Below are 69,121 nucleotides of genomic sequence, written 5' to 3' on the forward strand. Positions count from 1 at the left end.
CTGCAATCCAGCGGACCACTCTGGCGTAAACTTATCAGCATAACCATCGAGGACATCACGGTCCTCTAGGGCGGCGCGTCGTCGCCACAAAAAAAGAATCCTCGCTCACTATAAAGTTGACGGCCCTCTGGACAGTAAAAACGAACTCGAAAAAACTAAAAACGAGCAAGCTTGTGTGACGTAATACTAAAAACCCCACCCACCGACTTGGAGAAGCGCGCTGCGGCCGTGGCGATGAAGTAAGTCCCCATCTTTAACGGCGCTGATGCCCTCTGGTGCCACCGGGGCAGCGGTTGAGATCACCACCGCCGGGCGATGAAACTCACGCCCGCCTCTCCGAAATCCGAAAACACTGTCAAGCGGCTTGTTACCGCCACGCCGCAAACCGTCGTACAGTACGGTACAGCAAAGCGCGCGTCCCCGCGACCTCGGCCACCTTCCGGACGGACAGCGCCGCACCGCGCACCGCACAGTGGGCCAGAAGACCGGTGGAGGCGGTCCAAACTCTAGACGCGTTTTGAGCTCCGGAGTCGCTAAACAGGCCTCGAACTGAACGTGTGACCCCACCAATGGATTCCTCGTTCGGAGAGCAATCCATTGGAGGCGGGTAACACGTTCGCTTCGAGTCCCATTTAGTGACTCTGGAGCTCAAAACGCGTCTAGAGTTCTGGCCGCCTCCGCCGGTCTTCTGGCCCACTGTGCGCCGCACGCACGCCGAGATAGGCATCGCGTTGGAGTGGCCGCCACACTGCGAATTGGTGTGAGGCTGTCAGCCGGGCGTCAGCGGACTGATTCCGAGAGTCGTTTTCGTCGCTGTCTCTCTCGCACTCATGGGGCGTCCCGTGTGGATGCGAGTGAGACAGAGCGACGAAAACGACTCTCGGAGTCCGTCTGCAGCAGGGCGTGAGCAGTGACGGCCGCGTCAGGACAAGACGCGCGTCGCCACCCACCACTCCACACATGGAGCATCTCCGCGAGGTCCCGGCGCAGGTCAAGGAGGCCATTAGCGTGGACATCAGCGCGGATTTGGTTTTTATGGCGGTGGGCGGGGAGAGCGTCCGGCCGGCCTGCCGGGAGCCGCGAGGAGCAACAATCAGGCCAAAATAAACATAATTAATGCGCTAAAAGCATGCTAGAAGTACACGCTGTGCGTCTGTCTGTCTGTCAGTGTGGCAGGAGTTGACAGCTGCTGTGTAAAACTTAAGTATGGTGTACCACAAGGCAGTTTTCTTGGTCCCCTGCTGTACTTGATTTATATAAACGATCTAAAAAGGTGTTTTAAAAAATGTAAATATTTTGTGTATGCAGATGATACTGTGATAATTTCTGTACACAAAAACTTAGATATAGCTGAGGCAAGACTGCAGGAGGAGTTTACTGAGTACCAAAAATGGTGTCATGATAAGAATCTCATAATGAATGGAACAAAGACTAAAGTCATGCATATATCCACTCCTTATATTGCAAGAAGAGATCTTAACCTAAGATTACATTCTATTGAGTGTATACACAGTAATATTGCAAATTGCACCTGCAAAATGAATATTGAAATGGTGGAGTCAGTGAAGTATTTAGGGTTGATAGTTGATAAACACCTAAACTGGAAAAGCCATGTTAAAATGCTAAGAGGGAAGTTGAGGTGTTGCCTGTATAAATTATCACAATTAAGTAACTGCTCCCCACATAACATAGTAAACATGGCTTATACAGCCCTCTTTGAATCAGTCATGAGTGTGGGGATCTGCCTCGGATACAAACTTGCTCCCCATTAAATCATTACAGCAGAGAGCTGTAAAGATTGTGAAGAAAAAGCAAAGAGTTCCATTACCAAATACTATTTTAACATTAGAGAATTTGTACAAATTAAAAGTTTTAAAAAGAAATTATTTTAAGAAAGAGTTTAGAAATATAGTACAACATAGATACTTAACAAGAAATGAGAGTTTCCAATATAAGATAGGTATGAATAAGTATGGTGATAGACTGACAGAGGTGGTCGTGCCAAAAATACTAAATAAGATGCCAATAGATTTAAGGAATATAAATAGTCAAAGTGCCATGAAAACAAAATTAAAACAATATTTTTTAAGTACAAACAATTGAAAAATCTAAATAACAAAAAGAAAGGTGGAGTTTAAATTGTAAAAGATTTTTTTGTTTGTAAAAGATTTTTGTTTGTTTGTTTTTATTGTTTGTTATGACAGAAAGACAGTAAATCCACCCCTGACAAGCAGTCATGCTTAGGGGTTGTCTTTTTCTATTTTTAGGCAGTTTATTACTATGTTAATGTTTCTATCTGTAAGTGCCTTGTTTAAGTTTTTCTTAATAAATACGAATTGAATTGAATTGAATTGTCTGTCTGTCTGTCTGTCTGTCTGTCTGTCTGTCTGTCTGTCTGTCTGTCTGTCTGTCAGTCTATCTGTCTGTCTGTGTGTCTCCCTGTCAGTCAGTGCGGGCGGTGCGGGCCCCAGCATGCTCGTCCTTCCGAGGTCAAGAGCTCGCGCCGCGCGGCGCTGCGTTTATTGTGTCTGTGTGGAAAGCCCCTCGTCGGCGACGTCGTCGGTGATGTCACACTCGCCGCGGCGTTCGCGCGCCAAGTCCGCGGTCCGATCGTTCCACCGCCGCCGCGGCAGCAGGCCGACGCCGAGGGTCGTCGCTCTGTCTCTCTCGCACTCATGGGGCGTCCCGTTTGGGTGCGAGAGAGACAGAGCGACGAATAGGAGTCAGCCTGCTGCAGCGGCGGCGACCCATGCCGTCCACATGTGTGCAAGTTGGCGGCGGTAGCGCGGTGGCGAGGCGAGGGGGGGGGGGAGAAATAAGAAATTTGGGTCTTGGCAGCCGCAGAAAGAGAACGCCACTTTACATGCAGCGCGGCGGGAAGGGAGGCGAAGGAGAGAGAGAGAGAGAGAGAGAGAGAGAGAGAGAGAGAGAGAGAGAGAGAGAGAGAGAGAGAGAGAGAGAGAGAGAGAGGCAGGGATCGCTTCGCCTCGGCACGTCTTCAACTTGGCATGGGGTCGCGGTTACTGTCACACCACTGGCAGAGTCAGCTGGCAGGGCGCGAACCTGCCACCGCCGCCTGGACTTCGGGCCATGCTCGTCAACGCGGCGACCGACCGCAGATTACAAGAACACTACAAAGCGGAACAATTTCTACATCGTGACGAAAATGATTGCGTAAAAGGTCCAGTCGCTGCAAAATTTTATCTGGATGTCGCTGGCCACTTTGACCGGTACGGCACGCAGAGATTGTCGTTCCGCACGTTTCGCTCGGTTCCCAGCTGTCCTGCTGGTGGGGAAGGGGGAGGGAGAGAGGGAGGGGGAGGGGAGGGGAGGGGGGGAGGGAGGGGAGGGGCACGGGGGGAGAATCGGGCCGGCGTCGCGGCGTGTGCAAAAAAGCCACTTCCTCTATAGCGGCGGTGGCTCGCGGGGCGCCGGGCGTGGCGATGCGTGGCGACGCCGTGACGTCACCCCGCGTCCAGCGAGCACTTCAGTTAGTGCCCAGGACAGTGTGGTGGCGGCCGAAGGGCGCGGCCTGCCCCGCCTCCATCCGCACGCGCTCTTGTGTGTTTACTTGCGTATGCAGACGATGTCGTCGCACTCTGTCTCTTTCACGACCGAGGCTCGTGGGTGCGAGAGAGACAGCGCGACGCGGACGCCGTTCGGAACCGAGCTGCAGGCCATCGGCCACTCCCACAGCACGATCCGCGGCCACGCGGCGCCACGCGGAGCCCCGCGTCCGCGAGGTGATGTCATCGTGGCGGTAATGAATGAAGCGCCAGGCTCGGCCGGCAGGCCGCTGCCGCCCCGATACATCCTTTTCCTTTCCCGCGCGGCGCGGCTCGCCACGGCCAGACCACGGCCAGGCCACGGCCCGGTGCAAGGAAAGGAGGGAGGCTCCCCGCCGAGATGCCGGGCCGATAAGGGAATTCAAACATTCCATATTCCACTGGCTGGACCGGGACGCGGCCGCCTCAGCCTCAGCCCGCCTCGGAATGTCCAGTGTGGGCGGCGCGTCTCGCCGCGTCTCTCGCCGGGCAGGTGGAAGCCGCGTCTGTCTCTCTCGCACCCATACGGGACTATACGGGACGCCCCGCGAGTGCGAGAGAGACAGAGCGCGGCTCGGACGCAGCCTGCTGCCTACGGCCCCGGGAGCCGGGAGGAAACGGTCACAACGGGGCAATATAGGCCCCGCGCGCACACACACACACACACGCACGCTCGGAGGCTATTTGTTTTTGGTGTCGCCCGCCGCAGCTTGATGTATTTTAATTTTCCGCCTTCGCCTTTTCCTTCGCTTTTTATTTAGCCCGGGTGTGAAGCACGGCCTCGCCAAGTCACACAAATCGTTTGGCCGCCTTTCCACCAGCAGGGCCTCGTCGTTTTCGTCGCTCCGTCTCTCTCGCACTCGTGGGGCGTCGCGCGTGTGTGCGAGAGAGACAGAGCGACGAAAACGACTCTCGGAATCAGTCTACTGGGGGCCCCAGGCTGGATTCCCGGCGAGTTTTTCAACACATATAGGCCCCGCCGGTTTGACATTCCGATCGGACAATGGGCGCAGCAGAGCAACACCAACATGTGCGACACGCGCGTGTTGGTTTGTTTGTGTGTGTGAGTGTGTCTGTGGGAGTGTTTGTGTGTCTGTGTGTGAGAGAGAGAGAGAGAGTGTGTGCGCGCACGAGTGCCACCGGTCACAGCAACACGTGTAAATGGGTGCCTACACCATACGACACTACACTACTACAACACACTCTCCGCCCACTGCGGTGCGGGGCCTGGCCGGCCAGCGACGACGACGTCCTTGCCTTCCTGGGACCTTTATCACGACTTGCGCGAGCTTGGAGTGCGCTGTGTATTTCCCCTTTACACACACACTCATGCGTACACGGCCTCCAGCGTGGCGGGGCGTGGCGGGGCGGGGCGGGGCGTGGCGTGGCGGGGCGTGGCGTGGCGTGGCGGGGCGTGGCGGGGCGTGGCGTGGCGGGGCGTGGCGGGGCGGGGCGTGGCGGGGCGTGGCGGGGCGGGGCGTGGGCGTGCGGCGTGGATAATGGTGCACGCAGCGCACCCACCTGACCAAGGCCAAGGACGCTTTCGGAGAGGCGCGCGCGCTGCGCTCTCGGGTAAAAGTGAAATAAAGGATTAAATAAATGAAATAAAGGAAAACCACACTGCAAAAAAGAGAGACTATACGTGAAGCAAAAAGATGAAGAAATGCAGCGACGACTGCTCGGCATTCCGAACTGTCGGAATAAGTCATCCGTGGCGTCCGGCGGGTGAAGAGCAGTCTGGGGCAAGTCTGGAGTAATCCTCCTCGGCGACCTCCTCGTCGGAAGGCTGTCACGCTGTCGCGCTGCCCGCCGCCATGCATGCCATCTCCGCCGAAGTCCTTTCGTCGCCCCGTCTCTCTCGCACCCCTGAGGGACGCCCCGCGGGTGCGAGAGAGACGGAGCGACCGTTTGATTGACGCGCTGCTCGGAGATAAGCCGCGAAACCGACAAGACTGGCGGCAGGGCTGTGGCGGCGGCCATCTCGCACTGATCCTCCACCACTTTCCATCAACGGTAGCGATAAGCGCGCCGGGCACTAGCGTTACACTGCCAGGCGCTGCGGCCGCCACGGCCCGCAAGGAATTCACGGGGATTAGATGACACGCGATGGCGAAGAGAGAGAGAGAGAGAGAGAGAGAGAGAGAGAGAGAGAGAGAGAGAGAGAGAGGGAGGGAGAGAGAGAGAGAGAGAGAGAGACAGAGAGAGAGAGAGAGAGAGAGAGAGAGAGAGAGCGACAGGCCGATCGTGGTGCGGGAGTGAGAGGCAGAGTGAGCAGAGTGCGGCGAGCCTCCTCTTATCAACGCGCGACTCCACTGCCGGGAAGTCTACTTCGGGCGACGCTTCGGCCGTTCCTTCATTTCGATTTGCTGCACCCACACGCCCGCCCCGCCCCGCCCCGCCCCGCCGCGCCCCGCGACGACGCGGTGCTAATTGGCCCGTCGCTTCCCGACACACTGTGACCCACTGTCGTCGCGGGGGAACAGAAATTAAAACACACAAGTGGGTCAGCCTGTGTCCCAGCAGGCGGCGGTGGCGGCGCGGGGAAAAAGTCAACCGCGGGGGCCGGGACTCGAACCCGCGACCCCGGCGTCGTCCGCTAGCCTTGGCACGCAGATGAGGACGTCGCGGCCGCCGCGGCACATCACATGGCGCGGCTCACAACGGAATGCAGTGTGGCTGCATAGGCTGCACGCATCGCGGGGCGCAAACCCAACCCATTTTCTTTTTCGTTTTGGCCGCCGTCTCCCTCGCGCGCTCGCTCGCTCGCGCTGCGGCGACGACACTGTCAAAAGTGAAGCCAACGGGTTTTCCTCATTTCCAAGCGTCGGCTGCGACCGGCTGGCTGCTTTGCCTACCCCGTATGTGAGCCCTGCGTATTTGTGTTTACCCTTCCAGCGGCTTTCAAACAAGGAGGCCCCACTGCAAGTCAGCCCGCCTGCACCACATTCTTCAACCTCGTGTGCCGCCCTGCTGCCACGCTGCGGACTCATTCCGAGAGTCGTTTTCGTCGCTCTGGCTCTCTCGCACTCACGAGGAAGACAGAGCGACGAAAGCGACTCTCGGAATCAGTCTGCTGCCAGGGCGCGACGTGCTTCTTCCAGGCCAAACGGGGTAAAATAGGAGCCGCAACATAAAACAAGGCGGTGGTGGCGCAATCAGTGACATGTGTTAACACGCGGAGGGCCCGCCTCGCCGCGCCTCGCCGCGCCCCGCCCTGTGCTCAAAGGCCCGAAAGGCCCACGGGGTGGAGGGCCCAGGCCCAGGGCCCCGGAAAGGCCAACGCCCTCAGCCCCACGGCCAGCCAGGGGGGCCCCAGAGCCCCACGCCCTTTCAATCGCCTCTATGCCCGCGCAGGTGTTTGGATTGTTTTGACTTCCCCTTTCCCCCTTCTCTTCCTCGCTGACCCCTCCGCGTCGTCCACAGAGGAGACGCGGCCGGGCTGCCCGACCCGTGCGCCTTGCCCGCGCCTTGCCCTGGCGCCGACTTCCGTCCGTACAGCACCGCGACGAGCATGGCCACGACCACGCCGCCGGACCCGGGTCTCCATAAACAAGTCGGTATTGCTGTACGGGGTTACGCCCCGCCCCCGCCCCGCCCCGCCCCGCCCCGCCCCGCCCCGCCCCGCCCCGCCGCGCCACGCCCCACCACGCACTTCCCTGCCCTACCCCGCCGCCGCCTTGGTCCAGAGCCCCGCGTGGGGTCGGTAGCGGCGTGGCGGCTCCACTTCCCCGCACCAACAACAAAAACAAAAACAATAAAAAATGAGGTAAATGAAAGCAAGGCGCGGTGCTCGATGTGGGCCCGTAACGTTTCCAATGCACTCACTCCGACTCGACTCCGACTTCATGGTGGAGAGGGGCGAGGGGGGGGGGCACCCCTCCACCTTTCTCTCTCTGTGTGAGTGTGTCTGTGTACGCAGCAAACGAACGGCCCAGCAGCCCAGTTCATACTTCTTGCCGGCGCGTTGTTTTCGTTTTTCGAATTCGTCCGGCTTGAGCTTTACCGGTGCTTTATCAGTGTGCTAAACCCACTGTGCAGCGCGGCAATGCGCAGAGTCGGCACCAGCAGGCAGGCAGAGAGCCTCGCGAGGGAAGTCTGCTTCATCATCCAGCCAATCAGGAAGGCGCTTTTTGTTGCTAACGGGTTCAAGGCCGAGTGCGGGGACACCAAAAAAGAAGGGGGGGGGGGAGGGACACCAGCGGCCTGCAGTCTTGAGGCACCAAGCAGTTTTTCAAGAAGCAACGAGCTGGAACTAGTTCCAAGGACCCAAATGGCGCGAGGCTGGCACACACACAGAGACAGACAGACAGACAGACAGACAGACACACACACACACACACACACACACACACACACGCACACACACACACGCACACACACACAACACTCGAGCATAATCGAAATTGTAGTGTAGACGTCACCGGGAAAAACGGTAGCGCCATTTCAGAATCATCGGGTTACAGTGACGCTAGTGACGCAAGTCTCCCACGACCTCCCCTCGCGTCGTCTGCTGTGGCAAAGTGCCGCTGCCACGCACACACACGCAGTGCGCACACAGACACACTCGAACACGAAACATTACGTGCAAGCGTGCGTGGCACTGCGTGGCACTGCAGTGGCGCGGTGGCGATTCAATTTTAGACCCTTCCCCTTTACGCATCGGGAGGGGCCTAAAGCACTCAGTGAGTGAGTCGCGCAGCCGGGCGGCCCAGCCTGCCCGCGGTGGCAGTGCAGCGGACGGCACTGCCAGACCGTCGCGGGGGCCGCGCCAGCCACGCTGCACCCTGGAGCTCAAAACGCGTCTAGAATTTTGGCCGCCTGCACCGGTCTTCTGGCCCACTTTGGACAGTTCCCACTTTCAGATGTCCTTTATCTTCACAACGGCAGGTTGCAGATGAAGACACTATGGGTGCGTGGGATGACAAATTTCGGGAATCAAACTTTGAATGTGTGTCACGTCACCTTGCATGGGGATCGTAATGTTTACAGTTTCGGAGATATTGACGCATGAAATGACGTTGGAATTATTCTTTTTGAGTCGGCGCTTTGCAGTGTAGGCGCAGCGCGCACTTGCCGCGCGCGGCCCAGGAGGCGCGTTCGCACCAGGGGCCAAAGGCTATGAACGCCGGGCGTGGTGTTTTGTTGGCGTTCTGCGTGGCCGACCACGCCGGCAGAGGCGTGGCGGGGCGGGGCGGGCGGGGTGGGGCGGGGCGGGGCGGGGCGGGGCGGGGCGGGGCGGGGCGGGGCGGGGCGCCGGGTCGGAACGGGGCCAGTAGGAGCAGCAGCAGAGGTGCGCGCAGCCCCGCGACCGCGGCGAGGCCCGGCGAGGCCCGCACCGCCCGAACGTGAACCTTATTGGATCGCTGCCTGCCTGCCTCCGTTTCCGGCTTGCCAGCTGCACACTGATTCGGAGAGTCGTTCTCGCCGCTGTCTCTCTCGCACTCGTGGGGCGCGCTGTACAGGTGAGAGAGAGAGCGACGATAACGACTCTAGGAATCAGTCTGCTGGCCGCACTGCCGCCGCTCGGCATAGCTGCGAAGCACAGTGGGCCAGACTTGGGCCAGAGGACCAGCGGCCGGCGGCCAAAATTCTATAGACGCGTTTTGAGCTCCTGAGTCACTGAACAGGACTCGGACCGAGCGTGTGACCCTACCGACGGATTCTTCGTTCGGAGAGCAATCCATTGGTAGGGTGACACGCTTGGTTCGAGTCACATTTAGCGACTCCGGAGCTACGCGTCCGGGATTTTGACCGCCTCCACCGGTCTTCTGGCCCACTGCTGTCACTTCCTTGCCTCGACACAGCACGGCGGGAAGCTTTCCGGAAACAATGCAACGTGAGAAGGCGGCGCACGGCGGCGCGGTGCGAGGCGCGGTGGACCGTGAGGGAGAAATTAATAGTTTTCCATACCAGTCCGTCATCCAGCATGCAGTCCCGTCTGGTTCCGCCCCCCAGCAATCCCGGCATAGCTACCGTTCATAAAGCAGCCACGCTCCACTAAAGGTAATTACAAAATAACACATAAATTACACAAAAGAAAACGAGCGCAAGACGAACGAGCCGAACGGGTCTGTACTGTACGCACTCCTCCCCCTCCCCCTAATGTTTCTTACCTCCTCCCACAACGCCTAGATTGCCCCCTCCCATCGTCTCTCTCTTCTCTCTCTCTCTCTCTCTGTCTCTCTCTGTCTCTCTGTCTCTCTCTCTCTCTGTCTCTCTCTCTCTCTCTCTCTCTCTCTCTCTCTCTCTCTCTCTCTCTCTCTCTCTCTCTCTCTCTCTCTCTCTCTCTCTCTCTCTCTCCCCTTCTTCTTCTTCTCAGGTGCATGCATGACTAGGCATAACGCGCATGACATGCGATATCGGCGCATTGTCCGTCCGTAACGCGCTGTAACGACTTAACGAGGTGAGTAACGATCGGCACCCACTTGGTTACCCGGCACGCGCCCCGCTCGCCCTCCGCCCCGCCCACTCACACCTCGCCCCGCCTCGCCCCGCCTCGCCCCGCCTCGCCCCGCCTCGCCCCGCCTCGCCCCGCCTCGCCCCGCCTCGCCCCGCCTCGCCACGCCTCGCCCGCAGCAGTGCCCCGCGATTTGCACGCGCAAAATGAACCATTTCTGAGGGAAACGTCGCTTGGATGGAAATTTGAAAAGAAATAGGAAGCATGCTTTACATGCTGCAGTTTGTCTAAAGAGTGACTGTCTCCTGCGTGTCTGCCTGAAGCACGCCGACGACGGACACCCGTGCAACTCATTCATCCTCGTGGGGCTGGAGCATGGCGATAGCATCGGATCCATAGAGAGACAATAATTGGCCTCTTTGACCTCGAGACGTCCCCTGAAAGGTATAGGTAGGTCAAAAGCAACACGTTCTCGCTGTAAACGGGGAAAGAGTACTGTTTCCACCATCACCACCCCTCAGACCTCCTCAGGTTTCGCCCCAAAGGGCGAGGGCGCGTTCGCCAAGGCGTTCGCGGCGGCGGTGCGTCCGCGGGGCCGGGCCGGGTGCTCTACTCGTCGCGGTCCTCCGCCCATCGCCGCTCGTTAGCGGAGAACGCCCCGCCCCGCCCCGCCCCGCCCCGCCCCGCCCCGCCGCGCCTCGAGGACGCCCGTAAAACCATCACACAGGCCGAGGAGCGCCAGGGCGTGCATACGGCCCTACGCCCCGCGAGCAATGAGCGAGGCGCTGTCACGTGTGGCCGATGGCGGCCCGCTTATGGCAGAGGAGCGCGGCTCATCTTTCCGTCTCCCTCGCACCCTAATGGCGAGCCCCACGAGTGCGACGGAGACAGAGCGACGAAACGGCTCCTCTGAATCGCACGGTAGGCCGAGATGACACGACGCCCCTTGTCTTGTGTTTTCGCTGCCGGTGGGGTTGCGGTGGCACAGCAAGCCCCTCTCCACCCCGCGGGCCGAGGCAGGCGCCCAGGCCGAGCACAGTGGGCCAGAAGACCGGCGCCGGCGGCCAAAACTCCAGACGCGGTTTGAGCTCCAAAGTCGCTGAACAGGACTCGAACCGGACGTGTGACCCCACCAATGGATTCCTCGTTCGAAGAGCAATCCATTGGTGGGGTCACAAGTTCGGTTCGAGTCCCATTTAGCGACTCTGGAGCTCAAAACGCGTCCGGGATTTTGACCGCCTCCACCGGTCTTCTGGCCCACTGTGACGAGGCGTCCCCGCAGCGCCCCTGTCACGCGAGGATGAGCTATAGCCCTGCCCTGGGCCGCCACGGCCGCCCCATGGCTGCCCACGGCCCCGTATCAAGAGCTGATACGCCCCTCAGGGCCTAAGTGAGTGACAATTAATTAAGCACCCCGCGGCAACAACAACAGCATCACCGCCAACAACAACAACAACAACAACGGCAGGGGACGCCCACGCATGCAAAGCGAGGTCGTCAACGCCGTCAAGGGCCTGCCCTGCTCGCCCTGCACGGCCCTGCTGGTCCCGGCTGGCCGGCCATGGCAATGGGTCCCGCCCGCCGCTGTCGTGATTTCATTATTATTCGTAAATCAAAAGGGGGAACGAGGCAACAGGGACGGGGCAAAAATGACCAGAATGACCCGGGAATGCTAATGGCCCAATGGCAATCGTAAAAGAGGGGCGTATAAGTGGAAGCCCCTCGAAATAATATGACAAATGTATCGGGCGGATGCGGCGCCGCGGCTCGGCGCAAGACGCGGCAAGACGCGCCGCTCGGCCGGGCATTATTCATGTACACGCGTCTCCCTCTCCCTGCCGTGTGTCGATCTAAAATGGGGCAATAATTCATTCCTATCGCCTCCCCCTCCCCCTTTTCCCCCGCGAGAAAACACCGCGCCATGTTTCGCCGCGGCCGCGCACTCGATTCATCTTCCTATCGCTTCTCCGCCTCGGACCGCGGTGCCGCGGTCGCGGACTTGACGGCCGTGACGGGCGACAACGCGTTGCAGCAGCGCGTCCGGATGCATCACGCAGATTGCTCCGCAGCAGACCAGCGAGGCGTTCCGTCGCTCTGTCTCTCTCGCACTCAAGGGGCTCTGCGTGAGAGTGCGAGAGAGAGAGAGAGAGAGAGAGAGAGAGAGAGAGAGAGAGAGAGAGAGCGACAGAAAGTTCCTCTGACTCGCTCGGCCGTTCGCACCCCGCCCGCACCGCGCCCAGCCGACCACCCTCATGGGAAGCAGTGGGAGCCAGGACGGCGGCGGCATCCCCGCGCCGAGCGCCGTCCGTGTGCGATGGCGCGGAACAGCCGCCAGCATCCGTGCTCGCCAAAAGGTCGCGGGTTCAACTCCCCGCGCGGGTAAACTAATTTTCCGTCCGGGCAGCGCAGCGCGCGCGCATCCCTGCGCTGCGCCGCTCGGCCACAATTTGTTCTTTGTAGTCTCCAAGAAGAGCAGCGCGGCGTCCTGCTGCAGGCTGGCTCGCGCTGTCTCTCTCGCACTCCAGCGGCGTGCCGGCAGGGTTGGAGAGAGACGGCGCGACGAGAGCACTTTGTTCGGAGTCAAACTGCTGCACCGCAGCGCGGCCAGCGCGGACGGGCCGTGAGGGACGCGTCCGGGGCGAGGACGCCGACGACGGCGAGGACGTGGATCCGGGGGGCGGGCGGGCACGCGGACGAGCAAGACCAGCACGCCGCGGACGCCACCCCGTCGAAGACGTCCAAGTCGGAGCAGCACGACGAGTGATTGCGCCGCCGATAACCTACCCCCTCCCATCGCCTCCCACTTCATCCCGAGCTGTCCGAGCCGCGGACTGATTCCGAGAGTCGTTTTCGTCGCTCTGTCTCTCTCGCACCTATACGGGACGCCCCAGGAGTGCGAGAGAGACAGAGCGACGAAGTCGACTCCCGGAACCAGTCTGCTGGACCAGAGCCCTGTTCCATTCCGGCTCAACAGCGAGACAAACACAGCGAGGAGAGGAGTGCCAACCGCCACCAGTGCCAGCAGTGAGACGCCATCGGTGTCACGTTGGTGTCACTCTGTCCGGCGGCGCCCTGCCTCGTCACCCAGTGATTCATTAATCCAGCCTATCCAGCCGCCACCGGCAGAGAGGCGGGGGTGGGGCCCTGGCGGGGCCGCCAACCCCCGACCCGCCCCCGCCGCCCCCTCCGCCCCGACGCGGCGCCCTTCACCCCCGCCCCCCGCCCTTCCCAGACGCCCCGTCCCGGCCGTCCCGGCGCCACGCATCGAGGCGCGCATCCGCAGACCCGGCTTCGCTGCTTCGCCCTGGCTGCCCTTGGCTCGCCTTGGCTTGAGCCTTGGCTCGCCAACAACACGTCCGCACTGTGGGCACACACTGCAGGCGCGGCGCCGCGCGGTGAGGCAGGCTGGCGCCCCCGCCGCCAAACTAGAGTAGTAGTGTACCAGCAGCCGTGTCTTCATTGAGCCGTCCTGCGCCTTGCTCTTGTTCGGCGGGCAGGGCGCCGCGCGCCGACGAATCGGGGTCACGGCCCGCCCCGCTGCGCCACGACATGGCCCGCGTAGCGTAGCGTAGCGCCGGCACAAAAAACGCCATGTGTGTCTGTTGGGCCGCGCGATACGCAAAGACAACAACACGGCGACCTAGGCGAGACCGCCAGACTGCCAGACCCGAGACCTCCCCGTCGAACTTCCCCCACGTCCGCCGCGCGGCCCGCTTTACCCTCATCCTCATCCAGACCGACAATGCCGATTATCACAACAAGAACCTCTCGCGCGCGCTCTCACACCACGCTCACGGCCTCACGGCTCACGCACGACAATGAATACAAAACCGCCAATGAGGCAGATTCAGCAGCCGAGGTGCGAATGTCCCCCTCCCCCCGGAATGATAAACAATAGAGAGCAGCGCTGCTGCCTCGCAGGTATGCGCGTGCACCTGGGCAAAAGAGAGAGACAGGGGGGGGGGGGGGGTGCATGGGGGCGCCTGCCAGTCGACCCCTCCTCCAAGTCCTTTGTCGCCTTCGTCTCCTCGGTCGTTGGGCAGTGGCGTAGCTGTGCGTGGCTCCGCGCGCGGGGCGCTGTCATCCCGGTACCGCGCTACGCCCCTGCCTGGAAAAGGGTTTCGAACTACCGCCTGCTACAAAACGTCACATCACCGTTCCGGGTAAATTTATTTACGCTCGTCGTTTTTCTACGACACCTTCCTCGAGGTCCTCCGGGTCCTCCGGGAGGACGACGTGACAGGCGGCGGCCATTATTGGCCCCGGAGTCCAGAACTTGGGAGGGGGGAGGGGGGGGGGGTGCTCCTTGACTCGGCGGTGTCTCCATGGAGCGCACCTTGAAATCGGCCTTTTCCAAGGAGAGTCCTTTTCAATGAACTTGCTGCCCTCACCTGCGCGAGCTGATTCGGACCAGGGTTGCCGTCGCGCTCGCACTCATGGGGCGCCCCGTCAGGGTGCGAGAGCGACAGGCAGCGATGAGGCCCTGCAGGGCGTGCTCGCGGACCGCGCGGCCGCCTGCTGCATTTCACACTGTAAGCGGTCCTGTGGTCCTGTTGATTAGGCCCCACCCCGCACGGTGCAGCCTCCCTGCCGCCTCAGCGCCAACAAAAGGACGAGCAGGGACGCCAGGTAAACACTGTCCCGGGCAAGCAAAGCGGCAAACGGCCTCTGGCCCACCGTGTTCCGAGAAGCTTACTAACGCATACCTCTGCGCGTCCGTACGTCCGACGACTGTCTGAGTGTCCGTCCGTCCACGCGTCCCTGTAGACCATAGAGGCCATGGAGGGAGGCCAGCAGGGCCAGGGCGAGCTAGAGTCCCAGGACTCTAGTGATGAGCCAGTAGGACGATTCCGAGCACTGCTTTTGTGGCCCAGGCACCCTTACGGCAAGCCCCATGAGTGCGAGAGAGACAGAGCGAATAGAGCAAGTGCTCATAATCAGCCTGCAGACAGACGGGTGGTGTACCCGGAACTGGGTGCAGCAGGGAATGCAGGGGCTATGGTGGCGCGGGCGGAGCGGACACCCGACGCCACGCGCCGCTGCAAGTGCTGAAAACGACTGCTGATCGCGCGGTAACGCGAGGCGGGGCCCCAGAGGCGGGGCGCAGGGCAGCCAGGCCGTCGTCTAGGCCAAATGCTGAATGCCTGGAAGGCTCCGAGAAACGGACTCGCTGACGCCTGGCGAGCGCTGAGGCCGGCAGGCTGACTCCGAACGGCGCGGTGTCTCTCTCGCACTCATGGGGCGTACCGCAGGGGTGCGACAGAGACAGAGCGACGGACCACACTGCTCGGAACCACTCTGCGGGCTGACGCCGCCACTGCCGTTGCATGCAGACACTAATGCGTGCCCCACCTGCCCCGCCGACGGCCGCGCCGCACGGTCCTGCCAGCCCGTCCGTCCCGCCAGTGTCTGCCAGCCCCGCCTGTCCGGACAGCCCGGCCAGCGATCCAATCACCTCCTGCCAAAGCAGCCAAAGCAGCCAAAGCACCTGACCTGACGGGCACGGCCGAGTTTCTCCGGAACAACAATTTGCTCCCCGACGAGAACAAGAAGGGTTACCGCGGTTACGGACGTGTCCGGCCGGCCGGCAGCCGACTCCAGCGGTGTGTAAACTGGCGGGGGAACGCAACGCACACTAACGCACACCAGGACGGCGGCGTTGCGCGGGTTGCGGGCCACCCTCCAAGGGCGTACCCGTATCGGGTTGCAGATTCCGTGCGACCGGGACGCCGCGTCGCCGGCCACCCTCCGGCCAGCAGGCCGATTCCGAGAGTCGTCCCGTCTCTCTCGCACTCATGGAGAGTCCCTACGCGTGCAAGGGAGACAGAGCGACGAAAACGACTCTCGGAATCGGTCGGCAGACTTCCAGGGCGGGAAAACTGTTCCAGTGGGAAGAGCGGCGCGGTGTTCTGTAACCCTTTGCCGCCAACACTCCAAGTACTGCGTCTGTCTTCACGCATCAATCTTGCCGCCCCGCCCCGCCCCGCCAGCCTACGACGTTATGCGTCTGGCACTTGAGCATTTGTGACGGGGAAACGCCATGGCGGCAACCTTTTTTCTTCCCGCCCAGCCCGTTTGACGCCGGCCCTCACAGACTGACAGGGGCGTAGCTGCTAGGGAGAGGTCATGGCCCCCCAGAGGAGCCCCTCGCCCTCCCCCGCGCGGAGCTACGCCACCGACTCACTCGTCCTGGAACTCTGTTGACGGCGAGGCCGCGGCGTTGGTACAGTTGGTGGGTACGTCTGTGTACTCACTCATGCCCCGGCTGTACGTGCGTGCCGCCGCCCCTCCCCGCCCCCTCCTCCGTGCCTTTGACGTGGACTCACCTGCAGCGCGGCGGCGGAGGCAGAGGCAGGCATCCCGGTCCGGCCGGGCCTTACTCCGTGCCTCCGTGCCTCCATCGCTGGCCGCCCGACCGCGCCCAGTCGATTCGGTTCATTCGAGGCGGTAAAGACCGTCCGAACACGACGCGGTCCCTTAGAGCGTGCTTACAGTGGCGAGACGCGGTGCGAACGCGAAACCCGCGCGAGGGGGACGCGACGGGCACACTGGCGGCGGCCGCTCTCCGCGATAGTGGAAGTCCTTGGAGCCGAAATGGAGGAAGGTCAAGGCCCGGGGCCGGCGTGCCGGCAGTGCCGGGTACCTGCAGACTGATTCCGAGAGTCGTTATCGTCGCGCTGTCTCTCTGGCACTCATGGGGCGTCCCGTGCAGGTGCGATAGGGACAGAGCGACGAAACCGACTCTCGGAATCAGTCTGCTGTAGTACCGGGTACCTGGCTCGAGCGGCCGCGCCGGTACCGGCCTGACGCACTGCCAACGCCGCGGCGTGAATGAGCGGCACGCCACTCACGGCAGCCAACCGCGTCGCGACGTCTTCGTCGCTCTGTCTCTCTCACGCCCATACGGCACGCCGCACGAGTGCGAGAGAGACAGAACAACGAAGACGACTCTGCCGCTGTCATTCCCCGGGCGACACTCACCAGTTGTTCTCGACGCCGTGGTTGGGGTTGAGGCTCTGGTGCTGCGCGACGGAGTATCCAAAGTACGCGCCCTTGTTGCCCGTCTTGATGATGGGCAGCCGCGTCTCCAGGTTGAAGCCCCCGCAGCCGTGCAGCAGCAGCACGCAGCACGCCAGCGCCGCGGCGCACCGGCGGGCACTCCACATTCTCGGGCCGGCTTCTCACACCACTGTAGAACGCCGCCGAGACTCACTGCACACTGCTGGCGCACTGCACTCGCACTAGACACGACACTGCAGACAGCGTGTCACACAGTGTCACGGTGTCACACCACTCCGGCCAGTCGGCACATCCTGGGTAATCCTCTCGCGACGCTCGGCACGGGTACAGGCCCGCGGGGCTCGGCGCAGACGGCGCGGACGGCGCACAGCGACAACCTTGCCCGGGCACGGTCGGGGCTCGACTGACTGACTATACTATACACTCCACTCACTCACTCCTCGCTGCGGCGCGCCGGCTCCGCGGGACGGGGTGAGGGGGAGGGGGAGGCGGAGGGGGAGCCCCCCGACCGGACCGTCCGGCACCGATCTGACTTCGAAACTGAAACCGACACCGCATTGACACTATCGGCCGGTGCCGGTTCTAGGAACGCACTTTGAATCGGACTACCGTTGGCCTCATAAACCTGTTTGCTACAATGAGCCAGAGCCACCGTCCTGGGAGAGAGACGCGCCCCTGTCTCATGAGCAGGCATGCTCTACTGACCTCTGTCCAGAGTTCACGCCTTTGCGTGGGAGGCATTCAAAGTGGGTTCTAGTTTTCATTTTCTTGAGCGTGTATAATTTATCTTTTATTTCCTCGGGGGAATCAGAAGAAACGACATGATACCTCGATCCGTCTATAACGTTTAACGTAATACACCGGACAAGATATTTAAATCTTGCCGAATCTTGCTTTAGATTAACGTTGGCACCACCATAAATGTTTTAAGGCCAAAAGAAGAAAAAAATTGGTTGGTTGGAAAATGAAAAAAAAAAAAAACCGCGATGAAGTCACCTGAGCTTGATTCTTACTCGCCTTCTTCCTGCCGTCAGTCCAAAATATTTGTTCTTCGATTTCTGCCTAGTTGTCCTAGTTGTACCTAACCGAAGAAAAACAGAACCAGGTAAAATTTAAAAACTCGCGCCATTCTTCGTTCTGAGGCAACCACGAAACTGCCAACCCACCGCCGAAAAAAGATGATGTCTTCCAAACAGTTGTAAATTGAAAAATAGGAATTGTCATCGTTTTATGAACAAACTGTCAGCGTACTTATGTATTTTTCATGTGATATTTTTCAATGATTCGCCCAATTTAGAAGATTTAGTGAATTTCCAGAGGTTGGTAAGAGTCACCGCCCTGCACACTGTTTGCGTAACGTTCTGGCCTTCCGCGTGCGGCTGCGGCCTTAGAACGTGTACAGGGACCTTTTTTGGTTCCCTTAATTGTTTATTATTTTGTAAGGATAATAGTATCTTGTCAAAATGGCGAAGTTTGACCTGACTTTTAAGCTCGGACAGTACTTGGATCGACATTTGGTCTTTCCTCTGTTGGAGTTCCTTTCTGCTAAGCAGGTAAGTTTCTCGCCGGATGCCTTAGTAATTGATACAAATTCTCGGTATTTGGTGCCTTGGTCACTTTATGTGTCTGTAAATAGTCGTGACTATAGGTATAAACCATAATTGGTTCACTGTCTTCCATTTGCGCATGGTTTACATTCATTGTTTGTGCGTTTATTCATTCTCTTAACCTCACTTTTCGAGGTTATGACCATCTGCCATACGTTGGTAAAGCCAATTCTTAACATCCCAGTTGCCTTAAAAAAACCAATTCCGAAGTAAATTTTTCTATGATTTTGCCCCTTTCAGTTTGACATGGTATAATTGGTTAGATGATTAAGGACCGTTGTGTAATGATACTAATATAAGTGTTGCAAAGTTTGTTTGTCAGATTGTGTCATCATCGTAATTACTGTTCCAGATCTACAATGAAAATGAACTCCTCCAAGCTAAGCTGGACATCCTTAGCAAAACCAACATGATTGATTACGCTATTGATATTAGGAAACAGCTTATGCCTGGTGAAGAAGACCCTGATGTAAGTCTCATATTTGAAAATGTGGTCAACTTCCGATGTGTTACTTGTTACGTGTAATTGTTTCCTATTTCAAAACTTAACATTATATTCCTTTTTTCAGGATTTGAAAAACAGAAGAGCGCAGGTTGTTAACCAGCTTCAGGAACTTTCAAAAGAAGTGTCACTCATTGTATCTTTGATGAATGATGAGAAAATCATGAAAAAAATTGAAACCATGCGGGATTCAAAGGCTCTGCTTACTTTCTTGCATGATGAGTATGACGTAAGTTTGCAGTGTGATTTTGTTTCAAATTCTTTTCACTCTCAGATATATGTATATGTGATACATGTTTAATAATATATTTTGTATCATTGCAGTTTAATATTGAGATGATGGAGAGTATGTACAATTTAGCAAAGTACCGGTATGAGTGTGGCAACTATTCAAATGCTACGGGCTTTTTGTACTTTTATATTAACGTTATGCCCTCAAATGACAAAGTGAGTTCATCAAAGCTTTTTTCTCTGAAAAGTGGCTCTGTTTTTATTTTATATTGCTATTGTGACTCTGCAACTAGCTTAGTCCTCTTATCAAATTTTGATGCTATTTTTTCGTGCTTGTCCTTGCAGAACTACCTGAATGTATTGTGGGGAAAGCTGGCTTCTGAAATTCTTGTTCAAAATTGGGATGCTGCTCTGGATGACCTGAACAAACTCAGAGAATTCATTGACACAAATCAGTTCCCTTCATCATTACATGTGCTACAACAGCGAACATGGCTGATTCACTGGTCTTTGTTTGTGTTCTTCAATCATGCTAAGGGGCGGGACCTCATCATTGAGATGTTCCTGTACAGGCCACAGTAAGTCTCCTCGAATTCCCAGAATTATATTAAATTAAATGTGGTCAATTTATAGTTATCTTATAAACCAAAATCTCTTTGCAGCTACCTCAACGCTATCCAGACCATGTGCCCACACATTCTGAGATACTTGGCTACAGCTGTGATCATCAACCGCACACGCCGCACTGCGCTGAAGGACCTCGTGAAAGTTATTCAACAAGTATGTTGTGGGCTTTAGCATTCTTTTCATAGTTTTGTGCTCAATGTCAATTTGCTAATCACTTGCGTCTCCCTTCAACTCTAGGAATCTTACACATACAGAGACCCAATCACAGAGTTCATTGAGCATTTGTATGTCAACTTTGATTTTGATGGAGCTCGGCAGAAACTTCATGAGTGCCAGACAGTCCTGTTCAACGACTTCTTCTTGATTGCTTGCCTTGACGAGTTCGTGGAGAATGCCAGGTTAATGATCTTTGAAACTTTCTGCCGCATTCACCAATGCATCAGTATTGGGTAAGTTATTTATTGAAGATATTTTTTCTCTTGATTCTAGTCTGTTTAATAATATAGCTTTTTCTTACTAATAATTTCTTTCTGTTTCAGAATGCTTGCTGAGAAGCTGAACATGACTCCTGAAGAGGCAGAATGCTGGATTGTCCATTTGATCCGAAATGCCCGTCTTGACGCAAAGATTGATTCCAAATTAGGACATGTTGTGATGGGTACCCAGCCTGTTTCCCCCTACCAACAGTTGGTGGAGAAAATTGATTCACTTTCAGTTAGATCAGAGGCCCTTCAAAGCTTGATTGAAAGGAAACTCAAAGCAAGAGCTCAGGATGTTGGTGGCATTCAGTGGTGAAACTCATTTCCTCAAATGTAAGAAAAATACTGTTCCATGGAGCTTACTCATTTTTTGACTATGTCATCCAGACTTTCCACAAATGACAATCTTGCTTTAAAAATATCGTTAAATGTATTTTTTTAAAATTTTGGTTACAAAACTAATTTTGATTTCCGTTCTCACAGGTTTTGTTTTGTATATCCTGTCTGACCAAACTTCATGTCTACAAAATTCGGTCTTCATTCCTGTTAAACACATGCAAACTTCATGAACTCTGTTGAATATCACTCATTGTAGTATACAAAACTCGGTATTACTGTTAACAACCCAACTGATTACATTGTGTAAGAGAAGTTTTATTATTAAAATAATTGGATTATTGCCTGGTAAAATTACTTTATTTTTAAAAACATTTCCACTCACTTATATTTGATTTTCCAATTATAAAGATGTTCTCTGAGAAATTTGTAGCTTTCACAGTATTGTCCTGAAACAAGATGAAGGGTCTTCTCTTGGATCCATTAGAGGAATTTTCCTGGTCGAATCACCTCAAAACATTTAGATGAAAACTTTCTGAGCTTTATTCGGTTCGCCACCAATCTTGAATGCCTATAGCGCCTGTAACTAGGCCACCCACCCACCGTGCACCTCTGTAGCATGCGAGATAAGTTGCCTACTCTCTCGGCGCTACTCAACAGGTAGCAAGTAACTGAAGGGAACCTCAGGATCACAGACAGGATGGCTGTCAGGGTAAAGACGTCGGTCGGAATTAATTGAACATCATTGTATTGAATTTCCGGGGTTGCCTTTCTTATGGCTACTTTTTCCCTCTTCCCTGTTGTTGCATAGCGCCGGGAAGGTAGACCATCCCTTTGGCACGTCATGGGATTTAACAGCGTTTGAGAGGAAAATGAGGAAAATGTTTTCATGTTTGAGAGTCTAATCCAGTTCTCTTGTCAGGGCAGCCCCTGCCTATGCACTCTGAGCCTCCTTGCCATCTAAGAGTGTCTCGTTGGGACGTAAAGTGAAACTTCTCCCATCGGGAGTTTTGGGCCAAAAATTTGCAGTGACCCAAATTGGAGTCACATACACAAAAATAAGCTTAGTTAATTTATTGTTTTACGGTTTATTTACAATATTTGTGAACACAGTCCATTTTTGACACAGTTGGTACGATACAAAGACATCATTGCACTAGTTTGGGTGATCTGTTTTGAAACTAGTTCACCACCAACACACTCATAGCATACACCCAATGGGGAATATCTATAAGGAAAAAATGAGAATATGTGGCGTACCAAGGTGACCAGGTCTTTGTACAGTAAATTTGCTCTGAAATAAAATTCCACTTCTTCGAGTACACTACAAACAACTAACACACGTTATTTGCCAGGAGGCAGATACTTTAACAATAACTAATATCACTTTTATATCATGTTGTTTCATTAACACATGCATGTAGCACGTAGACAATGCAAAAACTATTTTGGCAACTGAAACCAGACATTGCGCCACTTGAGAGAGTAAAAAAGTAAACAAATCACGTTTGTTAAATAAATGTATCGGAGGTCTCATTCAAATGGTACACCTTATCGAAACCCAGAAGAACATAGAGCCTACAAAACAAAATGATTCCCACATTATTCCAGGGGGTATTTCTTAATCTTTTTTTTACCAAAGGCAAGTTTTTTTTCTTTCCTTTTTCAGGAATACAATACAGTCTATCCGGTAATCACAATCATCTGAAATATGGTACAGTCTTCTGACACAGATGAAAATCTTTGCAGGACATATACATGAGGGGAATGCGTAACTAACTGAAACAAATAGCACCCTCAAAAGTTTGAACTTTCCTACAGGCTTTGGAAAGATCTGCATGCTGTTTTTGTTTGCTTTTCTTTAAAGACTAATGATTTGAAAGCCGTCAACTATCTAGCTCATTGCGTAGATCACAGCGCGGGACTGATTGTAATAATTTCACATTAAAAAGAAAGTTTCAATCCGGACGCCATGTAAGAGGAATGCACGGTTTTGACATGACACCACCCCCGGTCTGAACCAATCCTGTGGCAAAGAGCCCGTGTTTGGTATTTCCTCTTTGCAATCCCAATCAGATTCTCTGGCGCAGAAGTGGTTCGAACCGCGAAGTGCTTCCTTGGCCCGAGGCCTAGTGCTCCTTCTTGGTCTTCTGCCCCTTGAGGAGGACCTTCTTGAGCTGCTGCTTGCCACGCGCCACGTCCCTCGCTCTTCTCCTCAGGGTCGACGGCTGGCTCCTCTGGTCCTCCCTTCAAAGTAGAAACATCCATTCAAAAATGAGTATAAACATTGATTCTGGTAGGCTACACCTCCAGGAGTGAAAACACTGACTATACGCCACACCCGACAGTCGATCGAGCGTGGTGTATCGCCGCGACCCAAAGAACACGAAATGCTCACCAGCTTTCCAGTCATAAATTCAACCAATAAAAAGTCATTTAGACAGTCATATTGTCGTCGTTTTGACTTCGTTGACTGCATCATGAGTGTTTCGTGCTCTTTGTGGACGACTGCTCTAAGTGGATCTACTCACGGTGTGTCCGCGTGCGCCTTGGCCGCCCTCACGCCGCGCTGGCTGCGTTCGCTGCGCGCGCTGCGCTGCTCCCGCATGTGGTGGAGGTGCTCCGCCGCGGCCTCCATGCGCTTGGTGACGCCGCCGATGTACCTGGAGACGGCCTCGGACGTGCCACGCAGCAGGTTCATGCCGACGCGCAGCTTGAACTCGGCCACCCGCCTCAGCATGTTCATGAGCGTGCTCAGGGCGTCGTCGGCCGGGGACGTGCTGTTGGTGATCTCGATGACGTTGGGCACGGCTGTCGTGGTGGTGCTGACTACGCTGGAGTCCTTGAGGACCTCGTTGTTGGCCACGCTGAAGACGTCGTTGGCCGTGACGACCAAGTTGAGCAGGGGGTCGTTGCTGGCGATGGTGGTCACTGCGTCCGTGGTGACGTCCTGCTTGCTGACCTCGGTGGTGGTGATGGGTTCCGACGTGGTGGTGGCAGACTCGTCCTCGGGGACGGTGGTGGACGAGGGCGTCTCGGTCTTCTTGTCGGCGACGTCCTTGACGGGCACGGGTCCGTCGATCTCGTTGTCCAGGTCCTCGTCGAGGTCGGCGCTGCGGCGCCGGCGGCTGTTCTTGGCGGGGGCCTTGGCGGCGTCCTTGTCGTGCTTTAGGGCGCGGGGCTGCGCGCCGTTGGCGGTGGCGTAGCGCCCGTCCAGGTCGAGGCCTGCGCCGTACGTCAAGTCAACGCCCGAGCCCTGGTCCAGCTTGACGGAGTCCTGTTCCTGGTCAGAGCCCGCCTGGGAGCCATAGGCCAGCGCGACCTGTCCGGAACCACCGCTCAGCCTCACCGAATACCTGCAAGGTGCGTCGTCAAATTAAATTCGATCGGAAACAGGAAAAGAATTTACGCTCCCATGACTGGAGCGCCTGCCAACTGCGGGGTAGGCACCCCGCCACGCACGCCTGCACGCATGGTGCCTACTCGCCGTTCGCAGGCTGAGGCGCTGGCGCTACTCCCCGCTACGCCGGGGGAGGACCGCTGTCACGGAGTATCGCCACTCGTCCTGGCCTTACCTGTTGCCGGGCTTGGCGTCGGTGTGCTCGGCCGCGGTGAAGGCCTGCTGCTCCTTGTCAGTGTCGCTGCCGCCGGTGCTGCCGTACGTGAGGTCGACGTGGGAGGTCCTGTCCGCGTCGCTGCTCGCGTGGTACCGCGTGTTCTGGCTGCCCTGCGCGCTCGGCTGGGCCTCGGGGGCGCCGCCCACCACGTAGGGGGACTCCTCGGCCTTCTTGAGAGCGAACGCAACAAAAACAACAACAACATGAGTGACTGCCTCGGGGGCCTTGCTGCCGACGCAGAAAGCCGTCGATGGTCCCCACCTTCTTGGCCGCGGACGCGGGGCCGGTCTCGCCGACGGCGGCGTAGGTCAGGTCGACCTGGTCGGCGTCCACGTGGTCCACGTCGTAGCGCGTCCTCTGCAGCGCGTCTAGGGTGCCCAGTGGCTCGAACTTGGTCTCCACCTGCACGTTGCCGGGCACGCCGCTCTGTGGCGGCGAGGGATCCGCGTAGCCGGTCACCTGGCCCTGGCCGTTGACGGACACGGAGCTGTAGCCGGTGCCCTGGCGGAGGTCGGACGTCGTGCTGCTGCCGTCCGCGGGCCTGGAGTACGCGCTGGCGCCCTTGCCGTTCGCGTCGTATCTGCCGAGCGGAGGGTTCGGGGTTTTATCGCCATTTCCAGACTGCTAGCAAACGGTCTTGCTGCAGACTGATTCTGTGAGTCTCTTTTGTCGCTCTGCCTCTCTCGCACTCATGTGAAGGTGCGAGAGAGAGACATAGAGCGGGGGAAATGACTCCCGGAATGAGTCTGCAGGTGGGCGTGTCGCGAGACCCTCACCTGCTGTACGAGTCCGGGTACTGCGCGTCGGGCGGGCCGGAGTCGCCGCCGCCGTAGATGGAGGGCGAGGCGGCGTACCGAGTGTCGTGGGGCTGCTGGGACTGCTGGCCCGGCCGGTCGCCCTGCCGGTCCTGCTGCATGCCGGAGAACACCTGGCCCAGCACCTCCTCCTCGGGCTTGCCCACCGTGCCGTCGGCGGCCTGCAGGCCCTGCTGGTCGGCGTAGCTCTCATAGTAGTACATGTGCTCGCCGCCGGGGCCGGGATGGCGCTGCTGCGGAGCCGTGTCGTATGTCCTGGAAGAGAACACCGTGGGAAATGAGTATCGCCCTGCATTAAACGGCATCTGGACAAAAATAGTCATCAGAAGAACACTGGCAAAACTAGAGCGTAGTATTACCCTATGTTTAGAGCATAATCAGATTACGCTTGAAATCAAACATAAAACAGGCTATCCGCTCAGATTCCATCTATCTAAATGCATGTGAGAATTTCTTTTCCTTGCTCCAATTCAAACGTAACTGTATGCTTGACTCAAACATACGGTCGCATTCTAGTTTTCCCAGTGAAGTTGAAGCTGCCTACCTGCGCGCCGCGATGCCGCCGCCGAACGGGTAGAGGAAGAGGCCCGCGATGCCGGCCGTCACGACCAGGCCGATGATGCCCACGCTCACGGACGGCATCACCTCGCGCGCCAGGTAGTTGTAGATCTTGGTGGAGATGCCGTTCTGGCCGACGCCCGCGCCGCCCGCGCCGCCCGCGCCGATGACCGGGCCCACCGCCTTGGTGGCGTTGGCCTCGTGGCCGATCTTGCTCTCCGCGGTGGCCGCGGACGCCGCCGTCTTCTTGGTGGGGCGCCGCCTCCTGTTCTTGTTCTTGTTCTTCTTCCTCTTCTTCTTGGACGCGCTGCTGCCGGCGCGCTTGGGCTTCTTGGTGGTGACGGGCGGCAGGGTGGTGGTGGCGGCGATGTCGGCGTCCGTGGTGGCCACGTCGGCCGTGGTGGGCGGCAGCGTGGTGAGCTCCTCGGCGGGGGCGGGCGTGGTGGTGGTCGTGGTGGTCGTGGTGGGCGCCGCGGTCTTGAGGGCGGCGGGCTTGGGCAGGGCCTGGGCCTGGCCGTGGATGGGCTTGCGCCGGAACGTGATGGCCGTGTTGAAGGGCACGCTGGCGGACGACACCTTGGTCTTGTCCTGCCCCTGCTGCGCCTGCTGTGCCTGGATGGGCCGCTTGGCCGACTGCTTGGACTCGGTGTGCACGGCGGGGACGACGGCCTGCGCGGGCCGGCCCGGCTTCTGCTTGTTCTCGGCGGGCTTGTCCTTGAGGGCGGCCGCGGCGGCGCCCGACGTGCTGACGATGGCTTCGGAGATCTTGACGAACTCGGCGTTCTGCTGTGGGGCGACGGTGGTGCGCGGTGCGGGCTTGGGGGTCGTGGTGCTGGGCGCGGGGGCGGGCGTCGTCGTGGTGGGGGCGGCGGCCGTGGGGGCGGGCTTCCTCGACGGCAAGCGCTGCGCACCGGCGGGCTTGCGGACGGCCGGGGGCTGGCGCGCGGGCTGGGGCTTGGGGGCGGGCACCTTGGCGGCGGGCGCGGGGGCGGGCTGGTCCTCCTTGGCGGGCTGCGCCTCCTTGACGGGCTGCGGGGGGCGCTTCTTGAGGCTGGACGGCGTGGTGGCGGTGCTGTGCGTGCCGCTCAACAGGATCCACGTCGAGATGCGGTCCGACGCCGTGGTGCTGGGCTGCGGCTCGGCCGTCGTCATGGGCGCGCTCGCGTTCACGGCCTTCTTCAGCTCGGCCAGCTGCTGCTGCTGCAGCGCCAGCGCGGCGTGCTGCGGCGGCTGCTGCGCGATGCGCATCGGCATGTGCTGCGGCAGGGCCTGCGGCAGGTGCTCGTCCGGGATGACCACGGGCTCCGCCACGCCCTGGAAACCGCTGTGGTCGTCGTCGATGTGGTCGCCCTGCGTGGACACGGTGGCCGACACCATGACGGGCTTGGGCAGCTCCGGCTTGCGCAGGTCCTGCATCTGAAAGGAGCAAGGGTGCGAAATAAGTGATACGATTTCTATTCCAACGGCGATTCAAGACTCTGTGCAAGGTGCTCTCTCGCGTTGTGAGGAAAAACAATGAACATACAATTTTCATAACTTTTAAGGCAGGCAACACAGTTATTTTTCACAACTGCCCCATGCGAGTGAAATCTGAATGGTTTTACTTTTGCTACGACTTTTACAATTGAGATTGAGAGTGACATTGAAGTTTTAAAATCAAAATTGAGACTTGAAATCGATCAATTGATCTTGAAATTGAAAGCACAGTCGTTTTCCCCTTGCCTATGTACACGACGACGCGCCATCGCGCTCGCGGCCGTGGTGCGGGTGCTCACTTTTGCTGGGGGGCTTGCCTTGACGATGGGCGGCGTGCGGACGTCCTGCACGTCCTGGACGACGGGCTTGGCGTGGCCCTGGGCGTGGCCGTGGGGGTGGGGGGCGTCCTCCGCCGTGGCACCCATCAGCTGGCTGGCGACCTCCTTCAGGGACTCGCCGATCGGGGAGGCGCCCGTGGGGGCGGTCGGTGCGGACGGCGCGGACGGCGAGGAGGGCGCCGACGGCGAGGAGATGGCGGAGGGCGCGGTGACGGGCTCGGCCACCAGCGCCGCCGCGGACGGCAGGGGCTCCGCGGCGGCCTGGGGCTGGGCCTGCTCCGGCTGTTGGGGCTGCTGCGGCTGCAGGGGCTGCGCCTCGGACTGCTGGTCCCTGGGCAAACCGAGCGAAGCGTTAGGCCGAGCCTTCGATGGTGTGGTGGCGTCCTGGCCATTACGTGGGCATGGATGATATCGATTCCAAAAACTAAACAGCGGGCTGAGTGAGTACACACTTTGAGTACCAAACCCTTACTGAGTATACTCTTTCAGTTCGAAATTGTGTACTGAGGACACACTTTGGGCACTAAAATGTGTACTGGGTGAGTAAGTACCCACTAGTTCACAGTTCATAAAGCGCAAGTGTCTCTGTCTCGGATGAATTTAAAAGTTTAAACACTTTACTGCTATTTGGCTCAATTAGACCACGTATTGGTTCGGACGCTTTAAAAAGAGGTCAAGGTGCAGATAAACTTTGTGCGATGATCAGTTTGTGCGAGTGGATATATATATAAGAATAACATCATTAGGATTGTCGTTAGAGAGGGGTTGTTCCGAGGACTCGAAAACAAGTACTCACCGGGTCATCGTTCTCGCATTTGGTCAGTTCAAATTTTAGGTAAAGGGACATTTCACAAGATACCAATTGAATGGGTCAGGGTTATTTATTGGTTAAGTTTCAAAAGAGTACACAAATGTCCCAAACTACGTTTAATTAAATCAGGAACTAAACTACAAGTACGTGAAGTATTCTGGTTGGACTATGGTCAAAAAGCAAGAAAATAGATGAGAACATACTAAAAGGGTAGGTACATAACATAAATAATTAAACAAATAAATAAACACAAATAATTGCTCTACAAATATGTAACATAATTGTGTTGGAAACTAAATAAATAAAATGTGTGCACAGGGTTAGGAACAGCATAAATATGGTTGTCTTTCAGTATGGTCACCACGTTTCTACAACTAAACACTTACACTAGCTTGGTCATAATAATCTAGAATCGGGGCATCCTCATTCAAAGAGCCACGAGGGTGTGTTTTTCCATGTGTCTGCAATTTACGAAGGCTGCTGGCTTTTGCGTGTTAGGTTGGTTAGTCATTCGTGGGTCCGTCCTTCTTGTCGGATTTTTTTTTCTCTACAGGAAAGCGAGGGAAAATGGGAAAATGTTAGTCTGAATGTGTCCCAGTGGACTCCTTGGGGATCCCCCTCACGCCCCTATCCCTAATGGCACCGAGGTAACCGAGTGGCTGGCTGGCTGGGAGGTGCCCGTTGTCCGGGCACGCGGCAAGGCGCGCGGCGTGGCGTGCGGGGCTGGCTGCGTGCGGCGTGCGCGCTACCAGCCCCCACCGCCGCTGCCGCCGCCGCCAAGCCACCCGGGCGGCACTCCCTCGTCCCACCAGACCGTGTCCGGCGGCACAGTGCGTCGGTGGCGCCGGCGCCAAGTGGCCCAGCAGCGGGACGCGCGCCGGGCGTCCAGGGCGCGGCGCTGCTGGGCGTCGGCGTGGTACGCGCCGCGGTACGGTCCGCGGTACCGCGACGCCGCGGCCAGGTCGCGCATGCGCCGGTTCTCGTCCGAGCGGCGGGACAGGATGTAGGGCACCAGCCAGGGCGTGAGCAGCGACCCCACGGCCATGAGGACAATGACGGGCGCCAGCAGCACGCCGGACCAGAAGCTGACGCCGAAGCGCGTGGCGCTGCCGTTGAAGAGGCTGCCCCACCAGCCCACGTTGTTGCTGGGCGTCGCGGCGGGGGCCACGGACGTCGCGCTGCCCGCGCCCGCCACCGGGACCACGGGCACGGCCGGCACCACGGCGTCGGACTGCACGGGGGGCGCCGGCGGCGGCACGGGCGGCTTGGGCTTCGGCCTCGGCCTCGTGAAGATGATCTGCGTCGGCGTCGGCGTGGTGGGGCTCATGACGGCGGGCGGTGCGGGGGCCGTCGGCGCCGGGCCCAGGATGATGGGGTCGTTGTTGTGCGCGGGGAGCGTGTTGGTGTTGGCCGCCGACGACTGGATCACGATGTTGAGCTCGGAGCAGCCCTGCATGGCCTCCTTGTTGGCCACGGCGTTGTGGTTCTCGGCCAGGCTGGACGCCGTGATGACGATGTTGGGGCACTTGACGGCCACGTCCGGCTTGCCCGTGGCCTGCGGCGACGGCCGGTAGCTGGACGACGGCGGCCGCAGCGTGCTGAGCTGGTACTCGGGCACCTTGTCCTCGATGATGATGATTTGCGGGGGCTTCGGCGGCGCGGTCGGTGGCTTCGGGTACCAGGACGGGTCGTTGTAGTTGTTGATGACGGTGCCGGCGGGGTGGCCGTGGCCGTGGCCGGGCTTGGGCGTGCCCACGCCCCACGAGCTGTGGTGCATGGTGACGGGCCGCTTGATGACGGACACGACGCCCTGCGATGGCTGCTCGTGGAAGTGCTGCTGGTGGCCGCTGCCCGTCGGGCTGATGGTGGCGCTGAACGTGAAGTGCGTCGGCACCTTGCCGGGCACTGGCGTCGTCGTCGGCGGCCTGGCCTGCGGTCGCGGCGGCCGCGGCGACGGTCGCGGCGGCGGCAGCGTCGGAGGGCGTTGCGTCGGCGGCCGCGGCGACGACGCCGACGCGTAGTGCTCCGACGGCCTGAAGGTGCTGGGGTAGTGGTAGTGCGTCTTGGGCGCGGGGGACGTACTCTCCTCCGCCGGGGAGGTCGCCGGCGTCGCGGTGTGGTTCGCCAGGAACTGGACGAACGCGGTGGGGGACACCTTGAGGGGCTTGGTGCTTTTCGGCGGGTCGGCAGGCTTGGCCGGCTTGCTTGGCACGGCCAGCGAGACGGGCAGCCACTCTTCCTCCTCTTGTTGTTGCTGCGGCTGTTGTTGTTGTTGCTGCTGTTGTTGCTGCTGAGGACGCATCGACAATCGGCGGCCGTCCCCGGCGGGGTCCTCGAGGATGGTCATGTCGTCCAGCTGGAACGTCTTGTCGCTGGGCCCGGGCGTGGGGGCGAGCGCCGGCACGGACACGCGGCTGGCGGGGCTCTGCTCCAGCAGCGTGGCGGAGATGTCCCTGATGGAGGACAGCACCTGCTCGTCGACGCTGCGCTCCGCGGGCGCCGTCAGCTCGCGGGCCGAGGCCAGCAGGTCGACGATGGGCGCCTTTTCAGCGGGCTTCTTGGCGCTCACCGCCAACAAGACCCAGCCGTCGTCGGCGTCCGTCGTCGAGTTCGCGGCCACGGAAATCGGGGAAGGGGCGGTGGGGGCTGAGGGGGCTGTGGGGGCTGAGGGGGCGGTGGGGCCGGTGGGCGCGGGGGAGGAAAGGGGGGTCGCTGCGGCGCGGCCGTCGTGTACGTCCCTAGCCTCCAGCAGCCTCCGTGTGGTGTGTGCGGTGGCCCCCGAGGGGGTGGCGGGGGCCCCCGAGGGGGTGGGAGGGTACCTGCTAGTCCTGCCGGAGTACGCGGAGTGGCGCGCGGCGGGCCGGCTCTCGGAGACCATGAGGGGCTTCCAGGCGTAGGGCGACTGAGACAGGGCGACCTCGTCGGACAAGCCCTCCGGACCGGACGACAGCCGACGCACAGACTCGTCGCGCCACTCGCTCGTCAGCGGGGCCATGGAGTTGGCTGCGGCGCCTGCAAAGACAACAAGGGCGACACGGTGGTTAGAACCTAATCGCAGATCTGCAGTCTGGTGTAAAATGGCCGCGCCGTTTTTCCCGGGTCGCCGCCACCGTGGCTCGAACCGCGAACCACGCGCGCGCGGGCGCGCGTCAACACCGTCATCGCCCCCACGCCGCGCTGCTTGCCCTTGCAGTGGAGGTGCTGCAAAGGGCAGCGCCGTTCCGCGCCGCTGACTCGCGGGTCCAGCAGCTTCAGTTCAAACGGTGCTTCGTCGCTCTGTCTCTCTCGCACAGCCGCAGGGTGCCGCACGAGTGCGAGAGAGACAGAGCGACGAAGGCGCCGCTCCGAATGAGCGGGCAGGGTCGAGGCCGCGGGGTGCCGTCCCGCCGTCCGGGTGACACTGCCACGCTGCCCGCGCCTCAAACACGATCGCCTCCTTGGCAAACCATCCAGAACGCGGCGCCTCCCGCCGGGAAAGGCGGAGACAATCACGCCGGAAACGTTTAGCTCGTTTGGCTCGTTTGGCTCGTTTGCCTGCTTGAGGATTTGACGCGACAAATGCCTCCACTTTCACTCCCCTTCCACTTTCTGTTATTTGCCTGTTTGTTTGCATCGTTACTCGGCTGGCAGCCCCCGGGATAAAGAGTCACCTAAGGACGGCGATATCTCGTTTTGCAGTGCAGGCGGGCATGTGACGGGCCCGAAATGGCCTACGATCATATGTGGTCTAGCCCGTAATGGTAATGGGCTGTAGGCAACACCAACACACGAATGTCGTGCGTGCGCAGTGGTTGCCTACCGCGCAGGCGCTAGGCTGCCTCCGTTGCCTCCCGCACTGTAGGCCACAACAATTCCAGCACCGATGGAAGAAAATTTCAGCAAAGCCCCTACGCTCATTGCAATGGGCGATAACAATGTCATCAACATGTCATTCGTATAAGGAAAATTAGCCTCGAAAGCCTCGTCATGAAGTGACAACTGTAATTTTCACCGAGAAGGGTTGCTGGTTGCTGGCCTGGCTTGTAGAAGGCCTGACCACTCCCAGCCACTCTTCTCGTCGACTCACCCGAGAGCTGTGCGTTGTGGAGAAGGTGCGGTCCGGATGCTGTGCGCTGCGGACGCGCCTGCACTGCAAGGAGCGTGCAGCACAGGGCGGCCAGCAGCGACAGCAGTCTCATGGTCGCCTCGCTGCGCCTCTGCAACAAACCAAACAATCCCGCATTGATGTTTATGTTTTCATTCCTCTCCTTCCCTGTGCCGGGCGGGCGGGCGTTCGTGTGCCGTCCCCTCGGCGCGGCGCGTGCCGAGTGGACACGCGCGTTAATGCCAGCCTGGTGCCGAGAGTCGTCGCTCTGTCTCTCTCGCACCTGTGCGGGACGCCCCGAGAGAGACAGGGCGACGAAAACGACTCTCGGAATCGGTCTTCTGGCGGGTCGGCCGGCCGGGCGGCCTGGCCCTGCGAGTAAAAGAACCGCTCGGGCGCCGTAAAGGTAAAGGCAGAACCGGCGAGGGCGATCTGCATGCACGGCAACGGCACGGCGCACGGCACACTGCAAGGCACGGCACTGCCAGGCACGGCACTGCCAGGCACGGGGCGGCCGTTACTTCCCTTCATGGAATCGTTCGACTGATGTGTGTGTGTGTGTGTGTGTGTGATAGTGAGTGTGTGCGTGTGTGTGTGTTAGTGAGTGTGTGTACGCGTGCCACGCTGTGCTAACCACACGCGCGCACGCGCACGCTCCATCGACTGCACTGACCACGCTCATCACTGGGCCTGCGTGGCGGTGCTTCCGACACCAATACGGGCGCAGCATGCTGCCAGCAGGCGCACTGGATGTGGTCAGGCACGATGTGGGCGTTTTTGTCGCAATTTTCATCGCCGGCACATCAAACAAATGGGGATTGTGCGGTGCACGGCGTGCGTGTGCGTGTCGGTCGAGCGGCTCCACCAGCCGGCCGCAGTCCTCACTCCGTCTCGCTCACACTCCTATGGCACACTGCCTCAGTGCGAGAGAGGCAGAGCGACGACGACGCCTGTTGGAATCAGTCTACTGTCCCTCCGCCTTGTGGGCCAGAAGACTGGCGGAGGTGGTCAAAATCCAAAACGGGTTTTGAGTTCCAAAGTCACGAAATGAGACTCGAACCGAACGTGTGACCCCACCAATGGATCGCTCTCCGGACGAGGAATCCATTGGTGGGGTCACACGTTCGGTTCGAGTCCCATTTAGCGACCCTAGAGCTCAAAACGCGTACGGGATTTCGACCGCCTTCACCGGTCTTCTGGCCCACTGTGCTCTGCGCGGCGGTGGTCCCAACCGCCAGACGGCGCTGCGATCGACTTAAGGGAATGCCCGCCGCCAATTACACGCCGCGCTCCCGCTTGGGAAAATGAGGCCCCGCCGGCCCCGCCGGCCCCGCCAGTGCGGCAGCGTGGGCGGCCAGGGCAGCAGATGCTCCACCGGGGCCCACTTCTCCACCTTCTTCTTCTTCATCTTCTTTTTTCCCCGCTGTGACCGGGTCACCGCCGCGGGGAGTCGAACCAGGTCGCGCGGCGTGCTTCTGCCGAGACAACAGCTGCCACGCGGGGGTCACGTACGTGTCCACGACGACGACGAGGAGGAAGAGGAGGAGGAGAGTGCCATCTATTTTCGCCGCAGCGCGGATCGGCGTAACAGTGCGCCGGCCGCGGGGTCCTCGACGGCCAGGACCGTGACGGTGACGAGGCGGACGGGGCGCGCCTCACTTGTTGACACTTGTGGCCGCCACCCTCCGCCCCGCCCCGGCATTCCTAACGGGGCGGCGGGGCGGGGCGGGGCGGGGCGGGGCGGGGCGGGGCGCGGCACGGGCCGCCCAGCCATGCATCCTGCGAGCCGCACACCGTGAAACCCCCGACAAAACGCACACGACGGTGGCCGTCAGCGCGGCGCGGCCAAACCAGTTGCCCGGCAGCGCCGAGTGCTATCAGTGGCGGCAGAGACGACCTGGCGATACCCCGCGCCCGAGCGACGCTCTGCGTGCCGCCGAGCGGGCTGCTCTTGCACGCGGAGTATCGACAGCGTCGGTCAAGACGCCACACTGTTTGCTTGTCCGCACACGGACGTCCGTAACTCCCGCTAGTGATTCCGCACGGTGACGCCGTCGCTCTGTCTCTGTCGCACTCGCGCGGCGCCCTATGCCCCGTGGGAGTGCGAGAGAGACAGCCGCGCCACATTCCTGGCCGTGACGAGACGCGCGTCGTATGGCGCGTACCGCGGTGCGTACAAGGACCGGACGGACAGGCCGCGGCGGACAGCGCGGGCATCATTCGGTCACCAGTTGCGTCAATTACTATAACGGGCAGACGCAGCCTCCAGCAGCTCCGGGCTGGAGGCTCCAGCATGCAGCAGGTTCTCCAGACCACAGAGGGACAGCGGTCCGGCATCAACGGTTCTCCCGGAGGGCCATGAAGGCCATGCAGGGCTAGAAGCTTGATATATGCCGCGCGGGCCGCGGGCCGCGGGACGGGGCAGCTTCTGGGTTTCGATTCGTCTCGCGGCGCGCGGACCGGGACGGTCGGAGGATTCCGAAAGCATTCCAAGCGAGGCGGAATCCGGCTGCCGCGCCTAAGCGGCTCCCTGCATTGCTGTCGTCGCTCTGTCTCTCTCTCCCAGCCGCGGCGCCTCGCGAGTGCGAGAGAGACAGAGCGACGACAGCAGAGTCCGGCGCGGACCCGCGAGGCTGGCGGCGGCGCGTCGTGGGCGCGAGGACGCGGAACAGAATGCTTTCCCTGGGGCTTCCCTGCGTCCGCGTCACCGCGTCACTGCGTCGCCGTCGCGGTCCTCAAGTAACTGTGTCCGTCGTCCGGCGGCTCATGCTGTAGGGAGGTCAGCGGGGCGCTGGACGCTGGCCGCACACGCAGGCAGGCAGGCAGGGCTAAGCGACGTGACCCACTGAGCCTGGCGTGCCTGCCTTGCCTGCCGTGCGGGGCGGCCCGAGATAACCCAGTGGCGGCGCAGAAAAGGACGGCGACCGCGGCGCCGAGAAAATCGGTGTGTTGATTCATTCCGGCCGCCGCCGCAGCATGGCCGACACTGCACCGCCGCGCTTCACTCTGTCTCTGTCGCACTCAGGGGTAGCACCGGAGGGGTGCGAGAGAGACAGAGCGACGCAGCGCTGTTCGAAACGAAACTGCAGCGACGCGGCGTGGCAGCCTACATCTCGGCGACATCGTCTTCGGCAGCCCACTTCGCCGACTCCGTCGCCGTCCTGGCGCCTTTCGCTGCAGAGCAACGAAACCGAAAGGGGATCCCGGGCGGCGCTGCGGCGCACCGAAGGCACGACGGCCACGTCGTCAGCCACCGCGCAGAGGACTGACTCCGAGAGTCGTTTTCGTCGCGTCGTCCCTCTCATACCTACATGAGACGCCCCATGAGTGCGAGAGAGACAGAGATGAGCCTCCGAATCGGTCTGCAGTGGCGCGCCGCTGCAACCCCGACCGCATCCATTTCCCCATCGCGGAGGGCGTGGCCGCGGAGGGCGTGTCGCGGCGGGCAAACTAGTGCGTGGCCGGGATGTGGGCGGGGCACTGGAGGGGCGCGCGGCGGCGACGCGGACTTTCACGACGGCGGTCATGACGGTCGCCACGATGATGATGCCACCGATCATACGTGTGCCCCGCGGTGCCCCAATGTGAAGCAGAGCGCGCGAGCCCACGCCGGAGGGGGGGATGAAGTGGAGGAAGAGGAGGTGGAGGAGGAAGAAGGGGGAGGATAGGAAGGAAGGGAGGAGGAGGAAGAAGAAGGAGGAAGGAGAGGGGGGAGGGGGACCATTAGCTCTATCGAAAAATGATGCTCGTCGTCGCGGCGCCGCACGGCGCCATCAGCGCCATCTCGTCGTCCATCAACAAGGCCCTGCCTGCGCCCTAGCTGCCCGGCCTGCCGACCGGACGGACGCCGGCACTGCTAGTCGTTGTCTTGTAATAATTATTGGGTGCGCCGACGGCCGAATCCCCGGCAGGACGAGACGAGCTAGGCTTCGGCGAGGCTTTGGCCGCTTTGGCACAGCCGCGATGTTTATCTGGCGAGGTTTTTTCCTCTTTCCCCGCCGTTCCGGACAGGAGGCTGCCGGGGACGCCCGAGCAGACGAACGGTACCGCGCTGCTGGACGGGCCGAGGCCACTCCGACTAGCGCACGCTCTTGATGGAGTTGACCAGCCGCGGCCGCGCGCCGCCAAGCTGTCTTTGGACTGCACTTTGGACCCCAGTCTGACGCCAGGCTGCAGCGGCCGTAGCGAGGACTATGTACCGCTTTGGCCAGCAGTCAGACACAGACAGACAGACAGATTGGGCACTCTCAAAACTATTTTAGAGACATTAAAAGTAGCTTGACATATAAAACTATTCGAAGTACAAATGAGAAAACAAAACACTTCGTAATCTAGGCATTGCTTCCACGTGTAGAGAACTAAAGAGTTTCTAAGTACTTGGTAAGCGTGAACAGAGCAAGTTGGCGGTTCCTCCAAACCGTGGGTGTTTCCACGAGTCGGGTTGGAGGTTCGAGCGCGCCAAGGCAGCCAAAGCCAAGGCCGCATCCTTCGCCACGCCGCGCGTCCAGCCCGTCCAGCCCTGCCGAGCCCTGCCCTGCCTGCCCTGCCTGCCCTGCCCGACCAGTTCCACTGGGAGTCCTGTTACGTTGATTATCGATGCTCTTCGCACACCAGCCTCAACCCTCGGCTCCGTGTCAGTGTGTGAGTGTGAGCGCGCAGGTTAATGCGCGCGTGTGTGTGTGTACGAGTGTGTGCGCGTCGAGGATGCACTTCCGTGCTGCCATGATTGCCCAATAGGGCACCGCGCGCCAAAGGGGTGACGAAGGGTCGCAGCAAAAGGCAGACGCGACGGGTATCCGAACCCGGGACCCCAGATTAAGAGAGTCGTTTTTGTCGCTGTGTCTCTCTCGCACCCACGGGGCGTCCCGTATAGGTGCGAGAGAGACAGAGCGGCGAAAACGACTCTCAGTCTGCAGTCCGGCGACAGACGGTGGCCACGCGCTACACGGCGGCGCGGTGTCCGCGGCGTTCGGCCGAGGTAACGGGCATCTCGTCGAGCAACGGGGCCGCGCGTTTTTGCAGTGCCTCATCGGCAGGGCGTGGAGCGTTTATGGGGATGATATTGACAGTGACTGACGCCGCGGCTGCCAGCTCGGGCGCGCCGGCTGTGTGGGGGTTGACGACCGCGGCTGCCTGCCCGCCAGCTCGGGCGGGGCGGCGGCGGCGCCGCGGCCGTCCGCTATGCCGGGTCGACGGTCGACGCCGTGCCCTTCCTCGGCGTGCCTCACCTCGGCGCGGCAGTCAAAGTCAAGGACACCCCGCCGCCCCACAGCCGGGCTCCACGGCCAGGGCCACGGCCAGGGCCACGGCCAGGGCCACGGCCAGGGCCAAGGTGAGGCCGGCTGGGAGGGGCCCATTCCCAGTGCCAGCCGCGCCGGCAGCACGGTTCCGGAAAGTGCTCCCGCCGCTCCGTCTCCCTCGCACTCACAGCGCGCTGCGCGAGAGAGACAGAGCGACGACACACTGTTCAGAATCAACCTGCCGGCCTGGTGGCGCGTCATTATGAAACGATCCGACTAGTTTTGAACGAAACAAGCAGAAGGCGGGGCCGCGGTCCTACCGCGCGGCACGGCCCCACCGCCCCCTCCTCCCCACTTTAATTTTCCTTTTTCTTTTCCGAAAACCACTAATTTGTGAGTCCTTTCCGTTATCTCGGCGCGGCGGCTCGCTCCCACAGTGTGGTGCCATCCTGTGCCCATTGTGCCATTGTGCCGCCGTGCCGCGCCATGCGAGCAGCGCGGGGCCTTTTTTCCCGCTTGCCTGAAAAGAAGCCGCAAATTTGTGTGCGGCGGTATTTGCCACCCGGCAGGACTTTTTCCTCTCCCGGATAACAAGAGTCACGCATGCGCGTGTGCGTGCGTGGAGGGGAGGCTATGAATACACCTGAACCGTTGCACGCGCTCCGCGGCACGGCGCGCCACGGCGCGACATCGTGTGATACAAATATGAGGAGGAGCAGCGAAGGAGGGGAGGGGGAAGGCAGGCCAGAAGTGGGTCAGCAGGGCCTTCAACTTGGACGTGAGGCGCTGCGCGGCAGGGAGCGGCGGCGGGGCGCGGCGGGGCCCAGGTGTGGTGAGGTTGGTCGCACTCATCGCTCGGCTCGGCTCGGCGATACCTCGGCCCCGGCTCGGCTCGACTGCCTGGCCGACTCGGCTCGCACCGGCCTGGCGGTACCGGCATCATCTCGCTCCGCGGGAGGGCGGTGGGCGCGACGCGGCGGGACGCGTGCGCCGATAGTGCGTGGCCAATGTTTTCATTTCGGGTTACACCGATAAAACGCACCGCGCGCGAAGCGCCCCGCGGGTTCAAACGCCACAAGCATTTTATTGTTGTTGTTCTTTCTCCCTTGCGCGGCCAGGCCGTGGCCACGCCTGGCATGGATCAGCACTAAAGCTGTCGATTTACGAGCGGGGCGGCATTAATGACTGCGTCCCGTTCCACGTCACCCAGTGTAGTGGGTTAGCGAGCCAGTGCGACTCCCGGCCGCCGCACTGCCGCAGGCGCTGCCCAGGGCGCACCGCTGCACCGTGAATGCGCCGTCGAAAAAATAAAACAAATCAGGATTTGAACCCACAGCATTTTGTGCCGGGTTCACTCTGCCTTATCCCGGGAGGGCCGAAGAAGCAGCACTCCATCCGGAGTTCGGGCTGGCCGGGCTGGTGGGCCGGCGGCCGGGGCACGGCCCGGGCAGGGTGCCTCCTAACGCCCTAACGGTGCACGTCGCGTCACAAAATGTAACCGGTTCCAGTCTTCCCCCTCCCCCACCCCTCGCCGGCCGGGCAGTGCATCATTCCTATGGCGTCACTCACACATAACGCAGCAGCAGGACTGCGATTCAGAGTCCTTTTCGTCGCTCTGTCTCTCTCGCTCTCACGGGGTGCACCGTGCGTACAGGTGCGAGAGAGGCAGAGCGACGACTCTCTGAATCAGTCTTCGACAGGGCGGTACTGTGACCAGCAATACCCCCGACTGCACCAAATCATTCCGCCCAGACTCTGGCGGCGAGGAGCGCCCCGGCTGGCTTGCCCTGCACTTGCTGGTGGTGTGTGCCATGTCCACCACAACCGACGTGTGCAACTCCGCGCCTTCCAGTCTTTCTCCGCTTCCGAGATCTCGGCACCGCAGCAGCCGCATTGCGTCTCCGGTCACCCTGTGGCGGTGGAGACACCCACGCCACACCGCACACAGCGCCACCAGGCTACCCGACCATCTCTGGACATTTTGAGCACAACTCGAATTGAATCGAGGGCTGATAGAGTGCACGCCATATATAGATAGAGTTCTTACGGATGAATCATATCCGTTTGATATGGGATCCACTGTGTGATAAGAGATCCATCTCCTATCATACAGTGGATCCTCCTATTTTACAGTGGAGTGGATCCTTTACACAGAAAGATCTCCCAGTTTGCTCAGTGCATCCTCTATACACCCTACCCTTAGAAGATATGCGTATGCATGCACACACCTTACAGTGGTGGACATTTTCACCTTGGGATGACCTTAGTGCGACTCGAGTCGCATTACGCATGAAGCGCAAGGACTGCAGCTCAAAACGCGCCCTGAGTTATGACCGCATCTGACGCCTTCCGGCGCTGCGCGCCGCGCCGCCCCCCGGGGCGCTGCACTTTGAACCGCCTAACGGTGCAGGCGGTGCAGGCTGCAGCCCGAAGCGGGCGAGAAGTGACGGCATGCAAATGCACAGGCGTTCGGCCGCGCGTTCGCGCCCACACTGCGATGCGTTCCCCGGGGCGCGTAGCGCATTCCCTGTTTACGGTCAAGACGCCGCGCCGTCTCTCTCGCACTCACGGGGCGTCCCGTACAGGTGCGAGAGAGACAGCGCGACGAAAACGACTCTCAGTCTGCGGACGGGGCTAGGCAGACGCAGCGGCAGACGCGCGCATATGCATTATACATATGAGCCAGTTAGCAGGCCTTGTTGTTCTTGCAAACAAAACGCAGTGCAGCCTCGTGGCCTCCATCGCCGGGCCGGCGTGAGCCGGGGGACAATGCCGGTGCAGCACGCTCATTCCGAATGGGGTTTCATCGCGCTGTCTCTCTCGCACCCCGATGGGACGCCCCGCGAGTGCGAGAGAGACAGAGTGACGAAAGCAGTGATGGGCTGGCCGCTTCCCACCGCAAAACAGTTGGGCGACACCGTGCCGCCAATCAGGGCGCCGTCAATCAGGGACTCATTGTCTGCACAAGCAGGCCGGGGCAGCCACACCACTGTCGCGACAAACGGTCTTATCTCGATCTCCGCGGGGGGCTGCCGGCGCACAGTGGCCCAGAAGACCGGTCGAGGCGGTCAAAATCCCGGACGCGTTTTGAGCTCCACAGTCGCTAAATGGGACTCGAACCGAATGTGTGACCCCACCAATGGGTTGCTCTCTGAACGAGGAATCCATTGGTGGGGTCACACGTTCGGTTTGAGTCCTGTTTAGCAACTCTGGAGCTCAAAACGCGTCTAGAGTTTTGGCCGCCTCCACCGGTCTTCTGGCCCATTGTACTGCGGCTCGTGCTGAGGGTGGACGGGTTGCAGTGGCGGATCCAGACCAGGCTTGAGGGAGGGGAAGTGAGCCTTTTTGCTGTTGATCCAGGCAAATATCTAGGGGGCAATCGGGGTCGATTTGTACGTTTGCCTCTCTGCCCCCTTTGGATTCGCTTGGTAGACTGTCCTCGGTGAGGCCCTGGAGGAGGTCCTACAGGAGGTCCTCGATGCCGTGGGCAGCGTGTGCGGACGACGCCGCGCCGACCACCCGGCACCCGGCCACTCCGTGGCGCCCAAAGCCGTCTGGAATGCCAGCCTGGCACCTCCGTTATGTGGGGCCGCTCGGGGCGGGGCGGGTCGGGGCGAGGCGGGGCGAGGCGGGGCGAGGCGGGGCGGCGGAGACGTCTGGCCATCGCGACGCCCGCAACGCCGTCCAGCCACAAGCCGGGAGGCGCAGGCAGAAAAAAGGCGGCGGTGCGCCTACACTGCTGCTGCAGTGCGCTAAGCAGCAAACGAGGCACTTATTCGGAGCACACGCTTCGAATGACAGGCAGAGACGTTTGCAGACCCCCCGCACAGTGCGAGCGAGGTGGCTGCAGAAGTAATGGGAGGAGATGAGTCTCTGTGGGTTTGATCCCGGTTTGAACCGTGGCTGGGTTGCCGCTGTGGGGGCTCACGAGAGTCGCTGTCATATTCATAATCAAAAATCAATCTCTTTGAAAGCGAAACCACTGGTAACCGCTTTGAGCACGCAGCTTTGAGTCACCGTAACGATCAGGGGGTGATCAATACAAACAAGCATCGAATGTGCTGGAACACATGAAGTGGTACTCGACGGGGGCGTAACACTCACCATGGCGAAGGGCGAGGTTGCCACTGATGAAGACGCCCTTCTGGCGACGCGTGGTTCGGGAGACACACAGACACACGCACACAAACACACGGCGGCGCGGCGCGGGTTCGGACGCGGGGCGGACGCGGGACGCCGACGGACGTCGGGGCTGATCGTGCAGAAGGCCGTGCTGGTCCGTGTGCACGGCACGCTCTACGAGGGTACACTGGCTCGCTGAGGCTCGGAGCGAGCAGCCCTGCCGGCCGCAGCCCCTCCCGGGCCCCTCCCTGCTGCCCCTCCAGCCCCTCCGCCCCGCCCCGCCCCGCGGCGAGGGCCCCTCAACCCGCCCACGGCCCACGGCGTGGCCCGCAGTGCCCGGCCCACGGCAGGAGCAGCAGGGCAGCGATCGGGCCGGCCCCCTCCGCCGGCCGCCCGGCCTCGCCCCTCGTAAGCCCCTCGGAACCAACGGGAAGACGGGGCAAACGGGCACAGCCTGGCGCAGCCGCGCCGCCAAGCCGAGGCGAGCCAAGGCGCAGCCGGATCACAGTCCGATACTCCCCTGCAACAAGCAGCTATCTACGCTCACTGTCTCGATAACCGACTATCTACGGGCGCTCTCCCGACAACCGGCTATCTACATGGGCTGTCTGGATAACCGACTATCCAACATCGTAGCGAGGTTAGGGTTGTCGTATAACGAAGTATTTTTCTCCATGACACTTAAAGCGACCCGTTTACACCATACTTAATCTTGCTTTGACAAACTTTTGACAAGTTTTGGTAAAGGTTTTGCGAGGGCAACTTAATTGGTTGGATAAATAAAAGCATTCAATCTCGCGAGGTGGAGAAAGCAGATAGTCGGTTATCCAGACAGCCCGTGTAGATAGCCGGTTGTCGGGAGAGCGCGCGTAGATAGTCGGTTATCGAGACAGTGAGCGTAGATAGCTGCTTGTTGCAGGGGGGTATCGAGTCGCTGTCGCCTAAGCTGCGGCGCGCGCGGCCCGGCGAGGCGCGAGCGGACCGCGGTCAGCTTGTGCGGAAGGAGGGGTCGACGGCCGGGCAGTGGAGTGCCCGCGGAGTGCCGCTATCCAGCCCGGACGCCGAGTCCAAGCCCCGCGCCGCGCGCCCCGCGCCGCCGTGACGGCCAGCGACAAGGTCCACGTCAACGTCCACACGAGTCGCCGACGACATCGAGTACCTCAGCGATATCGTGTACCTCGGCGACATCGTGTACCTGAGCGGAGCGACATCGTGTGTCTTAGCGACATCGTGTAACTCATTGACATCGAGCACCTCAATGTGTACCTCAGTGACATCGAGTACATCTGCGACATCGTGTACCTCAGTGACATCGTGTACCTCAGCGACATCGTGTGTCTCAGCGACATCGTGTAACTCATTGATATCGAGTACCTCAACGTGTACTTCATTGACGTCGTGCATTGACATCGACCTCTGTGACATCGTCCAAGACGTGTCCACGTGGACACAACGCGGACACACCTCCCCGCAATGCCAGTTGCCCCTCCCACTGGGGACCACGAGTACCACACCAGCCGATCGAACACCTTTCCCGACTTTTCCCCAAAGCTTCGAGATCTGCGCCGAGGAAACAGACACGAAGAGCAGTGTGAACGGGCGAGGGAAAAAAAAGTGTGAACCGAGAACGGTGTGGCTGCGAGTCCCGTTATGGTTGCGTGGTCTCATGACAGGCCAACACTTTGGGCCTGTTGTGATTGATTCGATCCGAGGAGCGAGAAGGAAATACCGAGCGGTACCCGGCGCACCCACGCACGCCACGGCCCGGCACGCCACGGCACGGCAAGCCACGCCAGGGCACGCCACGGCACGGCACGGTGGTCCCAGGCGGAGCTCATTTCCGAGCTCGCTGTGCTCCACGTACGCCACGCCACTCCTCTTTCTCCGCTATCTTCCGCTCCTTTTCTCCTTTCGCGAACCACAATAAGCAGTTGTTGTTATTGTTGTTGTTGTCGTCCGTCCGCGGCCTTCACGTGTCGCACCAAACGACGGCCAACGTGATATAGGCCTACTCGGATACTTTCTTTACTTTTTTCTACGTGTATATTTTTTTTTTTGCGGTTTGTGGGGTTTTGTTGGCATGGATCTGCCGCGGCGCCACAAGAAGCAGGGCAGTATGAGGTACTGCGGTGGGCGATGTGGGTCCCCGATACAGACCCGTCCGCCCTCCACAGCTGGCCTTGGTGATGGCGCTAACCAGGGCGGCGGTAGTTGATCGAGCCCTGGCAGGACTTCCCTCACGACAGCCGGGTGTCGCCCCCGTATCTCCGACGACAGAAGCCTCTCTCTCTCGCACTCATGAGGCGTTCCGTACAGGTGCGAGAGAGACAGAGCGACGTCCCCGCGCTGCGCGGAATCACTCAGCTGGCGCTCGTGACCGCGGTCGCGTTGGCGCTCCGCGCGGACTGAGGGCAACATGCCCGCCGCGCCCTTCTCGCGTCTCGGCCGCCGCAATTTGGCATCGCGTTACACTTTCCGCCGGCAGGACGCCTAACTCCGTCTCTCTCGCACCCACACGGGCCGCTCGGGGCGCCGCCCCGCGAACGCGAGCGAGACAGAGCGACGAAAACGACTCTCAGTCTGGCGCGGGAACAAAGGGACTGCATGCGGCGCGGCCGCTCCAGAAAACGCTGCCCGGCCCGTCAACACACTGATTCCGAAAGTCCTTTCCGTCGCTCTGTCTCTCTCGCACTCACGGGGCGTCCCGTATGGGTGCGAGGGAGACAGAGCGAGCGGCAGTAAAGCGTCGCGTCGCCGTGGCCCGAGGCGTGACCCACTGGCGCTGAAAACGGCGGACGAGAAGGTGGCTGCCGAGCACTGCCGTGGACCCGCGCGGTAATGGCTGCCCTGGCCTGGTATGCATGCTGCCGCTTTGGGCGTCGCGCCGCCTAGGGACTGACAGTCGTCGCTCTGTCTCTCTCGCACCTACACGCGACGCCCCGTGAGAGCGAGAGGGACAGAGCGAAGAAAACGACTCTCCAAATCAGTCGGCAGCCCCGGCCGCCCCGGCGGATGGATGCCACTCTCGCCCTGCCGCGCGTTCAAGTCTCCGCGGATCCGTTTTACGGAAGCAGACAACCACCACTTCAGCGAGTGGGAATGACCTTTGTCTCTAAAAGAGTGGATATCACAAGACAGACGGTTCAACTCATAAGAGACTGAGAGCAACAAACACCTTTTGTTCTCAACAAAACAAATAATTTCGAACTGACTCCAAACATCGTTCTGGGAACACGGTCTAGAATGTTCTTGTTGCATTTGACACGGATAAAACCTTACGAAGGGTTCTGAGCATATGCAAACTATAAACTATTTCGTTTGTTATACGAAGAAATAGTTCGTAAGCTACGCAGTATTTTCTTTGTCAGCTTAATGCTCAAAATACTTTGTTTTGACAAGCTACTTTTCTTTGTACGGCCAAAAATAGTTTGTAAGATTTTGAGAGTGCAAAACTGCGACCAAACAAGACCCAAGTCTCTCAGACTTGGGCGTGTCCCAGTCCCGAAAATAGGCGACTAACTCAGCGACGCGAGGCGAGAGCGCAGGGCGCAGCAGGTCGCCTTGTAACCAACCAAGCGACTCAGCGACCGTGCCGTGCCGTGCCGTGGCGTGCCGTGCCGGATCTGCGGGTGCTCTTTAATGCGCGGCTTGTGCTGCCGGCGTGATGAGGCCCTCCGTGACCCCCGTGTCGTGGCCGCCGCGCCAGACTGCTCGTTTACGTCGCTCCGTCTCTCTCGCACTCACGGGTGCCCCGCACAGGCGCGAGAGGGACAGAGCGACCAGAACGACTCCCTGAATCAGACTGCGATGCAGGGGCGACAGTCACGCCGCGCCCACTCTCGCCGAGACATGTCTCTCGTCTCCCTCCGGCCCCTGTCGAGCGACTTGTGGCCGCACGGATCGCCCGTGCCACCACTTAGCCGTAATAACCTCAACGCCAAGATGCTAGGCGCCCTCGCGTCCCCTTGCCCTTGTTTCGGCAATCCAATCTCGTGATCTGTCAGGCAGCTCATTTTACGACTTTTCTCCCCTACTGGACCGCGCGTGTCCAGGCCTGCCCGCGGAGCCGCGACTCCGTGGCGCCGGCTCGTCATCTACACATCCATCGGTTCGCCAATCCTAAGGAGGCACGGTCACCCTTAGCCCCGCCTTCGCCAATCCTAAGGAGGCACGGTCACCCTTGGCCCCGCCTTAGGGCGTGGCCACTTTCTTCTTTCCTTTCTTCTTGCATTTCTTATATATACGGGTGACGCTCTGCTCCGACACTCAGTCCAGCAGCAGCAGCCCTACAGCGCGCACCCTCACGGCTCTCGCCTAGCCGTGTGCCGCGCCCTTACCGGACTTAGCCTCTGGCTTGCAGCCCAGCCTTAGTCCCGGTCTCCTTAGCGGACATAGCCGCTACGCGCAACAGTCCGGCGCTTCAAAGCTCGACTCCCGCGCACAGCCATCGCTATCGATTTTCTTGGTTCGAGCCCAGCTCGCGGTCATTCCCTACGCTCTCGCTCCGCGCCACACCGCTCGCCATCACTGCACTTCGGTCTTCAACTTCACGCCCTGGCCATCGTCCACGGACATCGAACCGAAGCACTCCAAGCCGCTCATCAAGCTCATCCCTTTGGTACTGTATCCCATCAAGAGACCCGAACACCATTCGCGCTGTACTCCTTCTGATCTGAAATATATATTCTGAGTCATCTTCATCATCAACCAAACTGGTCTCGTCATTTAATTTAGCACAATACCACCTACATTGGTGACCCCGACGTGATTTATTGGTGTTCAGCGAGATTTGTTGACTCCAGTAGCGTCGTATTGTGTTAAACAATTTTTTAAAAATTCTCAGAGCTTTTCACTAGTTGCCCGATTCATTGTACAGGCCCGGTGGACTGAGTAGCCGGTATCCTTCGCGGCATAATTACGTTTTGCATTATATAACTTTCTCTCTCTAAGCTCTTTTCGAAAATTTTCAAAACAAAATTTTCTAATCATGGCACAAGAAGCTGCTGTACTTCAAGCGAGGATCGTCGAACTGGAAGCTGAGAAGGCAGAGCTTCTCGGACACGTTTTTCGGGTGAGTACCAAACTCCCTTCTTTCTGGTCCGACAAACCATCCGTGTGGTTCTCACAGGCGGAAGCCCAATTCGACGTTAACCGGATCACTGTTGAAAAGACGAAATATTCGTACGTCGTCGCCCAGCTCGACACGCGTATCGCAGCTGAGGTTGAGGACATCCTCACCGGTCCCGAAGCCAACAAAACTTATACAAAGTTGAAGGAAACGCTAATAAGTCGCCTTTCTCTGTCCGAGGAAAAACGCGTTCAACAATTAATTAAGGACGAGGAAATGGGAGACCGTAAGCCGTCTCAATTTCTTCGCTACCTGCGATCTTTGGCAGGCAACTCCACAGCCGTCAGCGATTCACTGCTGAAACAGATTTGGCTGCAGCGCCTGCCTAGCTCTGCGTCCGCAATCCTTACTTCGCAGACTGCTCTCGACCTGGAAGCTCTCGCTACACTGGCCGACCGCATAGTCGAGGTCGCACCGCCTTCAGTGCCAGCTATTCTCGCCGTTTCAAATAAGTCAGACGACGTGGCTTCGCTCACCAAAGAGCTATCAAAATTGAAGGCACAGATTGCATCCATGACGTCACGCGACAAGCGCGACAATCGATCGCGTTCCCGACCTCGCTCCCGCACGCCTGCGTGGACCCCTCCTAAACGCGAATCGCCATTTTGCTGGTATCACGAAAAGTATGCTGCCAAAGCCCAAAAGTGCGCGAGCCCGTGCTCCTTTCAAAAGGGAAACGCTCACGGCAGCCAGTAAACGCGGCGACAGGTTGCCTACCCACCAGGAGCCGCTTAGTGGCCTACGAGAAAACAACAGGCCATGGATTTCTTATTGATACTGGATCCGATCTATGCTGTTTTCCGCGCCGACTCCTCACTGGTCGTCGCCACCAACTCACAGCACACGAACTTAGTGCTGCCAACGGAAGCGTCATTAAGACGTACGGTCTTGTGAAGCTTGCGCTCAACTTTGGCTTACGGCGGTCATTTTCCTGGTCATTCATCATTGCCGATGTAAGCATGCCCATCATTGGAAACGATTTCCTGGCTTACTATCACTTGCTTCCCGATTGCAAATTAAAACGACTTATAGACGGAAAAACGAGCCTTTTCGTTTCATGCAACACAAGCACCGTCGCCCAGTTAAGCGTTAAAGCAGTGAGTGATTCTCTGCCCTACGCCGAACTTCTCTCTAAATTCCCAGAAATTACAAGGCCCCCAGGCAAGCCACGGGAAGTCGTGCACAACACGGTGCACTTCATAAAAACGCTTCCCGGCCCACCAGTGTCCTGCCGGCCCCGCCGACTCGTAGGCGAACGCCTCGCTACGGCGAAGGCGGAGTACGACGCCATGCTCCAGGACGGCACAGCTCGCCCCTCCGACAGCCCTTGGTCCTCCGCCTTGCACATCGTGCAAAAGAAAAGTGGTTCTGGATGGCGCCCTTGCGGTGACTACCGTGCGCTCAACACGCGTACGATTCCAGACTGCTACCCTGTCAAGCACATTCAAGATTTCGCCCACAACATTGCGGAATGCAAAGTTTTTAGCCTCATTGATTTGGTTAAAGCCTATCAACAAATTCCCGTTCACCCTGAGGATATTTGCAAAACTGCAGTAGCTACTCCTTTTGGACTCTTCGAATTTCCGTTCATGCCCTTCGGTTTGCGCAACGCGGCCCAAACCTTTCAACGATTTATGGACGAAGTCACTCGAGGTCTAAGCTTTTGCTACTGTTACATTGATGACATTCTCATCTTCTCCAAAACCCCGGAAGAGCACAAGACTCATCTGGAAATTTTACTGCAACGGTTGTCAAAATACGGTGTAGTAATCAACCCGTCAAAGTGCATTTTCGAAGCAACAGAATTGGATTTCCTTGGATATAGGATTTCTGCTGCTGGGATATCTCCACCGACTCACCGTGTCGAAGCACTTCGAAATTATCCTCTTCCTACTTCCATAAAGGATTTACGCCGATTTCTTGGCATGATTAATTTTTACAGAAGATTTTTGCCCCAGGCCGCTGAACTACAAGCGCCTCTGCACGAAATTCTTTCTGGACCCAAAGTCAAAGGATCTACTCCGGTCCCTTGGACTCCAGCCCTGCGAGCCGCATTCACCGCTTGCAAGGATCACCTAGCGAAAGCTACATTGCTTACGTACCCCAAAACTGGAGCCCCACTGGCGTTGTTCACAGACGTCTCTCTCAAATCTGCAGGAGCTGTTTTGCAACAGTTTGTCAACGGTTCATGGCAGCCCCTTGCTTTCTTCTCCAAGAAGCTTTCTCAGAGACATTCTGAGTGGCCTCCTTTTCACAGGGAATTATTGGCCATTTACGAAGGTGTTTTTCACTTCCGCCACGCATTGGAAGGACAACCCTTTACTATCTACACAGATCACAAACCGCTAATATTTTTGTTCACTCAAAAAAGGGACAAATTACCGCCAATACAGCGTAACCAACTAACGTACGTTTCGCAGTACACTACCGATGTACGCCACGTCAGCGGAGCGGACAACGTTGTCGCTGACGCACTCTCTCGCATCAATCTCGTTTCGCTGAAATCAGTCGACCACAAGGCCCTGGCTGAAGCGCAAGACGATGACGCTGAGCTACGCAGCTTACCAGCGGACTCGCCTCTCAAACTGGAAAGTTACACGGTACCAGGTACATGCATAATTTTGAAATGTGACATGTCCACAAGCCGTCCGCGCCCCTTCGTCCCAGCATCACTGCGTCGAGACATTTTCGACCAGCTCCACAACCTTAGTCACCCTGGCATCAGGACTACCGTCAAAATGGTGACCGAACGCTTTGTTTGGCCATCCATCAACAAGGACGTGCGCAATTGGGCACGCACTTGCATCCACTGCCAACGTTCCAAGGTTTCGCGTCACGTGACCGCGCCCTTGGGTACCTTTTCACTGCCCACGGCACGTTTTTCTCACATCCACATTGACCTTATCGGACCATTACCGGTAAGCAAAGGTTTCAAGTACTGCCTCACCTGCGTAGACAGGTGGACACGCTGGCCCGAAGTCTGCCCCATTCAGGACGTCACGGCTGACACAGTCGCGACCGCCTTCCTGAGGTGCTGGATAGCCCGATTTGGCGTTCCAGAACGGATTACGGTTGACCGTGGTTCCCAATTCCGTTCCTTCCTGTTCCACAACTTAGCAGAACGTTTCGGAATCGAAATGAATCACACGACAAGTTATCACCCAGCCGCCAACGGTCAAGTAGAAAGAATGCATCGCCAACTCAAAGCTGCGATAATGGCGCACGACAACATGCACTGGACAGACGCTCTACCACTCGTCCTCCTTGGCATCCGCAACGCTTTCAAGGAAGACATTCAAGCTACAACAGCCGAACTTGTGTTTGGTGAGAAACTGCGTCTACCTGGAGAACTCATCGCTGCCCCTCCAGACATCAACGTGGAGAAGTCGGAGTTCGCTGCAACACTGCAGCAACACTTCCAAAGGTTACGTCCTGTACCTGCTTCTCGACATGCTAATCCTAGTTCTTTTGTCTACAGAGACTTGGCGCAAGCAACACATGTCCTGCTTCGCGTTGACAAGGTACGTCGCTCCCTCGAGGCACCGTACACCGGTCCCTACCGCATCATTTCCCGGAGCGACGACGGCAAGAGCATCGTGCTGGACATCAAAGGCAAGCCTAACACGGTCTCAATCGACCGAGTTAAGCCGGCCTACCTCATCGCCCAGGACGACACTCCGGACGACCCTTCGCCCCCGCACGACGCCGTGCCGGTGCGGCAACCCGCCGGACCCGTGGCCGCTGCACCATCGCAGCGCCCCCAGCTCACACAGCCGAGTCCACGCACTCGCACTCCAACGGCACAGCCCGCGCCGCGTCCGTGCACGCGCACACCGACGGCGCCACCTGCTGCCGTCGCACCACCGACGACCCGCTCCGGTCGCCGGGTTCGCTTTCCTGACCGATTCATCCCTGGATGAATCGACTTCGCAGGGGGGTGATGTGGCCGCACGGATCGCCCGTGCCACCACTTAGCCGTAATAACCTCAACGCCAAGATGCTAGGCGCCCTCGCGTCCCCTTGCCCTTGTTTCGGCAATCCAATCTCGTGATCTGTCAGGCAGCTCATTTTACGACTTTTCTCCCCTACTGGACCGCGCGTGTCCAGGCCTGCCCGCGGAGCCGCGACTCCGTGGCGCCGGCTCGTCATCTACACATCCATCGGTTCGCCAATCCTAAGGAGGCACGGTCACCCTTAGCCCCGCCTTCGCCAATCCTAAGGAGGCACGGTCACCCTTGGCCCCGCCTTAGGGCGTGGCCACTTTCTTCTTTCCTTTCTTCTTGCATTTCTTATATATACGGGTGACGCTCTGCTCCGACACTCAGTCCAGCAGCAGCAGCCCTACAGCGCGCACCCTCACGGCTCTCGCCTAGCCGTGTGCCGCGCCCTTACCGGACTTAGCCTCTGGCTTGCAGCCCAGCCTTAGTCCCGGTCTCCTTAGCGGACATAGCCGCTACGCGCAACAGTCCGGCGCTTCAAAGCTCGACTCCCGCGCACAGCCATCGCTATCGATTTTCTTGGTTCGAGCCCAGCTCGCGGTCATTCCCTACGCTCTCGCTCCGCGCCACACCGCTCGCCATCACTGCACTTCGGTCTTCAACTTCACGCCCTGGCCATCGTCCACGGACATCGAACCGAAGCACTCCAAGCCGCTCATCAAGCTCATCCCTTTGGTACTGTATCCCATCAAGAGACCCGAACACCATTCGCGCTGTACTCCTTCTGATCTGAAATATATATTCTGAGTCATCTTCATCATCAACCAAACTGGTCTCGTCATTTAATTTAGCACAATACCACCTACAGACTCCGGAGAGCAGTTCGTCACTCTGTCTCTCTCGCACTCGTGGGGCACTCCGTGAGGGTGCGAGAGAGACGGAGCGACGAAGCGACTCTCCTGAGTCGCGCTGCTGTTCCCCGAGGCGGCGCACAGTGGGCCAGAAGACCGGTGGAGGCGGTCAAAACTCTAGACGCGTTTTGAGCTCCAGAGTCGCTAAATAGGACTCGAAGCGAACGTGTGACCCCTCCAATGGATTGCTCTCCGAACGAGGAATCCATTGGTGGGGTCACACGTTCAGTTCGAGGCCTGTTAAGCGACTCTGGAGCTCAAAACGCGTCTAGAGTTTTGGCCGCCGGCCCACTGTGCGGCGATGATCACTCCCCGATGCAGCAGGCTGATTCCGAAGACTCGCTTTTCCGTCGCTCTGTCTCTGTCGCACCCATGGGACCCTCCGCAGGGGTGCGAGAGAGACAGAGCGACTGGACGGGATCGCTCTGCAGTGCGAAGCCGACTATCTCGTTGCCGAGCGCTGCCGCACTGCGAAGTGGAGTTCTAGGACAATCAGCCGCAGTGGAAGTCATTGTGGGAATCGGTCGAGGGGGTCACCGCCAATTATCTAAAAGGCCACAGAAGGCGGCGGCAAAATTGATTCAGCGGTTTGTGATGATTTGCTAGAAAAAAAAATGAAGCAGCCAGGAGAAGTATTATTTTTTTTGCTATTTTATCCCTGCGTAGAACCAGAATGTTCCGCGAATTGATGAGTATTTTGAAGACAAGGAGGACAACGACAGCGTGACAGCGCGCTGCACTGCGGCCCCCTTCCCGCACTGCAGCCTGATTCCAAGAGTCGTTCTCGTCGCTCTGTCTCTCTCGCACCTATGGGGCGCCCCCTAGAGGTGGGGGTGAGACAGAGCGACGAAAACGACTCTCGGAATCAGTCTGCTGTAGAGAGTGACGGGGCTAAAATCGGAATCGCGGCCGTCAATGGGGTACCGACCGACCGAGGAAGATGGTTCGGCCCTTCCGGAGAAAAACATCAACAATGAAAGGCCGGCTTCAGTTTTTTCCGCTCCCGAATAATAGTTACACTCTTTGACGCGGTCGTCTCGCGGCGTGTAATACTCCGGAATATTGCAGCCGGGATGGCGATTACAAAATCCCGTTCGCGCGATGATTGTGGAACGGATGTTGTTCGCTCAGAGTGCCGAGTGGGTGCTAACGCCCGATTTGCTCCGGGGAAGAGCTCTGTTTCAACTCCAGGGGGGTTCCAGGACGGCTCCAGGAGACTCCAGCGGGGTTCCAGGACGACTCCAGGAGTCTCCAGCGGCCCCCGGCGGCGCCACCGCCGTCCTGCTTGGCGCCGAGCTCATTCCTCAGCCGCCTGGTTCCGAGGGATCGTCTCTGTCTCTCTCGCACCCCTACGGGACGCCCCAGGAGTGCGACAAGGACAGATGCAATCGAGACGCGGCAGGGACATCGGGATGCAGCGCCGTAGGTTTGTTTGCCTTGGGCTGCGGCGGCGTGTCAGCTCACAGTGCACCGGACGAAAGGCGTATCTGGCGTCATTTCCAGTGTGTGTGGAGGCTGCTAACTCTGCACTTCCAAGTGTGGAGACTTACTCCACACCAGGAAGTGTGGAGTTGTCCACGTTTGGTTTCACAGTGGGCTCTAGCGACCGCCCGATTCGGACTTGGGACCCCGCTGCTGACATGTCAATTATTTGAGCGCTGCGGCTTCGCCCAGCTTCGGCTTCCCCGCCGTCCCGGGCATGAAATTCTCATTTGCCTAACCGGGCCGAGGCGAGGCTCAGCCTCAGCAGGCCGACTCCGAGAGTCGTGTTCGTCGCTCTGTCTCGCTCGCACCCACATGGGACGCCCTACGAGTGCGAGAGAGACAGAGCGACGAACACGCGACTCTCGGCCGGACGAGGGTCGTTGCCCGCTCGCCGCAGCTCGCCGCCTCCACTGGACCGGGCGCGAAGCGCGAAGCACGAAAACCAATCAGCGGCCCATGAGCCGCCTCCCCACTATGCAGAGACGAGACGGGGAAGCGCCGCACAGTGCGCCAGAAGACTGGTGGAGGTGGCAAAAAAATCTAGACGCGTTTTGAGCTCCAGAGTAGCTAAACAGACCTCGAACTGAACGTGTGACCCCACCAATGGACTGCTCTCCCAACGAGGAATCCATTGGTGGGGTCACACGTTCGGTTCGAGGCCTGTTTAGCGACTCTGGAGCTCAAAACGCGTCTAGAAGTTTTGCCGCCTCCACCGGTCTTCTGGCCCACTGTGCGCCGCCCAGCGACCGGGCCAACGGAATTTCGTGTCGTGCTCAAGATCGCCGAAAAGTGGTTCCGGCAGGGCGATAGCAGAGCGACGCCGGCCTTCCTGCTCCGGTCCGCGAGTACATGCCGCCCGGAGGAAAGAGATGAATCGGAAACTAGCCTAACCAACATGATAGCCCCCCACAAAGTAAGTGAGGCTGTTTCCGAAACCTGTGCCGTCGGATACCGAGGACGTGCCAAAGGTTTGCTAAAGGCGGTTTTGGTCCACAACCTCACTGAGAATCCAAACGCTATGAGTATAGCGTCAATTGGTGCAATGCAAAAGCATTGCACATGAAGTGCAATGCCTCCCTATTCCCATGCATTAGCATAGGGCATTTTCGGGATGCATTGCACTTAAGGTGCAATATGGCTGAGGCATTGCACGTATGGTGCGATATGTCGACGCATTTGCACCATACGTGCAATACTCATAGCGTTTGGAATTTCAGTGCTGCAAACCTGCAGGCTGATTCCGAGAGTCTTTTTCGTCGCTGTAGGTGCGAGCGAGGCGGAGCGACAAAAGCGACCCTCGGAATCCAGCTGCTGGAAATTGTGATCCCCGCTGAAACAATATAAGAAAGGTGCTTGAGTCCAGTGTACCGTGGCCAGCAGTGGGTATGAAAGCTGCCCCTTCTATGAGTGTAGCCGTCTGCTGGGCTAGATAACCAACACGGCCAAAAGTCAACATCCCTAGCCCGTCCGAATCATCTCCTGCGAGCGCACTGTTAGAAGAGGGTTCGACTTTCGAACCCACATTGGCTCGAAATACGGCCTTAAGTAGGATCGAACCCATCTCGGTTCGAAAATCGGACGGGGTGGCCGATACATGCAGGGTTCGATATTTTGACAAGATGAGGGTTCGATTTTCGGCTCTGGTAGGGTTCGATTTTCGGCTTTGTAGGGATTGAGCTTCGCTGAGACAAGTGAATTATCAAACTTGACCACATAGACATTTGCTTACAGATTTAGATTTGTCTCGAGAAGACAAACAAAAAATGTCAAGACATGTTATGGGTTAAAATAGAAAATGGAAGAGTTATTGGATTTTTAGAGTGCAAAAATGGTAAAAAAGACATTAGAAGTTGAATAACTCTTTCATTTTTCATTTTAACCCATGATATGTGTTGACATTTTTGGTTTTTCTACTTGAGACGAATCTAAATCTGTAAGGTGATGTGTGTTCGGTCAAGTTTTCTAATTGACTCCAGGCGCTGCCGTACGAAAGACCGCAGAGCCGAAAGCCGGCGAAGCGGTCGAAAATCGAACCCCGCGTCCGAAAATTGAACCCACGTGGGTTCGATTCTACTTAAGCCCGATTTTCGAGCCGGGCGAGAATTGGGACCGCCTTTCCACGGTTCGAAAATCGAACCCCCTTCTAACAGTGCGGGCGCTCTGAGCCGTTCCGATATGTGGGTTACGAGCCGCGCGGCAGTGAGGCGCCCTTGGCCTGCCTTGGCCCGGCCGGTGCTCCTGGAGGAGCCGCGGGAATCCGGGTCAGCAGTGTGGGCCCCGATGGGCCATCCGGGCCATCCCGCGCCGAGTGGGGGCCAAGGAGATGAGCCTCTCGGAGAGGCGTGGGGTCGACGGCCGGGCCTCGGCCGAGGCCGGGCGAAGGCAAGGCGAAGGCCACGGTGGCCACGGCCTGGTCCAGGGTCCAGCGTGCGGACTGGCGCGCCATGGCGACTGGGACGTGTCGGCCCGCTCTGACCGAGGCTCTGACCGAGGCTCTGACGCACACATTCGCGCGCGCAGGCTGGCAGGACTTTGGCGTAGCGCGTAGCGGTACCGCACGCCAGCATTCCGCTGCAGACTGATTCCGAGAGTCGCTTTCGTCGCTCTGCCTCTGCCGCACCAACACGGGACGCCCAGTGAGTGCGGGAGAGACAGAGCGACGAAAACGACCCCCGGGACCAGTCTGCTGTCGGCCGGCCGGACATGCGCTAAGCGTCAAAGACGACATGGCCTGCTGCGCGGTGCTGCGCGGTTACGTGGTTACGAGTGTGCCAACGCGTGCGGAGCGTGGTGGAGCGTGGCTCCGGCCGCTCGCCGTGCGCCTGTCCAACGTTTCCTCGCTGCGTCTTCGGTGACGCGCGCCAACGAGGATGGGAAACTCAGAGGAACACACAATCGTCACGGCGAGCGCGCTTCCCGTCGATATAGGAAGGGCCGCAGCCCCGGTCACAGCCGCGTGGCGGAAGAAGGCTTGTCCGAGCAGAAAAGGCTTGCATCATGAGGGTGACGCTCCCGGGCAGTCCGCCCGCCAAACGTCGGGTAGGCAACCCGCTGCACGCGGCAGCCCTTGGGTTGCCTACGTTCATTACCATTACCATTAAAGGCTACACCAGTCCACCTGCAAGACGCCGGGTAGGCAACCCGCTGCACGCCGCAGCCCTTCAGTTGCGACCTTGAGTCCACCCGTCAACACCGGGTAGGCAATCCGTTGCATGCCACAGCGATTCGGTTGCCTCCCTTGAGTCCGCCCGCCAAACGTCGGGTAGGCAACCCGCTGCACGCCGCAGCCCTTCGGTTGCCTACCTTCATTACCATTACCATTAAGGGTTAGACCACAACTACTGATCGTATGCCACTTCAGTCCGCCCGCCAGACGCCGGGTAGGCAACCAGCTGCACTCAGCAGCACCTCGGTTGCCTACCCTGCCTCTCAACCATTACCATTAAGGGCTAGACCACACATGATATGCCGGCGGTCAAGACGCCACAGACCCCAGAGGCGGCGTACCCGCGGCGCTGGCGGCGCGCTCTGGCGGAGCTCCGCGCAAGGTGTCTCCGGTGCGCGGGGTACTTTCTCCCGGCACGGCGGGTAGCGCCGCATGGCCGCAGCGCGGGGTATCGACAAGGCGTGACCGGCGGTGCCAGCGGTGCGGCACGGCGTGCGCGACGCCCACCACTCGAAGCACGGATGACACCACTACACTGCTCCCAGCGCCTCCTGCGCTTCCAGGGCCGCGATAGCGCCTAATTAGGGCCTTTTACGACTCTTTATGTCTTTTACGGTGATACACTGCCGCTCCGGATTCTTAGCGCGTTACTAACGAACTAAAACTAACGTCACAACGTTCACTCCATCGTCGTCGCTGACCCGACGTGTTACGTAGACCGACGGTCACCTCTGCTCGACGGTCTGACATATTGAAATGACTTGGACTCTTGAACCCGGGGGACTTGGATAATCCGGCTTACAACAAATTGCTAGTCCGTGATCCGGACAACTAGAAATTGGAAGGGAATACGGGGTACTTCTGGAAAATTTTGAGGTAATCCGGAGAATCCGAGGGTAATCCGTAATCCCACTGGCACGAAATTTGCCAGTCGTTACCTCCTCACTTGAACCTCATACGATCCTCTGCTTATTTAGAGTCCGTGTGTTGTCGGCATTGCATCACAAAACAAGAACATCCGTACTGCTATTAGCCCGTTATACCGTTGGACTCCTTTTGATCTGGTGCAGGCACACCACTCATAATTTTGGCTGCCTCTTGATGACAATGTGACGACTGATTTCCCGCTGGAATGTCATTAATCTTACCCGATGACCGCTCATTAGAATGTCACCAATTGTTTGTTGTCCAACGTCATTGTTATTACTTTCAAGATGGAAATGTCATTCATGATTTAACTACAAAGAGGAGTAACAAATTTTGACAGTGTAATTGATTTTGTTCAAATATCGCACCCATCGCGGAGCCAAACAATACTGTGCATTCTTATTTTCTCGTTCAAAATTTCGCAGCGAGTGGAAATTTGACACGACTTTATTTGTTGTTTTCAGCAAAAGATTCCCTTAAACATTGAATTGAACCTAATAGAAGAATACAAGACACGGCAAGGTGTCAGCTACCTTTTATTTTTTGAGACAGAATAAACTTTGTCCTGACAACAGTGATCGCTGCTTTTTTTTTTTGGAATCACGCGGAAAGTGTGGGAACGACGTCGCCGATCTGCACGGGACGCGCCATGGCGCGGCTCGGTCTCCGAAAGTCCCAAACTAAAAACCTCCGCGTCGCGGCGTCGTCGCGTCGGCTTCGCGTTTTGGCGCTTTGTCGCGCCACTGGATTGCGTTTCGTCTCGATTCGCGACGCGTCGCGGCAGTCGCGGCCCGCGTGCGCGTTTCCCGCGGCAAAAACCAGCGCACCAACGCCGAACTCCGTCGTCGCTCTGCCTCTCTCAGGCCCTTCCGGGACTCCCCATGAGAGGGAGAGAGGCGGAGCGACGGAGGCAGCCCGCCGCTGCAAGTGCATACGCCTCGGCATACGCCGTTTGGTTCCGTTCAGGAAAGCGGGCCGCTCACAAAACGCGCCGAGTGAAAACGCGAACGGCGCAAACAGAGTAGGTTGCGGCGACACATCCAGAGTAGGTACTCCAGCAGTCCTGTGCACCGTGACATCGCCCTGCGCCGCTCCTCCCTCCCCCGTCCCCCGACTCCGTCGCACGCCCGTGCGTTAGCACACTTACACTCCAGCGGCCCGCGCGCCCGCGCCTCCGGGCCCGGCCTGGGGCTGGAGAGCTTCCAGGCTGCTTCGCTGGGCTTCGCCGTGCTTCGCCTTCGCAGACAAGCACGTCGTAAAGTGCAACCGGCTGAACCTAGTGACGTCCTTACGTCTGCTTGAGGTAACCTCAACCTCGCAGCCCAGCTGTTCCCCTGCAGCTGCTCTCGGGTTGCAGAGACAGTGAAACGGTGGGACAGTGAAACTACGAAGCGATGAGGCCAGACTACTGAACCTGGCCGTGCTAGTGCCTGACCTCTTGCGAGGTGCACTGTAAAAAATTCCGTACTTTTGTACGGAAATGGTACAGAAAAAAATAGTACGGAGGTACGGAGAAAAGTACGGAACATTCCGTACTTGCTCCATATGAACCCACGTAAATGGGTACGGAAAAAAGGTACGGAACGTTCCGTAGTTGGCAAGTACGGACGGTCCAGGCAAATTATTGACCAGACATGTTCCGTACTTTTTCCGTACTTTTTTCTGACAGTGTGACAATGCACAGACCGCTTTAAACTATCAGCACTGAAGGCTCTGAGTTTGGAACACCTTACTCGAAACTTGAAAATGAAAGTTTAAGTTGATAGCGGTTGATAGTCCTCATCACTGACCCATTCAATTTGACAGTGCAGCCACCACCATGTGGTTAAGCCCATGTAATACTGTCCCTAGGTTGTGATCAGTCCCCCAGCCCAGTTACAACCTTAAGCTAGTAACAAAAGAACAGTAGAAACATTTCGTGGAGTATTAAGGAAATTTACTAAAGCTGAGTCGACGCGATGAAATCTCTTTGACAGTGCCACGGCGACATTCCTCTAATTACTATTTACTATTCATTTGCCCAACTCTGTCCAGCGTACCGTGTCGGACGCGTGCGGCGGGGCGGGCCAGCGGCACACGCGCGCGCCAAGCCAGTGTGTGTGTCTGTGTGTTTGTGTGTGTGAGTGCGCCCACGACACGTATCGCTCACACACTGCGAGGTGTTGGCGGCTTCACAGGCTGCCGCCTTCACTCTGCGGGGCACGAATAGCGAGAGGGTTCATCCACGAGCACAGGCATGCACGCACACAAACAGACACGCAGACTCAGGTACTTGCACAGACAGACAGATAGACAGACACGCAGACACAGATAGATGCACAGACAGCTAGGCAGACACAGATACACGCACTGCACAGACAGCTAGGCACGCAAAGATACATGCACAGACAGCTAGGCAGACACAGATACACGCACTGCACAGACAGCTAGGCACGCAAAGATACATGCACAGACAGCTAGGCAGACACAGATAATGCACAGATAGATGCGCAGACAGATACACAGATACACACAATCTCACTCACACACAAACACATCCTCTTGAATCCTCAAACAATTATTACGGGCCATACAACGAAAATTATATTTCTGAAACAAGTAAGTAAATAGTTTGAACCTTGCCTTGTGCGCTCAAAATACTTCAGAAGTTTTTTTCACAGTGCGCGTACATATACTCGTAAACACACACACACACACAATAACACACACACAAACACAATGACGCACGCGAAGGCCCGCGGGCTGCAGCGGGTAAACTGTGAATCTAACTGTGGCGTGAGAGGCACTGAGAGAGAGAGAGAAAGAGAGAGAGAGAGAGAGAGAGAGAGAGAGAGAGAGAGAGAGAGAGAGAGAGAGAGAGAGAGAGAGAGAGAGAGAGAGAGAGAGAGAGAGAGAGAGAGAGAAAGAGAGAGAGAGAGAGAGAGAGAGAGTGTCGCGTGCACACTGTGCACCGCTTAGATGTCGAGGTGTCGGCACCGCCGCTTTGCTCAGCCCTTCTTGTTCTCGACGAGGAAAACACGCAAAGTTTAATATCAATTTTCTCAAAGCTTCAGTTCACCTAAAAAACTTAAGTGATGAAAATTTTATTATAAATTTGATGAAATTTTCGTCAAAGCTCCTATTGCATGGGCGTGACAAAAATGAAAATTGTCGTCAACGACGAGCTTGATGACATTCTTCTAAGAAAAGTTACCCTTGAACTTGGTATCAAAGTGAACCAAAATTTTCAGCGTCAGATCCCTTGCCGAGGTCAAACGAAGTCCCATTGTTACAATGAAAATACTCTGGGCTCAAGGTCATATTCACACGAGTTTACTCTAAGCGTTGGTCGGCTGACATTTTCCAGGCTATTCCAAGACTGTCATGAAACTTGCTGATGATATGTTATCACGCCCATGCAATAAGTGTAGGAGCATTAATGATATAGTCGATGAAACTGTCACGTGATAAATGTACCATCCACGTTTTTCTCATCAAGTGACAAAAAAATTTCAGTGTTTAGGAAGTAGGGAAAGTTCTGGCTGTCCGGATGCAGACACTTTTCAGATCACACCAAAAGGGGTCCGCTAACAAGGATGGCCGGCCCTGAAGGGTGTCCCTTGCCTCGTCGTCACTGCCTCGCCGCTGGCGACAAAAACGAGAAAAGGGCATCGCGGTGGCCGTTTCACGGGTCGCGGTCGCTGTTTTTTTTGTTCAGTTTTTGCTTCTTTCAAACGCGCCACTTGCAAAGTGCACCGCGGCGGCCGCGTCCCCGTTCACTGCCAGTGCACCGGCTGCAGCGGCCCGCTGCATCCACCAGTCATCGGCAGTCTTTGCACCCCATTTATATTGGAATGTAAAGTCTCGTGCCACGAAAAATTGTTATTTTTGTGCATGCCATACTTTTCTCTACCGAAAGATACAACAAAAACAAGCAACGTATCCAACTGACTGACGCCGATCAAAATCCAGGGTGTTTGGCACTGACGCAGAGTGCATTTGCAATTCTATAAGCTAGTTTCCATCCTTAAATTGCCAAAATCAAGAAGTCAGGCAGTGAGGTGCGGCTGCCGGCTCTGGCTAGCACTTCGGTGTGCCCTTAGGACCCTTGTTAGCTCATCAACCCAGCTAACAGCGGAAGGCTCATGCTATAAAGAGAGACGTAGGAATTCCAGCATTAAACCTCATTGGCAATCAAAAGGGGGGCCCTACGGAGATGAATGAAAAATGATGACTCCTTTGCACGGAGCTCAAATTTTAGCATCAAGGAAACAAACTTTCAGATTTGAGTAATAATGCAAGTGTGGTGCTGACTGCACAAAGGCTCCTTCCCAATCGAAAAAGTGCAATTGATGCGCAGGACACCAAGTTCGACACCGGCTCTAGCCGGTTTACACCGGTTACGTGGTACGACACGTGCTAGTCCGGGCCTCAACGTTACATTAAGGGCACGGGCAAGGCTGCCAGCCTCGGCAGGGCGCCGTCAGTGCGTCGGACTGCCTTCTGTGCGTCTGTCTGTCACACTGGCAGACCACGGACTGCCGGGAACACGTAGTAATTTCATTCTTGGATGCGCCATGCTAAGCCACGCACGGAGTGGACTGCTGAGAAAGTGCAGTAGTCTCGATGCGGAATCGTCGAAGTGAACTAGAAGATCAAATGTGGGCTAAATACACAGTTAAGTGTACGGAGTGTGCTTAGGCAAGTACAAATCTATAATACTGCGCTTCGACAAGCACACATCTAAGCACACTTTCACACTGCTGCGGACTAAGGATACATTAGATGTTGCCGTGTACGAGTTTGGTTTTGTTTTGGTGGAGTCCGAGAAATCAACTATAAACAAAGCACTCTGCTACCTATTTGTCCGAACTAAACGAAAACAAAAACAGAAAGATCAGCGCCGTGAAGGCGGCGAAGAAAGGCCGCGGGAGAACAAGAGAGGTATCAGAATGTGAAAAGGGTCGCAAGTAAATGACTGAGGTAATTGCTCTAATTGTCGCTCGCAGACACAATGCCCGAAAGAGGCGATAAGCCGGCGGCAAAAAAGGATGGGGCAGCAACAACAGCGCCAACAAAAAAAGTAGCCAACAACAGCACCAACAGAAACACAACCGGCATCGCCCAGAGAGAGCAAAAAGTTGCGACGAAAAAAAAACTCAAAGCATTAAGAAGACGTCATTATAATAAAATACGTAGACATAAGTCCAGTTAACCAGCAAAGGATGGTGACATGATTTGACTATAACAAAGGTGTACTAAAAAAAATGCAATTTGACTAAGCTGTCTGAGAATTAACAGGTGATTAATTAATGAAAAAATATAAAATCGATCAATCCAGTGGATCACAAGAAACAGTTGTTACTGCGACGCGACCACATGTGACATAATGCATCCACCAAAAGAAACTTTTGAAAAGAGGGATTGACACAGGCATAGTAATGATTTAATCGAAACTTTCCAAAGACATCATTACCAAAACTCAAGCAGTGTGCTTTGCGCACGTTGTACAAAACGTGTTCGATAAACACGCACTGAGATTGGGAGAGAGTCTTTAGTAAGACCGTTCTGTGCGTGTGCTTTTCCAGAGGTACAGAGAGCACGTCAAGCACACTGGCCATTTTTGCAAAGCGCTCTATATCTAGAGCCGGCTACTGCGGTGCTGCTGCTCCTGTTTCTAAGAATTCCTAGTCACTCGCTCTATTCAGTGTGACAGCAGGGCGTGCGCGATGCCCCCTCGAAGCTCGGGTCGCGCGTCGCTTTGAGGGATTTTGATACAAGCTATGTTTACGCGGCGCGGCCGCCGGAACGGGGAAGTGTGTGTGTGTGTCCCGGAAGTTGGCGTGTCGACACGTGACAGATAACGCAGCCCAGCCTCAGCATTGAAACCCGCCCATGTATTTATCCAGCGGGGAAGGGAGATGTTACGGTGGATGGCATTTTACTTTCCCAAAATAATTTTTCAAAAGCTTGCTGGACCATTAGGACTGGCCAGAGAAGCGTCCCAGTCACTTCACTGCGTTGAGTAACAATGAATGTCAGTCTATCGTGCCTCACTCAGCCTCACACGTCGTACATTGGTCGGGTCCAGCGGTTTTCCGGTGTGCATATTACTGTATTTTTTCTTATAGAAACGCGGCGTGTCTATATTCACTCCGTTAGTTTTATACAGCAAGGTAAGCAAAATTTTTATCCAGGAATGACTTTTATAGTACGTTTATCCTTACAAAGAGAATTTCGTTTGTTCAAACATCTTACTCTGCGGAGAATGTTTGAAATCTTCGTGCGACGTTTCTACCTTGGTTGTGGTCAAAACAGTTCGCAAGGCTTCTCTTCGCGGTGCAGAGAGACATGACGGGGCGAGCCATTGACGCTGGCCAACCGGAGAGCGTAGGGCTCGTGCGAAGGGCCTCTCTCTCGCTCCCGGCCACTCGCAAGCCCCTCCCCTCCCGCAGTGCTGCCCCTGGCCCTGCCCTTCCGCCCAGGCACGGCCAAGGTCCGCCCGCGCCGCTCTCACGTTCATTGCCATTCAAAATGGCGGTCAAGTTCAAACGTGGCGGACGGCGCCGCGCCGCGCCAGGCTACGTCAGTGGTTTCACTTCTTTCGACTCACTTTTAACGCATTAGTCGTCAACTTTCGGAGGCTGCAGAATTTTTACTAGTTTTCGTTAAACTTTTTAAAACTTTTAAGTTAAACGAAAGCTGGTGTAAGTTGAGCTGTTAAGGATTTTGGATAGTTTTAGCTGGAATTTCATTTTGATGAGTGATCACCAACTTTTTAGAAGGACGGGGTTGCAAATTTTCGGCTGTGATGTCGCAAAATTTTTTTTGGCAATTATTTTGTGGTCACGAGCCGAGAAAAGTTGGGAACCGCTTGGCTAGTGTTTCAATTTCGATATAACGTGCTGTGCATAGAGTCAGATAAAAATGGAAATAGTTTCTAGCTTTTGGAAACGCCTTAATAAGATAATTTTGCTGCCTGCCATTCGCCTTACCGGTTAAGCGCTGTTTCGGTTGATTTTCGAAAAGGCTTTTCGTTTTCCCGCGCCAAGCGGTCCCAATGCGAACAATGGCGATGGGGGCCGCCCTGTGCTGAGCCGGCGCCGGGGGGGCGGGCCAGCCGAGCGGTTCAGACGAGTCCTTTCGTCGCTCCATCTCCGTCTCACCCACGAGACACTCCGTAAGGGTGCGAGAGAGACAGAGCGACGAACTGCTCTTCTGAATCACGGGGCAGGGGCGGGCCTTATGGGAAGGGAATCGCATTGTGCAGAACTGGGCCGGGCGGGCGGCGCGGGCGGCGGGCACCGCACTCGCACATATCGCGAAACGAGCCGCGCATGATGAGAGAGGAAAGCTTGGGAGGCGAAGCAAGTGACTCTGCGAATAAGGAGTCTTTGTGCGCGTGGCTCTGGGGCCTGCAATCGCCGAGCGCCGATCTGGAGGCCGAAACACGTGGACTTCATTACGGACCAAAAAATAAATGTTTGCCCAAAATCGCTTTCTCTCTCTCTCTCCACAACTGTTGTTTCGTGATCGCAAGGTTCTACAGAAAGTCCGTAAACAGGAACGATTAACTTCCTTTGTGTGAGGGCGGCAAACGAAAGATATGTGCGTTAGGTTCAACGGTCGGCCGGCTGGTCGGTAGGCCGGGTGCATTTTCTCACTTCCCCCGCCAGACGGCGCCACCGCGGCTTGGCTGTGATATGCAAATTTTGGCCGCGATGCCGGAGGATGCGGCGGGAAGCAAAGCCTGCAGCCAACAATAGGCGGAAAGGAAAGAGTGCCGCGGCGTGCGCCAAGCGCCAAGGGGATGCGGGTGCCGGCGCGGCGCCGGGGAAAAGAAATTCTGTCTGCGGCGACCGAAACTTTTAAAAGAATGATTGGGAAACGATAGCACCACGGCTCAAATTCATTTTTTGGATGTGGTGATGTGGTGAATGTTAACATTCGTCACATCACCACACCCAAAAAATAAATTCTTGGGACAAGAATTTTTTTTTCTTGATTTGAATGATTTTTCTTGCATAAAAATAAAATTTTTATCAAGATTTTATTTTTTGAAAAAAAAAAATCCTTTTTGCGCAATGATTAAGCCTGGATTCAAAACACCGCCCATGCTGAAAAATTGAGGCGGGATGTAGAAAATAACTCGGAGCCTTGGTGTTTTCGTTGCTGAGAATCGAAGTGATTTATCTTCTTTTCGATGAGATTTCAAGAAAAACAAAGGCGGAAACCAGGTGATGCATTTGTAAGCACATGGCTTATACCTCATCTCTCCGAAGACTATCGAAGAGCCCAAGAGTGCTCCCTTCAAAATGGAAACACATCGGTCTGAACGCATATTGAGAAACACAGTTTTTGTCGCGTGAAAAAAAAAAAAAACTATGAACATCAGTGTCGAAACAACAAAAATACTGACACACCGAAGATAATCTTCGGAAAGAGGTTCTTTGTTGTTTGGAGAAACGAGAAACGCCGCGACGCACATCTTTCTCTACCGGTCTATCTTTTTCCGCGCGGGCGTGAGGGAGGCCCATGGAAAACAAAAACAACCGAGGGTGGCGCACGCTGTAGCGAATCTCCTTATTGCATTACCGCCGCGACAGTCTTTCTCCCCGAGGCGTCAATCAGAGCAGAGCATCGATTCCGTTCCGCATGGACTGATTCCAAGCACTGCTCCCATCGCGCTGTCTCACTGGTAAAACAAAGGCATAAAAATTACGCCCTTCAGGGCATAAATGCTCTTTTACGCCCTTGCAAGGGCATAAATCGTTTTATGCCCTTGGGAAGGGCGTAAATGGTATGGGAATTTCAAGCAAAATTTTAATGCCCTTCCCAAAGGCATTAACGATTTATGCCCTTTAAGGGCGTAAATCGTTTACGCCCTTTAAGGGCATAATTTTTATGCCTTTGTTTCACCAGTGCTCTCTCGCACTCGAGGGGCGTCCCGTCAGGGAGCGGCAGAGACGGCGACGACAGCAGCAGCGCTCGGACTCAGCGCGCCTTGCCCGACGCCGCCGGACTGGGAAAGGAGTCGAAAGGGGAGCGAAAAACAGAAAAACATGCCGGGGAGCAGCGTCAACGTCAAGGAGGCCCCGAAGGCCGTGAAGAAAGACGGCGACCGTTTAATCGCGTCTGCGCGTCGCAGTGTCGCGGTTCACCGGGCCCGGGGGGAAGAGGGAGGGAAGGGAGAAGGGGAGAGGAGTAGAGGGGAAGGGCTAGCCACCGGAGAAACGCTGGGCGGCGACTGGTGTTTACTGTATCTGCTGCATCGCTCAGCTCAGTGGCCGCGACGGTAGCGGCCGTTTCAACACAGCCCTTAAATTAGCATGCGACGAGGGAGAAACCACTCGCGAAATAAATTCAACACAACTATGGAAACAAAGTACTACAGCAACACTGTTGACAGTCTACGTAGTATCGCTTTGTAGTTTGAAGAAAACAAGGGTTTCGAACAATCTTACAAAGAAAAGCTGAGTATGTTTGTTCGTCATACAAATCAAGTTATTTCTTCGTGATACGGAGCACTTCCACAACGCCCTATTTTTGTTCGTAAATCACGAAAGCAACCGAAATTTCGAAATGGAATGAAATGAAAACAGGGACGCTGTTTGCTTGTGATATTTGTTTCTCGAGTGACTTCCCCCACGCAGAGAGACATGCAAACAAATGAAGACTTGACTCACCTGCCCGGTCTCCGAGGCCTTGGCGTGCGCGCGTCCTCCCGACCCCTCCCTCCCCTCCCCCGCCGCATGGGTGCGATGCGGTGACACCAGCAGCCCCCTCGGTGCAACCCCCCGTGCCGCCCCCCGCCGCACCCCTGGCCCCGCCCCCGGCCGTGCCAGCTCAGCCTCCAGTCCTCGCGGCCCCCGCTCGGGGGCGGCCCCGGGGGTGGCCCCTGGGGCGGGGCGGAGGCCACAGTGCTCGCCGTCATGGAGGCCGTGCTGGCCGAGGCCGCGCTGGCCGGCGGGGCGGACTGGGGCGCGGGGACCGAGGAGGCCGTCGGCGTGGCCACCGGGACAGCGGCAGGGGGCGCCCGCCGCCGCGGAGCTCGGCGATGGACGAATAATCCTGGAGGGCCTCCACGGCGGTCGAGGGATCCGGCGGCACTTCGGAGCGCCGTCGTGGACGTCGTCGCGGACGTCGTGGAGACGGTGACGCAGGTCGCGCTAATCCACACTGCACTGCACTGGCGGCTATCCTCGCACTTCGTCGTCGTCCAGCTCGTCGTTCACTGCGTGCTGCCGGCCACGCACTGGCCGCGCGACCGCCGCCGTCTCCGCTGATGTATCTTCCTGAAGGAGGTCACCGTCGGCGTGGTCCTGGCCGTCGTCGACATAATGCGGGGTCCGCCAATCACTCACACAGGGAACTGGAGCGGACCGCGTCCAGCCTCCGCGGTCCTGCCCCGCGCATGGCGGGCCGCATGCCCCCGGCACACGCGCACACACACACACACACACACACACACACACACGCACACACACAAACGCACACAAAACCCACACGCGCACACGCGGTATCACTTTTCTCGAATGTCACTGCTTGTGCCTCGGGCTGCGCCTTGCTGCGCCGGGCTGCGCGCGGCTGGCGAGGACGTCGTGGACTGGTGCAGGTCTGCAGGTGTCGGGGTGCCCGCCGTGGCCCCGCTGGCCCTGCTGGGTACGCGTCGCTCCGCGTTGCCCCGCGTTGGCACCGTTGGCGGCACGGAGCGGAACAGAGCCCGGCCAGCTAGCCAGCTCCAGCGCCCCTCCACCGCCAGTCAGCACGCCCTGCGCACGCCCTGCGCACGCCGCACGGCACGGCCAAGCAAGGCGCAGCAAGGCGGGTGTGAGGTGACACTGGAAAAAAATGTGCAGGAGACTGAACGGGGGCGGTCCGGCCAGTGTTTCGCACACTCTTTTGCTCCTGGAAGGATGGCGAGGAGACGCGGGCAGCAGAATGACTCAGAGAGTTGTTTTCGTCGCTCTGCCTCTCTCGCACTCATGGGGCGTTCCCAGTATAGGCGCGAGAGAGACAGAGCTACGACAACGACCCTTGGAATCAGTCCACTGACATCGGTATACGTTCATGCGGATCACCCGCTGCAGGGGTTGGGATTGGGTGAGTGCGAAGTCCATTGCAGCTTGGCAAGGGGATCTTGTTGGTGCGGTTGACAGCAAAGAGCCGGAGAAAGCCACTGATCAAGCAAACAAAAGGCTACAGGTAAAATTAAAAGCGTATCAAGAAGTCAGTTTTCGCTTGACATGAAGCATGGCCTCATCCGCTCAAATTCCCCCAGTCTAAATCCGAGGAGGACTTACTTCTCTATGCTTCCCTTTCAAGCGCACCGGTAACTTAATGCTTGACTGAAACGCGCCGTCAGACTAGTCTAACCCGCGCTTCGACCCCTCAGGGGCACTGTGCGAAAAAACCACAGTGAATCCCGTTAATTTTTTTGCCGGGATTTACTGTAGTTCAGAACACAGGATTTTGCCGTGCCTGGCTACAGTATCTACTGTACCTGGTACAGGATATTCCGTACTCCACTCCTGAGGTACAGTAAATCCCGTAGAAAGTACAGTAGATTCTGTTAAAAAAGTACAGTAAATCCTGTACTCTGAACTACAGTGACCGCTGTACTAATCACTACAGGATTTACTGTGATTTTTTCCCACAGTGGGGTGTGGCTGAGATAGGTCCTCGGCGTGGTCGCGATGCACACATATGGCGCTGCCGCCTTGTTACCACGGGGCAGCCTTTCCCTGGCCTGCCCGCGCTGCTAGGGCTGTGCGGTTAACCG

General features: G+C 57.6%; 4 protein-coding genes across 5 annotated transcripts in view; 2 read left to right on the top strand and 2 right to left on the bottom strand.

The window, feature by feature from the left end:
• The window catches only part of LOC117654281 (integrin alpha-PS1), a 99,744-nt gene extending 82,391 nt beyond the window's left edge, over positions 1 to 17,353 (bottom strand). For both annotated transcript variants that reach the window (XM_034400809.1, XM_034400799.1), the window contains exon 1: positions 16,924 to 17,353. In XM_034400809.1, the coding sequence (XP_034256700.1) occupies positions 16,924 to 17,108 (185 nt within the window). In that variant the 5' untranslated portion in view covers positions 17,109 to 17,353. The remainder of the gene's footprint in view (positions 1 to 16,923) is intronic.
• A 959-nt stretch (positions 17,354 to 18,312) lies between these two features.
• On the top strand, positions 18,313 to 21,098 carry LOC117644080 (eukaryotic translation initiation factor 3 subunit E). Its single transcript, XM_034383272.1, has 9 exons — positions 18,313 to 18,515; positions 18,922 to 19,038; positions 19,139 to 19,300; positions 19,396 to 19,518; positions 19,648 to 19,880; positions 19,965 to 20,082; positions 20,167 to 20,378; positions 20,469 to 20,741; positions 20,892 to 21,098. Exons 1-8 carry the CDS (start codon positions 18,426 to 18,428, stop codon positions 20,722 to 20,724), a joined length of 1,311 nt encoding a protein of 436 aa, XP_034239163.1. The 5' UTR covers positions 18,313 to 18,425; the 3' UTR covers positions 20,725 to 20,741; positions 20,892 to 21,098.
• Positions 21,099 to 21,803: 705 nt separating this feature from the next.
• LOC117644040 (putative nuclear envelope pore membrane protein POM 121B) lies at positions 21,804 to 41,973 on the bottom strand. The gene is made up of 10 exons (XM_034383229.1): positions 41,788 to 41,973; positions 32,426 to 32,555; positions 31,179 to 31,371; positions 27,510 to 27,879; positions 25,721 to 27,150; positions 25,138 to 25,431; positions 24,623 to 24,941; positions 24,320 to 24,528; positions 23,276 to 24,100; positions 21,804 to 22,991 (listed from the first exon to the last, which is right to left on the bottom strand). Exons 1-10 carry the CDS (start codon positions 41,788 to 41,790, stop codon positions 22,874 to 22,876), a joined length of 3,891 nt encoding a protein of 1,296 aa, XP_034239120.1. The 5' UTR covers positions 41,791 to 41,973; the 3' UTR covers positions 21,804 to 22,873.
• An 8,175-nt stretch (positions 41,974 to 50,148) lies between these two features.
• Positions 50,149 to 55,121, top strand: LOC117644578. Its single transcript, XM_034384193.1, has 2 exons — positions 50,149 to 50,646; positions 55,005 to 55,121. Exons 1-2 carry the CDS (start codon positions 50,149 to 50,151, stop codon positions 55,119 to 55,121), a joined length of 615 nt encoding a protein of 204 aa, XP_034240084.1.
• Positions 55,122 to 69,121: the final 14,000 nt, after the last annotated feature.

This window comes from Thrips palmi, unplaced genomic scaffold, assembly GCF_012932325.1.
Source record: "Thrips palmi isolate BJ-2018 unplaced genomic scaffold, TpBJ-2018v1 HiC_scaffold_1, whole genome shotgun sequence".
Lineage (NCBI taxonomy): Eukaryota > Metazoa > Arthropoda > Insecta > Thysanoptera > Thripidae > Thrips > Thrips palmi.

Excerpts from the sequence above, each read along its gene's own strand:
- LOC117644578 (XM_034384193.1), top strand. The coding sequence starts at position 50,149 with ATGGCGCACGACAACATGCACTGGACAGACGCTCTACCACTCGTCCTC. Across the intron at positions 50,647-55,004 it reads CCCCGCACGACGCCGTGCCG|ATTTGTCTCGAGAAGACAAA; the intron begins GTGCGGCAACCC and ends TTACAGATTTAG.
- LOC117644080 (XM_034383272.1), top strand. The coding sequence starts at position 18,426 with ATGGCGAAGTTTGACCTGACTTTTAAGCTCGGACAGTACTTGGATCGA. Across the intron at positions 18,516-18,921 it reads AGTTCCTTTCTGCTAAGCAG|ATCTACAATGAAAATGAACT; the intron begins GTAAGTTTCTCG and ends TTACTGTTCCAG. Across the intron at positions 19,881-19,964 it reads ATGTTCCTGTACAGGCCACA|CTACCTCAACGCTATCCAGA; the intron begins GTAAGTCTCCTC and ends ATCTCTTTGCAG.
- LOC117644040 (XM_034383229.1), bottom strand. Across the intron at positions 25,432-25,720 it reads GGCGGCATCGCGGCGCGCAG|GACATACGACACGGCTCCGC; the intron begins GTAGGCAGCTTC and ends GTTCTCTTCCAG. Across the intron at positions 24,942-25,137 it reads TACCCGGACTCGTACAGCAG|ATACGACGCGAACGGCAAGG; the intron begins GTGAGGGTCTCG and ends TCCGCTCGGCAG.